This window comes from Populus euphratica, unplaced genomic scaffold, assembly GCF_000495115.2.
Source record: "Populus euphratica unplaced genomic scaffold, PopEup_1.0 scaffold136.1, whole genome shotgun sequence".
Lineage (NCBI taxonomy): Eukaryota > Viridiplantae > Streptophyta > Magnoliopsida > Malpighiales > Salicaceae > Populus > Populus euphratica.
The window spans coordinates 129669-187225 of record NW_011500002.1 but is presented as its reverse complement, the minus strand read 5'-3'; the positions used below and the strand labels follow the sequence as shown (position 1 = coordinate 187225).

Genomic DNA, 57557 nt, shown 5'->3' with positions numbered 1-57557 from the left:
TTCAGCAGGGAACTCATTCTCCCCAAGGACTGGAGCTAATGTTGTTCCTTGGATACTCACTGTCGCTGCTAGTTCTCTGGACTGGGAATTTGACTCAAACATTTATCTTGGAAATTCACAAAGTTTTGAAGGTGATTTTTACTAATGCCATCCTGATTTTTATCTCGTTTCCCTGTGGTAAAAAAACAAAAGATGAGAGTCAAGAAATATATGTATTAATGAGGACTCTCTAAAAATTGATGTGCTTTCAGGGTTTTTCGTTGAACCCTCTGAAAATGGAAACCCCATACGGTTTGATATCTGGAGGTGATGCAGCTGCACTGGGTGTTCCAGCGAAGACATACTGCTAGAGCTGCAAATCTTCATGAAAAGTCAAACTTCAATATTCATGGAAACATTATCTCAACTACTATACAAGTCACGTATCATATATTTTTTCTTCCTGTAGCTCAGATGTTGGTGAGCAAAAATATTCTGGCAGTGACTCTTTCGATGCAACACCGAATCCTTCATTCGCTGATTACCTCATGAACTAATCTCCATGTTCTTTATAAAAATCTTCTTTATCTAATTTTTAGACCAGTTTTTCCAACCAACCAGTTCCTAAGATGAATTCGGTTAGAAGCCCAAACAGCTTAAGCTTTTTTAGCTTAAACTTTTGTATCGTAATGCTTATTTGACATGGTGTTAAGTTTTTATAATTAAATGCTTACGAGTTCAAATTTATCTAATTGAATTAATAAAATTAAGAGCAAATAATAGTGGATTTAGGAGTTTCAAGCATAAAATTTTTTTCACCATGATATTCCATGTCGATAATACCTTCCGACTTGATAGTGAAAGTAAAATAAAGTTTCCCAGATTGATACATCCCCAGATCCAAGATCTATAGCTTGAGCTTGTTCTTAGAGGATTGGTTTTTAATCTATTCTTTGTCTGTCCGCTTTTGCAAGGACAATACTGTAGACCCTGCGAAGATTGTGATGTGTACAATTGAGGTTCTCACCGATGTTCGAAGACAAAAGGCCGTAGCTGTACAACTAGGTGGAGGTGTCTGAATGATATTCATCGATCCAATTATCAAAGAAGTTGGCTTTCAGTTTGCAATACCAGGCACATTAATAGTTTCAAGAAGAAGCACAGCAGCTTCGGGCATATATGCAGACACAAAGGTGAGTTCTTTAGCTTGTTGCCTAAAGAATTCATGATTGAAGGAAAGAAAAACTGAAGTAAAGAAATGTCATTATCGAAATGAAAGCTCTTCAATCTAATAGAACTAAGCATGCCAATTGCAAGAATTGCTCCACACAGAGAGTTTTGAACACAAAACCTGCACCAAAAGTGACCGTATTTTCTTCCCAAGGACCAAATGTTATTACTCTGGATATTATCAAGGTAATCTATACATCATGTGTGACTTTTAAAGTATGATTTTGTCTAGCTATTTATATTCTAATAGCAGCCAGATATTACAGCACCTGGTTTGAATGTATTGGCAGCATGGTCTCCAGTATCAACTGTTGGCCCGGGTGGGCGACGAGTCAACTACAACATAATCTCTGGAACCTCCATGTCTTGCCCACATGTTTCAGCGGTTGCAGCAATCTTAAAATCTTACAGACCTCCTTGGAGACCAGCAGCTATAAAGTCTGCAATAATGACAACCGGTTAGATGTTGCAGCGCTGAAAAGTTACCAGAAGAATTTCAATTCACTAACAAATATATTGCATATCTGACTTCTATTATTTGAATTCATTGTTACAGCTATAGTCATGGATAACACTCGGAAACTGATTGGGAGAGATCCAAATGACACCCAGGCTCCACCTTTTGACTTCGGATCCGGACACATAAATTCACTAGCAGCATTGAACCCAGGACTAATTTACGATTTTGATTCCAATGACGTCATTGATTTTCTCTGCAGTATTGGTGCAAGCCCTGTAAAATTGAAAAACCTCACAGGACAGACAACTTATTGCCAAAATCCAACTAAACAATCATCTAACTTCAACTACCACTCGATTGGTGTGTGGAACATGAAAGGAAGCATATCAGTTTATAGAACAGTTACGTATTATGGTACAAGACCGACTGCTTATGTTGCGAAGGCTGATTATCCAGCTGGTGTTCAAGTTACAGTTACACCTGCCCAACTCAAGTTCACAAAGACAGGCGAAAATATGTCTTTCAGGATAGATTTTAAGCTTCTGAAGACTAGTGATGGAAATTTTGTGCTTGGAGATCTGACATGGAGCAATGGTGTTCACAAGGTTAGGAGTCCGGTTGCTCTTAAAGTGCTTTCATTGTAGAGACAAGAGTTTTATAGCTGATACTATCATATATTGAGTTCACCAGGGCAGTGTATTTGAGAAATCCTATCACAGACGATAGGATTTATTGGAACTTATAATCAGTTTAAAGAAAATTCTTGTGTTAAAGGATCATGAAATTCTCCTCTATGCATGAATTTTTCAGTAGTCTCAGACTATTGAAACTCATGAAATTCTCCTCTTTGCATGAATTCTATGAAACAAATTGTCCAATATCGAAGTACTTTTCGTTTTACCAAACTGACTTCAATTTGTCAATCCGGTAATGCCTAAAGGTGCACTTCTTCCAATCTAAGAAGCTTAAAATGAATCTTCTAGGACGTATCAAGTTTAAATATTTTCAACCAGAGTTGCATCAAGCTGGTTCATGTGCAGTGAAATTAAATGAGAAAACTTACTCCTAGTCCTTGCTGGATAACTTGAGACCTGATGAGTTCGAATTCCCAAAACACAGTCAATAGTACTGTAACTAGACGTTACCGGAGTTGGTCTGCAAAATCATGTAGCAATCAAAGCAACAACTCCGTTATCAGTCAACTATATTATAATCCCGGTCATGCCAATTTCTCTCCGGCGTGACTAGTGGCGGAAATAATATTTGTTTATCGAAGAGTTAGTCACCATAGCAAGGCCAACAATTTGAACTGCATTTTTATATTGTCCGACTGCTTAAAGTTGTAGAAACACCTGCTTAACTGAAATCCGTAATAGAGAAGATGTCTGAGGGTAAGATTCTCCCTTTCAAGGGTATAGCACGTAGGGTAAGACTCCCTGCTTTTGCCAGGATAATACTCTAGACGCTGCCAAGTTTAAAGGGAAGATTGTGGTCATGCGCACAACTGAGATTCCTATTCGAAGACAAAAGGCTGTACGAGTACAACTAGGTGGAAGTGAAGGAATGATAGTGATTGATCCAACTGTCAAAGATGTTAGCTTTCAATTTTTAATTCAGGCTCAATAATCGGTGAAGAAGCAGCACAACAGCTTCAGGCATGTACGCAGACACAAAAGTGATCAGTCTTTTAGGTTGTTGCCTAAGAATTCATTACTGAAGGAAAGAAAAAGAAACAAAAAGAAAGCCTCAAGGTGACATTACTGAAATGAAAACTACTAAACACTTCTCTCACTACAGGAAACCAATAGCAAGAATTGCTCCAACAGTCAAGTGTTTTGAACCCAAAGCTGCACAGGAAGACCAAGGACCAAATGCTATTTTTACTCAGACACTATCAAGTTAATCTATAAATCATGTGTAATTCTTGAAGTTGATGACAGAACAAGGTAGAAAAGAAAGAAATGAAATGTTTAAAGTGTGATTTGGTCTACCAATTCGAATTCTAGTAGTAATCTGCAGCAAGATATTACAGCACCTTGTCTGAATATTTAGGCAGCTTGGTCCCCGGTATCAACTGAGGGCGATCCATCAATCACAACATAATCTCTGGAACCTTGATGTCCTGCCCGCAACTTTCAGCAGTTGCAGCAATCTTGAAATCTTACAGAAAACATTGGATTCCTGCAGCAATAATGACAAACAGATCAGATGTTTCAACTTTCAACACTGAAAAGTCATCAGAAAAAAATGCCTCTTCATTGACATAAAAAATTGCACATCTTTCTCAATGTCTTGTTACAGCCATAATCATTCACACCATTCTTTCTTTCTTAAACCCTAATTAATTATTACCAAATCCTACATGTGCATATAATCACATTGTTAATCACGTGCCCGCCCCCCACCTCGCCCTTCCCTACCCTGAAGAGGCAGGCTTATCCTAGACCCTCTCCATTAACTCACGTGCCAAACTCATGGCAGCCTCTATGACCCCACCAACCACGGGAAATTATCATATCCCTCCAATCCATTTCAACTACTGTGTGCAACTCGAATAAACTACCCTAGGTGCCGTTGGATATGCTTTGCCAAACTCTCCTCCCTAGTCGTATCATATCCTCTCCCATAACTCAAAACCATTTTTGAAGATGAAAAAAGGTACCAACCCCAATATTTTACTTACACTTCCACCGAATATCCCCAGGAAAATTCCTTCTTCAAAACTATTTTATCTTATCTTCTTAATAAATTATCTCTTCCTTTTCTCTTTATAAACCTTATCACATGTTCCTTCCTCCTCCTCCATGTTCCCAGCTGTCTTAAATCTTAAATTTATGCTTAGCTTCTCAAACCCTACATTTCTTCTTCTTCTTCTTCTTCTTCTTCTTCTTCTTCTTCTTCTTCTTCTTCTTCTTCTTCTTCTTCTTCTTCTTCTTCTTCTTCTTCTTCTTATGTAAATAATACTACAATTACTTCTTGAAAAACCAAAAGGGTAAAAACCCTTTTAAAACAAAAATCAATAAAATTGAAAAACATGTCAGGTTTTGCAAGGGCGAAACGAGTTACTGACCCCCTCGACGACAAAGCTAAAGCTCGACTCATTGGTTGTCAACTCAGTTGCTTTAGTAGCGGGAGTGAGCACTCAGCTGATCATGACGACTCACCTTGCCTGTCTGACCTCGTTCACGGCTTTCTTGAAGAGGAAGACTCCGGTTTTGCTCACGCTTCGACTAATGGTCATGGATCAGATTCAAAGAGTGTCGACTTAGTCGCCGACTGTACCGACTTCGTCGTAGACATGATAAGAAGCAGTAACGATAATTTATTGTTCGCTCATGTTTCGAAAGCGATGGAGGAGTTTTCGTGTTTGAGAAATCATCAAAGACCTGTTTTGCTGCGCAAAGTGATGTTGTTTTTGAGAGAATTAGGTCACAATGCAGCGATCTGCAAGACTAAATGGGAGTCCTCTGGTGGCGGCTTGACCGCCGGCAGCTACGAGTTTATCGACGTGGTGGTGCAATCGAAATCCTCCGCATTGCAGAACCGTTACGTAGTGGATCTCGATTTCGCTTCTCAATTCGAGATCGCGAGGCCTACGAGCCAGTACTTGAAGCTTCTGCACCATCTTCCTCGTGTTTTCGCAGGCAAAAGTGAGGATTTGAAGACGATCGTGAGGAGCATAAGTGACGCCGCTAAGAGATCTTTGAAGAGCAGAGAACTCTCCTTGCCTCCTTGGAGAAAAAACCGTTACATGCAAAACAAGTGGTTCGGTCCGTACCTCCGGACTGTCAATCCCCTACCTACGAACTCCTTCACACCGTCACCGTCAGTCAACGTTGTGAAATGCAGGCGTGTAGGCTTCGACGACGCCGTCAACGGCCGTTTGTTTGTTCGTACGTGATGGTTATGGTTGAAGACGATTTTTTAGATAGAGAATAATAATTATTTCTAATAATAATAATATGCCAATTTTGAACATTTTTATGCGGTTTTTCAACTTCATTTTTATTTTAAATCTTGGATATAGCAAAAATACATTAATTCACGTGAAAATAATTTCTTAATATCGTAATTAGATGAGATTTATGTATCGGCTTTTAAAATACATTTTCAAAGGTGAATACTTCTGAAAAAAATTATTAGATGATTTTAATACTTAGAATGTTAATATTATTAACAAAAATATTTAAATAATTACTAATTTGATATTTCTAGATGAAAATTATTTTAAATAATACCCTCACAATTGTACTATTTTAAATGTAATATTAATTTAAAAGTAAACTTATAATTTATTTGATAGTTATGTAATAGTTTTTTTTAAAATATTTTTTATTTGAAAATATATTAAAATAATTTTATTCATAGATTTAATTTTGATACCAATAAATTGAAAAATATCTAAAAAAATTAATAAAAAATAAAAATTATATATATATATATATATTCTTTCATAGCACAAAACAAACCGGATAATAGAAGATTGATAACGCGGCAAATGCACGTTGTCTTTGTAGCGGCGAGGAGTTGGTTTTTTTATTTAAAAAGAAAGATTTATCACGTGCAAACAGGAAGGTTTGTCTGGTAACTTCGGGAGCAAGAAATAGAGTAATCCTCCGTTAGAATTTCATAAGGGTCGGAATCAAGATATCCTACGGTGAGTGGAAGGGACCAGATAGATTATGGATGAGGATGAGGTGGCAACATGATGTGATGGGGATTTGGATATCAGTCCTGATGGTGACACTTTGTTGTGATAAGAGATAGCTGGCGATTAATGAGTGGGTACAGGTGACGTGTAGGAGTGAAAAGTTATGGATGAGGGGGTTGTTAAAAATATGTTTTGACACTGAAAGTCATTCGATTTTACAAGCAAAAACACATGAAATATGTAAAATTAGGGTTAAAATTTAAAAACTAATAAAATTAGTTAAATTTGATCAAATTTATATAAAAACAAGTTAACTCGTAAAAACAATAAAAAATTAATATTTTTATATTTTTACGTAAAATTTAAACAAATATTTTTATGCTAATTTAGCATCCTTTTTTCTCATTCCCTATCCCATTTGTGAGGCTGTGACTGACACTCCACTCTAGTAATGCCACCCTTCGTCCCTCTCTCCCCAACTCCCTTTTTCTTTTCTTTTTTTCTTTTTTCTTTTCCATTTTCTCTTTACCTAGTAGATTAAGAAATTACTTTTTCTGAATCTGGAGTGTTCTTAGCGAGAAGAAGGTAATAATTTATTCTCAATCCCAAGCTTTGTTTTTTCTGTTTAATGATGGTGATTAGAGATAAAAAAAAATTATCTAGGCCTTTTGTGAATCTATGTTTATCTTTTACTATTAATTGGTTTGCTTTGTTCTATTAAATCCATGATGCAAAGAACAACAAAATAGATTTTTTGATGTTTCTTGTAATTTCTAATTTTCTCAAAGGGGGAGTGGCGCTTCCAGTCCTTCTATGTTTCTTGTAATTTCTAATTAACCATGGATTGAAGCTGTCTAATGATGTTGTGCTTCTATGTGTTGTAATTTCTTATAATTTTCACATATGCTCTGTTTGATCTTACTTGCTGATTTTGGTATTGTAGAGTCTACATAAACAATGAAGTATGCCAAGATTGCACTCTTGACAAGGTTATTTCCCATTATATTTAACTAAGTTTCTTAATTATATGAATTTTATGTTTTTTAGATTACCTATGTTTAATTTTATTTAGCCATCTTTTTTCTTGTTAGTGTAGATTGTAGAGTTGATAATTTCTAGTTGATTGTAAATAAGCTTTTTAATGCAAGGAATAAATAATTGAAATTGATGTTCTGAAGTAATATTTTTCACTATCATGGTTGAAATAACTTAGGCATTTAGTTTAGGTTCTCAATGTTTTAAGATTTTTTATATTTTGCATGTAATTTTGAGAAAATTGAATGTGAAGGGAATTTAGATAAGTATGGCAAGTAATAATTTTTTACTACTGATTAATAACTTATAGAGAACAAAATTTATGATGTGCAATCTTGAAATTGCTTTTGTGGTAAGTTAAGAATTTGATTGCTAGGATTTCAGCTTATTATCAAGGATGGATGATTGTAAATTCTTACAAAAAATTTTAGTCATGTTTTGTTCATTGCTAGGATTCACTATTTAGGTGAAAATATGCTTTTCTTTTGTGAAGTTCATTGTTATTTTGGCAACAAGAACTTTATTGATTAAATTCATCAAATTATGGTTTTAGCTTGGATTTTGTAATTCAGTAGTTGCCTTTTTTTCCTCTACTAATAATTTTCTCTACATTGTCTTTTCTTAAATTCAACCGTTGTTTTTTTTTTTTATCTCATTAGAATAGTTTTCAATAAAAAATATCTCATGAAAAAAATGATAACCAAGTCAAAGTTCGGTGAAGATTTTGATCATCTTCTATCTAATGATGATTGGATAACTAATAGTGAAAAACATGAAGGTTAATAACTTTGATTTGCTTAGTGTTATCAATAGTGCAACACAAAGGAAAAATGGTAAAGAGATTATAAAAAAATCTTAATGATACTAGAATGGAGTGTCATGGAACTAAAGATAATTTAGAGATTCAGAATGATGTGAATCCAGATAATTCAAGGAGTTTGGAATTAAATATTGTTGACTATATTGGTGTTAATGTTAGTACTAGTAGTAGCACTAATATTCATAATATCGTTGCCGGTAATAATAATATCAATAACAATCCTTTAGATGATAATGATTTTGATGAATGTTTTAGGAATAATGAGGAAGATAAAAATAATGAGGGTGTGTTTAGTTTACATGACATACTAATAGATTGTTTATTTTAAGTTTGTTAACTTTTAATTATTGAAGTTTTATAGAAAATTTTAAGTTTGTTAACTTTTAATTATTGAAATTTTATAGAAAAGTATGAATTTTTATTCGAATTATATATTTTAAGGGAATTTTTATTTGAATTATATATTTTAAAGTATTTGGATATTTGTATTATTTATTTTATTTTTATTTTAATTGTATTATATTATTATTTATTACTCAAGTAGATCCTGTAATTTAATTATAATATTTTACTTATAATTTAATAATTTTTAATTATAATTTCTTAAATTTATATTATATATTTAATAATACGTTAAAAAAAGTTTTTAACAACCTCGGAGAATACTGCAGAATTGAAATGGAGTTGACGAGTTTGGATAAGGTTTTTTATCGCCACGGCTACAGATTGACCGGGGCTCAAGGAATCAGCCAAGTGGGGACCACCGATGAAAGAAAAAAAGCTATGTGCTGTTATTTATTTTAATTATCTTATTGTTTTAGTGGGATTTGGATTGGGTGTTCCCCAGATTATTTCAAGGTCATAGGCTGGACATATCAAGGCCCTGTTTGGTAAGGAGGTCGTTTGGCGTTCTGTGCTTAACTCTTCGCCGTCCTTGTCAACAAATTAGCGGAAGTCAGCTGATTATAATTTCTGGGACATCAACAATGTCTCTGTCTGCATGATTCTGCGGTGGCAGCAAACATGTTTTTTTTTTTTTTTTTAAGGTCATTAGATTTAAATAAATATTTAAATCAGATTGTATATATCTAGATTAATTTTACAGTTTAAAATTAATAAATATATAAATTTATAAAATTTGAATTGATAATTTTCAAAGAGCAGTCCATATTTCCTGCAAAGGGACAGTAAGTTGCCATGGCCAGGCCTGGTTAAAGCTGCATTTGTATTATCCGACTCTGTTAGAGCTGCAGAGGCACCCGCTGAACTCAAATCCATGGAGATGGAGATGTCTTAGGGTAAAGACTCCCCCTTTGCCTCTTTTCTAGCTTCCACATGGAGCCAGGATATCCGACTACACATAAAGTTAGAATACATGGTCTGAAAGCGCTCCAGATTCTGACATCCAAGGATGGGTATGCAGCCAATACATACATACATACATACATACATATACATATACATATATATAAGAGTTTTTTAATAGGTTTTTTTTTACTATTTTCAAATAAAAAAGACATAAATAATTAATGCATTTTTTATTTCACATGTAACTTGGCTAAAATTTAAATAGGTAGTAAAGTAATATATAAAGCACAAGATAGGTAGTAAAGTAATATATGATGTCATCACCAATGTGAAAGCCTTCTGCAGTTAAAATTTACAAGCATAAGCAAAATGCCTTTTCTTGATGCTTTCCTTTGACTACCAAGTTTCCTTTGCATTATTGCTACTAGAGAAATCTCTCATTTTCCTTTGCATTATTGCTACTAGCTGTTGTGCTTTTTTTTATTTAAATAATTAATGCATTTTTTATTTCACATGCCACCATTTTTTTTAATAATGTAGAATATTAAAATTACATATTTTTATATTTAGTTAGTTTTAAAAATTTTATTTTTTGATAAAGCACAAGATAGGTAGTAAAGTAATATATGATGTCATCACCAATGTGAAAGCCTTCTGCAGTTAAAATTTACAAGCATAAGCAAAATGCCTTTTCTTGATGCTTTCCTTTGACTACCAAGTTTCCTTTGCATTATTGCTACTAGATAAATCTCTCATTTTTCTGCACTCAATGACCACAAGGAACATGGCTACATCTAGCTGTTGTGCTTTTTTATTATTTTTAATCCAATTCTTATAAAATTGTTTAAGGGGATTTATAATAAATGATTTATTTTAATTTATCTTTATATAATTAGTGTAGTATAAAAAAATCATAATATTAAGTTAGTGTTAGAAAAATATCTTAGCATTGAGGTATAGCTTAATTTTTAAAAATTTAATTAAACAAAAATATCTTAACATTACAGTATAGATAATTTATTTTAATTTATTTTTATATAATTAATTTTAAATTTTTTTTGCTATTTTAACATGTTAATTTGAATTATCTAATTCATAAATTTAGTAGTTTTACTAATCAAATCTGATATTATTTTTTTTAATTTTATTCTTATTTATTATTAGATTAGTTGAGAAATGCATTTTATATTTTATATTTTTATTTTTTATGAAGTTATTATGATTTCAAATAATTTTTTTAGGATTGATGCAACATTTTGAAAGCATCTAATATTATTATAAAATTAAATAAAAATAATTTATAAAAATAAAAAAAATATTAAAATTATTAAAATCCATGACTCAAGTCATAGAGTGATTAAGATCAATTAAATCTAACATTGTCACAATAAAAAAATTTCATCTTAGAGTTTTTAAAGTTATTTTTGAATTTATTAAATTAAATAATTTATTTTAAATTAATTTTTATATAATTTAATTTAAAATTTAAGTTGAATAAAAAATCAAGTTATTAGATTTCAACATCAAACTATTAAATTTCAACATCAAACTGTCTAACTGAATAATAATTCTAAAAAAAAAACTTTCTACTCAACAATTTTTTTAAGTTTTAGAAAAAGAAAAAAAGAAAAAAAGAGAGGCTGTCCGCAGCATAGCATGACTGAATGTACTGGTATTCTTCTAATTCAAGGAAACTTCCAACAAGAAGATTACACGTTTCAATCAGGATAATAAGATTGGCAAAATTTTAACCTTTCTGTAAATTGTCGCCTAATCTCAACATCCATCAAACTCCTTTGGTTAGCTCATTGGACACAACACAGTTGTTTCATGATCCTTTCAGTTTTGCAGCTCAACTCAGGCCTTCAGTTTTTGTTTCCTGCAAGAAGGGAATTACGATGTTCAGGGAAGGCTTAAATACCAGAATGTGACGAAAAATTGTAATTGAAATAAATGAATGAATCTATTTGTTGCATCATATCCTTTTTTTTTTCTCTGAAATAAATAGAAATAACTGAATAAGTAAGTATTTTCTTAACCCAACAAATAATAAATAAAATATTTATATTGTCAAATTTAACCTGAAACCTATCCAAATCTAACCGAAATATATATTTATATTATATAAATATATTTGTAGAGTATTTTAATTTTGAAGAGAGTGTGTGTATATATATATGTATATATATCACACACACTTCAAATATATACTATTTTATTCTTTATTAATTAATAAATAATTTATAAATATCTAAACTTCTTACCTGTAGATAACAAGATATAAATATCAAGAAATTTAGCCCGCGAGTATCCATAATCATCCCTGAAAATAACCGTTCAACATTGCAAATACATTACAAATGATGGCCATTGCAAATTTCTATAGCCATGGTAAAAAAATTTATTAACAAGAAACAACCATGAACGCCACAGGCAAATTTAACCGTAATAAACTATTATGTGCAGACATGTAGATTTAGATAAGCTCGCATGTTCTTGAATGTATTGCATGAATGACAATAAAGCTTAAAGAGATTATTGAATGATGACTGGCCAGCCAAAGTTGACTGCCACATGCTAAGGGACTTTGGTTGCTAGAACAGTAAAACGCACCGGACTTTATGGAGCCAATTGCCCAGTTAGTGTGGGGATCTCTTTTACGCAAAGTGAATCCTAAATCGGCATTCTCTACTTCTCTGCCAATATAATCACCATCCGTGGATGTTCTTTTCAAAATTGATCAAGCCACCAGTTTACTTTGACGTGAGCAGCAATCACACCACACTCTTACTCTTGAAAGAACATGCTCAAATGAATTCAGCTGTCAAATTCTTCTTCAAAGCCTTTTTACCACAAAGCTGTCAAGTAGAGAATAAAAATCACTATGCAACCCTATGTTTCTGTTTTTCTGAAAGTTTATGCATTGTATAAAGTTAATGTGGCTCCTTGGCCTAGGTGATGGTACTGTTGACCTCAGCCTGTCAATGGAGGCTACCAACACCCCATATGATGTCACCAATAATCACCACAAGAGCATATACCCCCCTTAAAGTGATGGAATCGATTTGAATCCCTGACAACAATGTCCCGGCCTTCTAGAATTGATATTAACTTAATAACAGTGTGGCAATCTCCACAGACTCTCAGGTTCTTAACAATTTGGAGAGGAGTTCGAGGAGGAGTGCCAATTAATCCAAAAGCAATGGCAAGCCTCTCACTATGTTGAGAGAGAATAGCCTCCTTGTGTTCATCATCAACATCCTGAAACACATAGCTAGTATCAGGCTGATAACCAGCACCCTTCAATTGGCAACTCAGCTCTTCAAGTCTTGCATAAATTTGATTAGAAAGCGGGTGAGAAACATCACCAGCCAAGAATGTGTAGGTCTTGTTCTTCACCTCAATCCAGCTGTACCCTGCTACTTTTTTCACTTTCTTCTCCTCCATCAATTTCCTTACTTTGGCTCTTTCTTTCCAGTTTCCTACCGAAGCATACATATTTGTTAGCAGGACATATGAAGCTGGATTTTGTGGCTGCAGAGAAATGAGCTTGTCTGCTGCAAGTTTCCCCACCTCTAGATTACGGTGAATACAGGAAGCAGCCAAGAGAGTTCGCCACACATTAGCACCTGCTGGAAATGGCATCTCATTTATGATTTCCATGGCTTTTACAAGCATTCCAGCCCGGCCATATAGATCAACCATGCAAGAATAGTGCTCCATTCTAGGCTCAATATGGTGATCTTTAACCATTATATCGAAATATCTTTGACCTTCTTTTGCGAGTCCAGCATGCGTGCAGGCAGAAATGACTCCGATGAATGTTACACCATCCATCTCCAAGTTTTGCCTCTGCATCTCCTCAAATACTTCTAGAGCTTTCCTTCCATAGCCATGTTGTGCATATCCAGAGATAATAGAATTCCATGACACTAAATCCCTCTCCCTTTGCCTCTTGAAAACTTCAAATGCACTTTCAATGTCCCCTCTCTTTGAATACATGGTAAGAAGAGCACTACTAACACACAGAGCATTATTGAATCTTGATTTAATTGACCAGGCATGGAGCTGTTTCCCTTGTTCTACTCCTGCGGTAGGAGCTGCACATGCGTTAATGATACCAGAGAATGTATACTCATTCGGTTTAATCCCCTCCTTTGCCATTTGTACAAATATCCTAACAGCACCCTCAGTTTCTCCTATTTGAGCATATCCACAAATCATTGCCGACCATGCCACGATGTCCTTCTCTTCTATTCTTTGGAAAACCTTTGAAGCTTCATCAATATTCCCTCGTTTGACATAAGCATCTAAAAGTGCAGTTCCAACAGAAGGTGACTTGACGTAATTTCTTTTGATGGCTTGCGCGTGCATCTCAAAAGGAGAAACACCAGGTTGAGCCGTAAGTATAGTAGAGTAGGTAAAATCATTTGGTTTAATACCTTCCCTACTCATTTGGCAAAACAGGTTAACAGCTTGTTCTGCCATGCCATTCTGCAAATACCCACTAATCATGGCTGTCCATGACACCACATTTCGAACTTCATCACTCATCACAGAAAATATCTTGAAAGCATTATCCATTTCCCCACACTTGCTGTAAGCAAGCATCAGTGTAGTCCTAATATTCTTATCATATTCAAACCCGCTCTTTAAAACCTGACAATGAAGCTGCCTGGAAAAACCCAATTCCTTAATATTACCACACAGCTTAATAACAGGGGCAAAAACCATCTTGGTGAGCTTTACACCAGCAAGTCTCATATGGTAAAACACATACAAAGTTTCTAAATGGAGCCCATTTGTTACCAGACCAGCAACCATGCTGTTCCAACTAACATCATTCCTATCTGTCATGCTATTAAAAACAGCTCTAGCATCTCCAATCATCCCTGACTTAAAGTACATATTAATCAAAGAATTGCTAGCAAACGTAGCAACCCCGAATCCATTCTTTATCACCATTGTATGAACTTGAATTCCCGCCTCAACCATCCCTTCATCTGTCAAAGCGCCAATAACAGCCGAAAACGTAAATGGGTTTGGCTTAATACCCTCCACTAGCATTCTAAGAAACAATTTCAATGTCTCCAAATTCAATCCATTTTGTGCATATCCTGTGAGCAATGAGGTCCACGAAACTACATTCCTCGCCCCCATTTCATCAAAAGCTCTCCTCCCATCTTTAACATTCTCATTCTTCAAATACATATCCAAAAGTGCAGTACCAACACTAACATCATTCAAAAAACCAGACTTTAAACTATAATTATGTACTTGAGTACCAAAGTTTCGATCAAACAAGAACGAACAAGCTTTTAAAACACAAGAAAGAGTTGATCCATCAATAAAAAAACCCGAACGATGAATTCCAACAAAGAGATCGACAACCCCTCTGTTTCTGTTCTCTCGAGAGCATTGAAAAAGCAAGTGATTGTAGTACACAAGGTTTTGTTGCGGACTTTTACAGAACACGGGGTGTGCTTCTGACCGATTTGGAGGTTTAGAGCCTGACAGGGGTTTCAAGGCAATATTATGGGTTTGTAGCAGAGGCTGGTGAGTGTGGAGTTGCAGATTGAAGCGGGATCTGAGAGTTTTTGAAGTCTGCTTTATCTGAGGTTTTGTAAGGGTCTTGAAAGTCATGTTTTCATGTCTTCAGAATGACACGGTGTGACATCTCTGGTTTTATGCTCGAGGAAAAATATCCTGCCAAGTTAGATCTTGGGAAACTACAAGGACACCCTCTACCTATCAGGTGTGATTCAATTAGGTCCCTATCTTACTAATTGATCAGTTTTAAATATAAATGAACCCAAATTGAAAAAATAATAATTATGATCTCAAATAGAATTTTGACAGAAAAAATAAACTTAATATATTTGTTATCTCAATATAAAGGCATTAATTTACTTGTCATCTGTCAATAACAAACAAAAAAAGATGACATACACTAAAAAGCATAGAAATTATGAAATAAAAAGTTTACTAGATTAAAATTGTTTAAAAGGAAGAGATTTTAATATTCATGGTTTTTTAAAAATTTTTAAACTATTCTTTTTTTTTAAAGATTTAAAAAACCTAAACATTACTCCTTTGGTAATTAAAGTTCATAGGGTGATGTTAAGTTTTGGATGCTATAAATAAAATTAAAAAATTAAAATATAAGGATGAAAATGAAATAATTTTAAATATATTGAGGCTAAAATGTAGTTTACCCATTAGTTTTGGATGGGCTGTAAGCAATTGAATGGTACACCAAGAAAAGGCACAGCAACAGTTTGCAAGAAAAAAGGTAACGCTGAACAAAACTTGCAATTTATTAAGCCCCGTTCTTTCTTTCTGTCCTTTTCAAATCTAAACCCTATTTTTCTCTTTTTCCTCTTGACAATCTTTTTGTTTTGTTTTTTCTTTCAATTCTGTACTCTTTAACAATCGTCTCTCCCCCTCCCTTTCTCTCTCTGTGCTTCGCGCACGCTCAAGCAATATTTTGTGCTTTTAAATTTTGACCGTTAGTAGAGAAAAGAAGTTCCTTTCTCGATCTTCTCTCTTTTTAATCTCCTAGGTTTTTATAGGGACTCGGAAATTTCAAGGAAGGTTTCTTGTTCTATCAAGTTCACGTCTTTTCTTGTTGAAACACCTACAATTAGCCTAACAAAGCCTTTTGTTTGTTTATAATGAAGTAGGTGTTCATTTGCAAACTGGGTTTTGTTTCTTTATTGTAATTGAGGGTTCTAGTGCTGAAAAAGTCATGAACTTTGATGCCCTTTTGGCGGGTTTTGAAGAAACAAATTGAAAAGATTGCTTCTGGGGTTAGATAAACACTAATATAAGATGATTGCGGAGAAACCCAGTTGGGTTAGGCATGAAGGAATGCAAATTTTCTCCATTGATATTCAGCCTGGTGGCTATAGGTTTGCTACTGGTGGAGGTGACCACAAGGTATGTGTTCTCTCATCATTAATGCTCTGTTTTGTTTCCAGGATTAAAGAATAGGAAATTAAATCCTTTTGCATTGTCATCATTTAGGGTTTCTTAGAAGTGAAATCTTTAGTTAATTGTGCACAATTGCACTAGTTTACTTAGCATGGACTCGTTTGGCTTTGTTAATGCAGTTTAAGGTAATGCCATTATTAAAATTGGCAATACAGTGCAATGCACCTTTCTTTTTCAAATTTCCATTATTTCTGTGTGCTTTGGATTTCGTTTGGCTGAATGTGCGCTCTTTTTTCCCTTTTCCTATAGTTCTTGAATTTTAGGAATTTGTGTCTTTGCTGAATGCAGCTAAACCTGCCTTACAAGTTGCAGTGTGAAAAATCAAATATTTGATGAAAATTTGTTGGTTTTAGTTGCTTCTCTCTCATGGATCGAAGCTGCAGTATAATGGTGATTGTGGGTGAAGAGAAAGAAGTATTTGGTTTAGGCCCTGTTTCACATTGCGGTCCAACAAAGTTTTGATTTTTTTCTAGCTTCAAATTAATTTTTTTAGTATTTTTGGATCGATTTGATCATGCTTTGATCATGCTGAGATTAAAAATGAATTTTAAAAAATTAAAAAAAAAACATTATTTTGATGCAACGCATTTCCAAGTGAAAATTATTTTGAAAAACAATCTCCACAACACTTTCAAACTGGCTTTTAGTATGAATTTATTTTCTAGCTAGCCTTTAAAGGAAATTCTCATGCTTCAATTTCTGTTTTCCTTTTGATTTTCTAAACTTGTTATGATTTTTGATTCAAAGATTCTCAAAGCAATAGAAAAAAACTTGTTATGCCATTTCATTTCTGCTTTCAACTTTGTGTATGATTTCCATGGTTTACGCTGTTGAGTGACATTATGTTATTGAAACAACTGACTGCTTTTATATATACGATAAAGTACATGATGAGACATTAGTATCAAGAAACCATCCTAACCCAATAGCTTAAGCTTTTAGGTGATGTCCTAGGATATGATTTATATTATTTTCTAACAATTAGTAGATACTAGATGCCTTGAATCAAGATATTTCATTAAGTTGTTGCATCTCGTTATAAAGCATGAGTGTGGTAAGTCGGGGAATAGGAAATTAGAGTTGTTATTTTTTTATTAACTTTAAGGCTTTAATCATTATACCAATGTGTTTAGTGATTTAACTCATGGTAACTAATATTTATTGTTTTCGAGTCGCCTACTTACCATGATAAAAAGTTGTTATTCTTATGGATTTTCGTAATTTCTGGAGCTCTAAATGCGAGTTCGTTGAGTAGCTGTTATGAAGTGCAACCCATAATTTTTCACAGTAATATGTCAACTTGGTAGTGGTAAAAGAGTGTTATTGTTAGCAATATTCTGTGTATTTTTCATTGAACTCCATGCTCTTGCTTTCACAATTTAATTCATGGGTTTTGGTAAATTGTAATGCATTTTTATTGATTAATAAGAAATTGGTTTCTAACCTAAATACATCATCGAGGAGGCTTTTTTTTTTTTTTTGAAAAAGTGGCTGCTTAACATTGCTTCGCCTTCTTCTATGTGCCCGGATGTGGCACTGCATATGATTATGACCAAAGATTCCCATCTTAAGGGGATGTTCCTGTGAGTCAGTTCTTATAGTCATCTGTCACTCGTGTCACATTTTGTCAGGTAATTTCTGTAAGTACTTAATGATGACATCTATCTTTCCCACTTATTATATGCAGGTTCGGATATGGAACATGAATTCTGTTAGCAGGGACTTGGAAATTAATGAACCAACACAAAGGCTGCTTGCAACTCTCCGTGACCACTTTGGGTCTGTCAATTGTGTTCGGTGGGCTAAGCATGGTCGGTATGTTGCATCAGGGTCAGATGATCAAGTTATTTTAGTTCATGAACGGAAGCCTGGTTCAGGAACCACAGAGTTTGGCAGCGGAGAGCCTCCTGATGTTGAGAATTGGAAAGTTGCAATGACATTGAGAGGGCATACTGCAGATGTGGTAATGAAATTGCTTTTACTACTGGAAAGCTTGGGCACTACATGAAAGTGAAATTATTGACTTGTTATGTTTCTTAATTGAGTTTCATGCTGCCTTTTTTAGAAAAACAAATTGTCTAAACTCACACACTTACTATATGAAAGTGAATTCATTCAATCAGTGTATCATTTACATCAGATAGAAACAAGTTCATTTCAATCATGAGGACAACAAGACTTCGGCTCCTGAACACAAAAATACACACATATACTCAGCACTACACAAATTGAAACCATTCAGTCATATTGTTTTTGAAATCGAGTTTCTTGCTTTTTTCTTCAAAAAATAAAAATAAAAATAAAAGAAAAAGAAAAGAAGAAAAAACTGTCATTTTCCTTCACAAATATTGACAATTGAAAACACACACACACATTTGTGCATGCATAATTATGTGTAAATATATGGATATATTATATTTGACTAGTTTGGATGGCTCTCCCCCTTAAAGCATTAGTGTGCTTCCATGTGCTAGGATAAACAAATGAAAAAGAATAAATGGTGATTAAATTTATCAATTTTATGTAATTAAATTCTCTTCTTAATTTTTGAGTGTAATTTCTCATGGTCTCACTGGGTGCCTTTTAACCAGGAAGTTTTTTTTTCCATGCCTAAAGTAGGTGGATCTTAATTGGTCTCGAGATGACTCCATATTGGCTAGTGGGTGTTTGGACAACGCCATCCATGTCTGGAATAAGAGCAATGGCATTTGCGCTGCTGTTCTCAGAGGTCACTCTAGCCTAGTTAAAGGAGTTACTTGGGATCCCATTGTCTATTTCATAGCAAGTCAATCTGATGACAAGACGGTTATTATATGGCGGACAAGTGACTCGAGTCTGGCTCACAGAACAGATGGCCACTGGACTAAATCAGTAAGTTATTTTCCTAGTGGTGGATTTTCTTTATTCCATCTTTCCTATTTACTAACCCTAGTGTGTTATTTTCAGCTTGGATCTACATTTTTCAGGCGCCTAGGATGGTCCCCCTGTGGTCATTTTATAACTACGACTCATGGTTTCCAGAAGCCAAGGCATTCTGCACCTGTTCTCGAGAGAGGGGAATGGGTTGCCACATTTGATTTCCTAGGACACAATGCCCCCATTATTGTGGTGAAGTTTAACCATTCAATGTTTAGAAGAAATTTTACCAATGCTCAGGAATTGAAAGCTGCACAAGTTGGGTGGACTAATGGGGCCTCAAAGATTGGAGGGAAAGAATCACAGCCGTACAATGTTATTGCAATTGGGAGTCAAGATCGCACTATAACTGTATGGACGACTGCAAGTCCTCGTCCTCTTTTTGTGGCCAAGCACTTCTTTACTCAAAGTGTTGTAGATTTATCCTGGTAAACATGATATTTCCAGAAAAGATATCATCGTATTGTTATAGATCTGTTTTCCCTATTGTAGTGATTCTAGCCTTGTGTTCCGTTTTTGTGGTTCTTCCTTTGTTTAATTGATCTTTCTTCTTTTCTAACAGGAGCCCTGATGGGTATTCACTTTTTGCATGTTCCTTGGATGGTTCGGTGGCTACTTTCCATTTTGATGCTAAAGAACTTGGACACAGGCTAAGCGATACTGAACTTGATGAGTTAAAAAGAAGTCGTTATGGTGATGTCAGAGGTCGACAGGCAAACCTAGCAGAGAGTGCTGCACAGTTATTGCTCGAGGCATCAGCCAAAGAAACAACAAACAAAAAAGTGGCATTGGATATTCAGCAAAGTCAGATACCTGTAAAACCTTCTGTTGACTTGGGGGTCATTGCAAAGACTTCTGAACCTCAAGTTGACAGTGGCAAGAGTAGCGGGGGAGCCACTGGTGATGGATTGAATAAAGTGCCAACTCCTGCCCAGATTTCTAGTCCAGTAAAACAAAGAGAATACAGACGTGCTGATGGTAGAAAGAGGATCATTCCAGAAGCTGTAGGAGTGCCTAATCAACCAGAAACAATGACTGGTGGGGCCCAGTCTCAATCTCTTGATTTCCCTCGTGTGTTATCTGATCACAGAAAGGTTGAAAATGGAATAGGTTCTGTTGATGGTGGCTTGCGAGAGAGTTCTATCAGGGGAACACTCGTCAGAAGCTCTGATTTAAAAGAGCGCTCTGTTGTCACTGCAAGGGCTACCGTTACTGAGAGCCTTGTTATTGAGAAGGTTCCAGGTTCTGCAGGACGGGATGGAAGCATCAATGTGGAACCGTCTGGGCGTGTGAAGGCATCCAGTTCCTCCAGTTCTTGTAGCACCCTTCTCTCAATCAGGGTATTTGATAAGAAGATAGGAGAAGATGCCATACCAATATCCTTGGAAGCTTGTCCTAGAGAACATGCAGTAAATGACATTGTTGGGGTGGGCAATACATGTATGATGAAAGAAACAGAAATTGTTTGCACAAGAGGGGCTGAAACTCTCTGGTCTGATAGGATCTCAGGAAAAGCTACTGTTTTAGCTGGAAATGCAAATTTCTGGGCAGTTGGTTGTGAAGATGGATGCCTACAGGTAATTGAACCTCATCCTTTGCAAATGGCCCAAAGCTGTTTTTTCCTTCAACTGTTTTAAGTTTTGAATTGTTCTGAACATTGCACTAAAACGCAGATTTGTTCTCTTGTCCAGAGAATGAAAAGGATTTAAGTAGCATAAATTTTTAACTACAAGAAGAATGATTCTGTGGATTTCAGGTGATCATTGGAGCGTTTTAAGATTGCTGGTTGGTTTAAAACATATTTTTTATACTCAAGTATGTGTCAGGAATCTTCTTAATCAACTGTACTGCTAACCTGTTTGTTTAACAAACCCAGCATATATGGATTTTTCAAATTAACTGAGAAGGAAAAATAAGTTTTTTTAATTAGATGATCAAATGGTTAGAACTCGTATGTGAGGGTAATGCAGCCACAATTAAAGAATTTAGTCCCTAAACTTGCGCATCTCAATAGTGGAAACTCTGTAGCCAGATTAGGGATATTGACCACACTGAGAGAATTGGATTGTGGTCTTGTGAATTCAGATTTGGGGGACCTGAATTCAAATTCACTATTCTGATGCAATATGTTGTGACAGTCTTGGGTGTGAAACACAACAGTTTGAGAGTTCTGATTGATCAGAATGTTCTTGCCTATTCACTAAAGATTATGGAAGTTCTGAATATCTACCTTCGTAATTTTTATTTTCTTAATTTTTGTTTGCCATTAAGACTGGTAATCTGATCTCTTGCACATTCTTTTTATGAAAAATACACCAGTAATGAAACACTTGAGGTTGATGCTTCGACTCATATTTCATCAAAATCACAAGGGGTGGTGGATTCTTGACATCCTAGTTGTAGATATAGTTCCTTTTTTGGTAGTTATGTTTCATATCATGTTAGGTCTTTTTATATCATGTTAGGTTTCTCTAAGCTGATCAAAACTTATAGTAAATGTTCTGGTTGTGTTTGAGAAGGTTTACACGAAGTGTGGGAGACGTGCCATGCCAACCATGATGATGGGATCTGCAGCAACTTTTATTGATTGTGATGAGTGCTGGAAGTTGTTGCTGGTCACAAGGAAGGGATCTTTGTATGTATGGGATTTGTTTAGTCGGTGTTGTCTCCTTCAGGATTCTTTGGCATCTCTAATTACCTCAGACCCAAACTCTGTAAAAGGTTAGATATTTTATAATAACGTAATATTTGAGCACAATTCAGAGCAGATACTGCTCTTAAGCCTTTTTGGAGCATTTTACAGCCCGTGGGGTGTCAATTTTGTGAGCGCTTCTAATTGGATGCTTTATTGTGTTCTCCTTTCTCTTTCAGGGACAATTAAAGTTATATCTGTGAAGTTATCAAAATCTGGTTCTCCGCTTGTTGTTTTGGCCACACGTCATGCCTTCCTCTTTGACATGAGTCTTATGTGTTGGCTAAGAGTGGCAGATGACTGCTTCCCTGCATCAAATTTTGCTGGCTCCTGGAACTTGGGTTCGATTCAGAGTGGTGAGCTAGCTGCATTGCAGGTGGATGTCAGGAAGTTTTTGGCCAGAAAACCATGTGGGAGCAGGTATTCATCCATATCTTCAACGTTTATTTTATTATCTGAATTTTTAATTGAATTAGATTTCTTTAAATATGTTAACTAGAAAGATTGCTCTAAAGCCTCTGTAACACTTTTTGCTAGCTTGCTGTTGAATTTATTTGACAAGGAAAAAAGGGTAAATCACAATTCCCTGGGGCGCTATAAAATCATAAGCCAACTTAAAATTTTCAATATTGATAGAAACCCAATTTATACCTAAAAGCACCCTTATATTTTTTTTTAAAAAAACCCAATTTATACCTAAAAGCACCCTTATATATATATATTTTTTTTTAAATATTACAGCTAGAATACTAAAAAAACCTCAAGCCAAAATTGACTTAAATTAAATAGTGAAATAAATACTTTTTATTTATCTACTAAAAATAATCATTTCAATTTTTTTTTATTTCCTTTCTCTAACTTTTGGAGGTTTTTTTAATCAGCTATCTTTATTTAAATAGTAATTATGAACATTTTGGGTACAAAAGGGAGTTTGCGCAATACTTTCTTAAACATGGAGAGGGTTTTCTAACTTTTAAGTGGTCCATGATATCTGAGGATTATTGTAATTTACTAAGAAAAAATGATAAACAAAAGGAGACAAAAATAAATGGCAGCTACTCGGGCTATCTTGACATTCCTAATTTCTTGAATTTCTGAGGATTTCATTTAATTTCCTTATTAGTTGCCAAATCTCCAACTCATCAGCACAACATTTCAATTGTTTAATGTTACTTCTGGAGTTCATATTTTATGGTTTATGCATCTAGCTTCTATTGCTTCACATGTGGTGGATCTGTTTTCAGAGTGACGGATGATGGAGTGCAGACACGTGCTCATTTGGAGGCTCAGTTGGAATCCTCTTTAGCTTTAAAGTCCCCTAATGAATATCGCCAGTGCCTTCTATCTTACATTCGCTTCCTTGCAAGGTGTTCTTTTTGTAGTAGACTTATTATTTGTTTATTTTTCACTGATGTTTATGAATGACAGTTGCTACATATGGGGCCTTTCTGATGGTTGTATCTATCCATTCAATTCACATGAGTGTAACTTTGGTTGCAGAGAAGCAGATGAGTCTCGTTTACGAGAAGTCTCTGAGAGTTTTCTTGGACCTCCTACTGGGATGGCTGAATCCACTTCTTCAGATGCAAAAACTGTGTCTTGGGATCCTTGTGTGCTTGTAAGGCTTTCTGTATTCCATTTTCAGTGCCCGATCCCATATTTTTTCTCTGCATGTTGTTTTCTGTGATGGGTTTTTTACAGTATGTCTCTTACTGGTATGCTTTATGTAGGAGTACATGCTGTGCATTGTACATTCAGATTCAGTTGCTTTTAAAATCACAACTCGTCTTCTGCTTTTATATATGTATGGAAACTTAATGCTTCAGTCCGAATTTAGAGAATTTTTTTCTATAAAAGCCTGCATCACAAAAATCCTTTTGGGGCATTTTTCCATAGTTTATTGCCTTTTATTTCTTATTTTGTTTTTCTTGGTATTGTTTTTCTAAGTGCTAGTCTGATCTCTGCAGGGAATGAGAAAGCATAAACTCTTAAGAGAAGATATTCTTCCGGCAATGGCATCAAATAGAAAAGTCCAACGTTTGCTAAATGAGTTCATGGACCTCCTATCTGAATATGAGAGTGCAGAAACTAACCTTGAGCAAAAAACTCCCATGCTACCAACTACATCTCAACAAGCAACGAGTCAAATGGATTGTGATCCACCTGTAACAGAGCAAATGGACACAACCCCACTAGCAATAGATCATACAAGCTCTGCCCAGCCAGCAAAAGATCACGAGGACCCTACCCCCATTATAACTGATGAAGCTGACGGCACTCTGCTGGCAAATGATCAAGTAGATACATGCCCGATGGTAACAGATCAAGTTATTCCGGATTCGCTTGACAGAGACGCTGGTTCTTGAATTCTGCTTCTAACCAATAGGATTAATGTTAAAAACACTAGCAGACTGACACATGGTGTTGCATAAGTGGATATAGGTACGTGTATAGCTCATAATTCATTTTGGCATCCACATATTGGTCAAAAGAAGACAAACTTCCATGGTATTAGAGAAGAAAAAACTCCCTCGTTTTATTGATTTGGCTGGTGCGTCTCTTAGCTCTTCTTTTATGCTGCACCTGAGTATGTATCAAAAAATCACATATTCAGTCAGCTAACTTTTTTTTTTTTTTGGGGGGGGATACTTGTAGCTTTCTGAAATCAATTTTCTTATTCCATGTACAAGTACAGGCATAATGTTGATTAGATCTTCATTTAGAAACTCCCGTCTCTCAGATTGCAAAGATAGGTTCTCTTGTTTTCAGCTTGTATAGCTGTTTTCTTTATTTTTGTTTGTATTTTCAGCTCTGTTTTGCGTATTTGGCTAGCTAGCTCTAGATCCCACAGGTAGTACTTGTCCCCTCCCTTTGGTACTTTTTTCTTTCACGTTTAATTTCCATCATGAGATCAATGAGTTGACATTAGTAGTGCGTTTGGAACATGAGCCGGGGTTCGCTTTCATGGCCCCTGCCGCTGTTTTAGCTCCTGCATTTAGTCTACCATTGGCAGTGGAGGTGTAGTCAAGTAGGTACATGAGGGAGGCATCATTCAAGCAGCTCATTCAAAATTTCCTTTCTTTACAGGCTGGATCTTAAATAGGTTGTGTGACGGGAGTTAATTCTTCTGCACGAAAACACCGTTAACCTAATCCCCATTATATTTTGAGCTTCGAAGGTCGCCGACTTTTAATTATATCGAATTAGACTTTTATAGCCGAAACATGTAAGTGGCTGTGTTTGTGTATTTTATAGTTTTCAGAGTGATGGTATTTCGAATCAGTTTTTGAATATTAAGATTAAATTGTTTTCTTATGATCTATCTAGAAATTGGAACTCATTTTATCCATAAAGTAACCAGGTTAGGCGGCTAATGATTCACCTAGCTTCCTACCCATGGACTTGCTAACTTACAGATTGATAAAAATAAATCAGACACGCCAACCTAACAATGCAATGACAAGAGTTCATGCAATGAAGTCAGCCATAAGTTTCTAATAATGAAAAGAAACTGGACTGTTGAGTTTGCTTATACCATTTGTTAATGATATCTTATACATGAAGAAGCTGACTCTGATAAGCTGGATCCTGTTCTTGCACATGAGCTTAACCTGCCACAAATTTCAGATTTACACAAGTAAAATGGAACATAATTGGTGTGCCAACCTCCTCTCATGCATCTAAGATCTTGGTAGACATACACGCGAGAGTATTTTTGAATGTCCTACAGTCTTGCTGTCTACCATCCCACCGAAAACCTAAAGGGATTGTTCACCTAATTCTATCACTAATAAGGAAGAGTTAACATTAACAAAGCCACTGATCTTGGTGAATGGACATCCATGGCATATGTTGATGACACCAACAATAATGGGCCCATACTTGTCGTGTTAACTAAATATCTTCACCTTAGCCAATAGCAACACAATGTTGCTTCCATTGTCCTTGTTGCGCCAATAAGATAAAGTTGATGGTCATGTGATGTAAGATTGTGGAAACATTCGTTTCTGCTCTGCCAATAAACATACAAGAGGGTGTAAACAACCTACTATGCTTTAGAAATCAACGATGAAAAAAATCTAATAAAAAAATATTTTTATTTTTATCAAATAGCTCATTTAACACAACTTTTTCATAATCTTGATCATGTCCATTTAGTATCTAACATATCTCTATTAGATATTACACACATCAATTTTGTTTTCCTTTCCGTCTAATTTTTCACATTCATTTGAAAGTAATTATTTATATATACACACTAAAAGGGGGGAGTACTGTGATGAAATTAGTAGTCTTAGATACAAATTAAAAGAATATTGTGATGAAATTAAAAAAAAAGGGGAGTACTATCTTCATGAATTCAATTTTCTTGTTTTCATTAAAAAATAAAAAGATAGGGACCCGGCACGCGTAGATAATTTGTGTAAAAAATCTCAAATCGACCATGAATAAAGATCAAAATACCAAATTATTTATTAAATTAGAAACTTGTTTGTTTGGGAATGTAGTTACTTTTCAAATAATTTTTTATATTAAAATGTATATTAATAATTTTTTTATTTTTTAAAAATTATTTTTAACATCAGCATATTAAAATAATTTAAAAACACTAAAAACATATTAATTTAAAGTAAATAAAAAATAAAAAAAAAATTAAATTCTTTTAAAAACACTTTTAAAATACAAAAATAAACATGTCTATGTCTCAGTCCCTTTTGCTTTATTTATTTGCTTTTCGCATTCGTCTTTCTCCCCCGTAAACTGTATTGGATGGGATTTATAATGAATTTGTGACAGATCAAGAAATTAAGAGCTGCCAAGGATAATATTCGTGACAAATCAAGAAATTAAGAACATATGAAGGAAGCTCTAATTTAATTTGATTATAGTTATTTTTCAGACATGAAGAAATTAAATGCCTAATAAGTCATTATTCTAGCTACGTACAAAATATCATTGCAGCCCAAGGAAAGCATTCATAAAAACAAACCATATACCGGGAGAAACGAAACTTGTATTATTTGCCCTAGGCACGACGTATCCATTGCTTCTCTACAAAGGTCGGCCATGTAAAGTCGGACCCCAACATTAATTATTGAAGAAGGGAAGTTCAAACTAGTTACAAGAGATGCAAGAAAAGACATGGGTTTTTTGATTTTTTTAATGAAAGACAAGAGATTTAAGAATTAGCTGTTATAGCTATTAAAATCATGATTTAACAAAGAGAAGAATACAAATGATCCATAACATGATTCTTCTTTTTATAAACATGTTCAAAATGCACGGAAGGACATTTATTTCTTTAATCCAAGTACTATAAGAATCTAACTCTCTAACTCCCTATTGATTTATAGTCAATATTCAAAAGCATAGCTTTTTAAATTGCTAAAACTTTAGATTCATTAGATTCCATAATACTTGTGGAGCAAAACAAAATACAAAGCAATTTTCCTGCATGATCTTTAAGAACACCACCAATTCTTAAAGGTTTGGTTTGTCATTGAAAACTAAGTCAACATTCCATTTTAGCATACTTATAAGACGACCCACCCAAGGATAAACACTTCTCATACTGTCGATTTAGCCCATATAAAGAGATAATTTGATGAAGGAAGTAAATTTGATGCAGCATAGCAAAAGCTTCTATTGTTATATACTTCACCCAAATAACATGTTAACCCGTTGAAAAGTTGAATGATACAAATCATCATAATTTATTTATTTTCATTAAAAATCATATTATTGTATTCCAATCAAACCAAACTATACCAAAAAAGAATAAACATGAATTTTTTCCTTCATAAATCCCCATTTCATGCCATTCCATAATAATAATAAAAAAATCATAACATATCTCTTAGGCAAGATCAACTGCTATCAGCATTACTATAGAGGCCTTCAAAGGATAATTTTTTTCGGTTTGGTGAAGTAGTATAGTGGTTGCTGTTACAAATTTGACCACAATTTTTTTCGGTTTTTGTACTTCATGGAAGGGTTTTGAAGGCGACCACACCTCGCACAAGAAACCAAAGATGTGAAAGGCGAAAGTGGGTCATAATTGTGTGAACGCTCGTTGCATTTTGGCACAACCTCATGTAAATTAATTAAGCAATCTACCAAAGAAAAAGACGGCAGCTACTTTCGTGCACTCTACCTCAGAATGTCCACTCCCCTCCCCCTCCTTTATATAGGTGCTGGAATTTTGCAAACTCATTTGTGTTTATCTTCATTTCAACACACACTCACACACACGCACACAAACTTTCGTCTCTCTCTCTTGCAATGGAGTTTGGAAGTGTTGTTCAGTTTCTTGAGGACAAGACCATTTTGATCACGGGTGCAACCGGGTTTCTAGCAAAGAGTAGATACCTTCCTCCTCCTCCTCCTCCTCCTCTTCCTCCCTCCCTCCCTCTCTCTCTCTCTCTCTTTGAGTAATGGAATCGTGGATGGTTTTAACTTTTCTTACAATAAATGCAGTTCTTTTGGAGAAGATATTAAGAGTGCAACCAAACGTGAAGAAGATTTACCTTCTTTTAAGAGCTGCTGACGCCAAATCTGCTTCGCAACGCTTGCAAAATGAGGTATACAATAATTGCCGAGGGAATAACAGGCAAAAGACATAGTAAAAATGAGAGGAAAGGAAACTTAATTAGTAGACTATACGGAACTACTAGTACCATATATACCTTACATGTTTTATGTCCTCTTTCCTTGTCTTTCTTCCCTGAAATAACAAAGAAATGGATGGTGATGATACGGACCCATATGGACTCATTTAGCTAGGCCAACAACATTATACTGGGCACCTATAACTTTTTCAAGTAATTTGTAATTACTTGAAGAAGTGAACAGTATGAGAAAGTAAACATCTGATGTCGTTCATTCATTAAGAACCTTGGAACTACAAGTTAATTTGCTGATAGCTATTTTTGTGTACGTTGTCATGAAATTGTTCCTAACTTGTTTTATTTCTTAGATTCTAGGAAAGGACTTGTTTACACTCCTAAAAGAAAAATGGGGTGCTGATCTAAATTCCTTCATCTCCAAAAAGATTGTACTGGTGCCTGGTGACATCTCTTACGATGATGACTTGGGAGTGAAAGACTCGAATTTGAGGGAGGAGATTTGGAGTCAATTGGATGTTGTTGTTAACTTAGCTGCAACAACCAATTTTGATGAAAGGTAGACAAGAACCGTTGGCTGATTTTATTTTATTTTATTTTCTGTGCTGTCCCTCTCCAAAATAACAAAGACTGAAAAACAAAGTGGTTGATTTTCTGTTTTTTTTTTTTGGAATATTTAATATAGATACGATGTTGCACTTGGCATCAACACAATGGGAGCTATGCACGTCTTATGTTTTGCCAAGAAATGTGTTAAACTAACGGTTCTTGTCCATGTATCAACTGGTTAGTATTTATATTTCATCATTTCGATACACTTAATTACCTCTAATAATTTGGCCATACTATATGATAGCTAATATAGAATTTATGCTAGTATAATTTTATATCTTAATTGTTGCTAAGAAGTTAGAGGGTAAAATTATCAGCATGTTGTCAACCTTATGGAAGGCGGTATTTTTTTCAGCTTATGTTTCCGGGGAGAGGGCAGGGCTGATACCTGAGACTTCATACGGCTGGGGTGACACACTTAACGGTGTCTCGGGATTAGACATCAATGAAGAGAAGAAACTAGTTGATCAGAAATTGAATGAGCTCCAAGCTGAAGGAGCCACCGCTGAAGCAATTAAAGAGGCCATGAAAGACATGGGCATCGAAAGGTTAGTCATGAAAAATTTTTCAAACCCGTAGTTATAATCACTCTATAGTATTATGTTCATAAGCATAGCCCTCCATATATTATTTTGATTTCTGGCATTTCAATTTCCAGATTTGCCATTAGAATGAAAGTAACCCTTATATTATTAAATATTATCGTAGAAATAATAGAAAGATTTATAATTTCTTGAAAATAAACTAGTGAAATTAACAAAAGTTAATTTCGCCTTAAAAAACACCAAACACCGCATTAACAAATCTATTTGAACTGTTCACTAGTATAAATTCAACTAAAAAATTTAAGTTATGTGATTCTTAGTCTTCAACATAGAAATAATTAGTTTATAAAATATTTATGTACAGCAACAAATATACCAAGTACATCATCAAGTGTTCAAGGGATCCCAAAGGAAGGACCCTGCTGAAATGACAAGAACATTAATGTTATTTTTATTCACAACATCCTAGTATACTTAAAATGATCTGTGTTTCGTGCATGGCATGAGTAAGGTGGATCTTCATAACATTTAAGGAATCTGACCAAACCCTGGAACTGCCTCGGCCTCTCGAACTTCACCTTCAACTTTAAACAAATTGACATGCTTCCAGCGACCTAGCTAGAACCGAAGTGTAAGCCACTGGTTTTTTTCATTTTTTTTTTTAAATCAAATGGGAACAACGCAACAGTTCCAGCTGGGGAGGCTAATTGAAAGTATATATTAATTCATATGGGGAATAGTGAAAGCTGATATATCCCCCAGCTTCATTTTCCAACTGAATTGGGGTGGGTATCAGTTGCATCTGTTTATATTTATTTAAATTACTCCATTTAAAAAAGAAAGAAAATGAAATATACCCAAGCACTAGAAATCAACTAAACAGTTGCAACTTATGCCCACCTCAATATTCAATTGGAAAATGAAGCTGGGGGATATCTCAGCTTTCACTATCCCCCCCCCCACCCCACCACCTCCCACACACACATACTAACTAAATTAATGGCGTGCCACGGAAAGAGATGGAAGTGAAATTGACATACAACGTACGTCCATGTATTTCTTGACATAAATGTGAGGAACTAATTAGCTTGTCCTCCCAAAATTTGCATGTGCAATGAATTAGATCAAAATTTGACAAAATTAATTAATTAATGGCACTTAGGGCAAAGGTGTATGGATGGCCAAACACTTATGTATTTACAAAGGCAATGGGAGAGATGCTTGTGGGAGACCTGAAGGAAAATTTGTCTGTAGTCATCATACGCCCCACCATTGTCACCAGTACTTTGAAAGAACCTTTCCCTGGTTGGATTGAAGGTATCAGGTACATGTCTAGTATTATGCTGCTGCATTTGACATTCTTGTTTATGGATAAAATTAATCTTCCTAAAAGCAATGCGGTAATTTGTTTATTTTGTAGAACTATTGATAGCCTAGCTGTTGGTTATGGGAAAGGTAGGCTAACATGCTTTCTTGGGGATATTACAGGAATAGTTGATGTGGTGAGTTAAGCCAATTTTCAGTCTTTAATTGTTGGTTCGTCGTTGATTTCTTGACATGATTGAATAAATAGTCCTTTGGTAAGAAGGAAAAGAAAAGAAAAGGAACTGTTGAGACATGATTGATTCTGTGCAGATACCAGCAGACATGGTGGTGAATGCCATAGTTGTAGCCATGGTAGCTCATGCTAATCGACGGTTCGACGATGCAATTTATCAAGTGGGGTCCTCTGTCAGAAATCCCGTGAGATACACTAATCTTCAAGATTTTGCCTTTGATTATTTCACCAAGAAACCTTGGATTGGCAAGGATGGAAAGCCTGTCAAGGTTGGTAGGGTTAAAATGTTAAGCAGCATGGCTAACTTCCATAGATACATGGCAATTCGTTACTTGCTATTGCTAAAGGTTTGTTCAAGATCTCAAAACACTACCTACCTACCAATTAATCTCTTGATTTATTATGTTAATTATATATATGTTTTTTGTATAGGGATTGGAATTAGCAAATATCGCATTTTGCCATTATTTCGAGAACATGTACACTGATCTCAATAAAAAGATCAAATTCGTGATGAAATTAGTGGAACTTTACAGGCCATACTTGTTCTTCAGGGGAGTGTACGTACACAATTAATCTTGTTTTTAATCTACAAAAATAACCTTTTCATATCCATATAACTCTTATGACATAAGATCTTCACATTTCGAATGCAGCTTTGATGACATGAACACAGAGAAGTTGCGAATGGCAGCAGGAGAGAACAACATAGAGACCGATATGTTCTACTTTGATCCCAAGGAAATTGATTGGGAAGACTACTTAACTAATATCCACATTCCAGGGGTGGTAAAGTACGTGTTCAGATGATGATTACCGGCAGCTAGCTAGATTATTTGTTCTTGGAATTTCAAATATCACTGTGTTTTGAAGCAATATTATTATTATTATTATTATTATTATTATTATTATTATCATCATCAAGGCAGGATTATGTTTAGCTGCTGGCTCACGTGGTTTAAGAACTTTCTTCAAGTGTATTATTCAATGCAATGCCACCTAATTTATTGAATCCTCACAAAGAGTGTAGGATATATTGGCAGGAGAAATTTGTGCAAGGTACCTAGCTCGTGTACAAGAATGAATAAATATTATGATCTATTTATTATTATTATTATTTTTATTGTTATTAAAAGAAGCTGACTCAAACCAGACTTGTAAACCCGTTGCTCCTCTTGCAACACACTTTGCCATAAAATCAGCACAAGCATTAGCTTCCCTACATGTATGGGAAATTCGGACCACCCAGTTCCTTGACAGCAGCTCCTTGATATCAACAATAAGAATGACTCTATACTTGTGATACTTAGTATGGCCTGCAGACAGCATCGTGATAACATATTTGGAGTCAGAATTATAAGGAATCTGTCTATAACCCCAACTTCACGCTAGTTGTAGCCCATGTTTCAAAGCTAACAATCCCGGAAGAAGGCTACATCCAATTCCTGCAAATCCAGTAAAACCCTTGGGCCGGTCTTTGCCATGAAACGAGAATATTCAAATTAGCAGCTTTCATAAGAGACTTTCCCCCTGTCATCTCACAATCATCTGCCAACCTGTATATTCTCCTCATCAACCAATCATCACCTGTGTAATCCCCAACAAGAACTACCATGTTTCGTTGTCACCATATCCACCACAGCTGGCGCAGCTAGGAATAAATGAGCTCTATCTGCAGAAGCAAAAGGAAATAATCCACCCTTTTATATTTGTACAATTAAAGCCTGAAGCATTTCCAAACCCGGCCCGATCTATCCCATATCAATTTAGCCATCGAACAATCCCTGATCAAGCAATGAACTATAGACAAGAGCAAGCCAGTTGTGTTTTGTATTCACTCGAAACAGAACTTTTCCAAACAAGACAATCCTCTAATGTTGTACGTACTGCTAGGAATTGGGTTGGCTATAATCCGAAACTTCAAATCATCAGGGATACTTGTTGCAAGACTTCCAAAGTTTCATGAGTCTCCCTGCCAAAAATCTTTCACATGTACCTCAGTGATATTCACTGTTGGAATCAATGAAGCTAACACTCCTTCCTCCAACCAATTATCATACCAAAAAGACAACTCCCCTTTGCCAATCCTATACAGGAATCCATTCTTCAATTACCTGAGGGCTTTGTAGATTGAAGTCCAAGTATAGGAACCCGAAGAATGCCGATGCTGATGAAATAAATCCTGCTTCCATAAATATTTATGAGTCAAGATCATTACAAGGTTTATGAGGGATGTTCAAAATATTCCAAATCAATTTCCCCAACAAAGACACGTTAGAAAGTCAAGCCTCCTTCACACACAGACCCCAATACTTCATAGCTAGGGCATGTAACTATCTCCCACTTGACCAGGTGTAACCCATTACCTGACTCCCATTGTCCCATATAAAGTTACGCACAACCCTATCAATAACCATGCAAGTTGCTTGAGGAAGCCAATAGTTCTGCATAGGATTGATGGGAATAGTAGACATAACGGATCTTGCTAGGGTTAGCTTCCCTGCTTTGTTCAAGAGTCTATTCTTCCAGTCCACTAAGCTCCCGCTAATCTTATAAAAAATAAAATTGAAATCAGCTCTTTTCACCTGGCCCTGTATAAATGGAAACCCCAAGTACTTACCAAGCCCACTTGCAATTCTAATGGAAGAAAATTGAGTAAACATTGCCCTTTTCCTTCTTGAAACATTCTTGGAGAACATAAATCGCGATTTATCATAGCTAACTTTAAGACCATAGGCACTTCAAAAGTCAGATAACACAGTATTCATGAGTCTAACTTGCGAATTTTGAGATTTGCTGAAGAGGAGAACGTCATCTGCAAAGAAAAGTTGTGATATATACCAGGGCCTCCTTTGGACACATGCACTAGCTTCTATATCAGCAAACACAGAAAATTGAGAAGAAGACAAAAGAAATAACCTGGGGAAGGCTACTTTTAAAGGAATATCTCCAATCCAATTATACAGCCAAAAAGGATGTTAACCTGCCATTGCCCCAAAGAGGAGAATGTCATTATTAACAAGTGCTCGATCAAACCTCTTCGCCATGTAAGTTTTTGCCCCTTGGATATGGTTTATTATTTTCTTTTAATTTAAAATTTTCAAAAAGAAGTGGATGGCTAAGATCTTAACGAACAATATTTAATTCAATAAAAACACAACTTTAAATCAATACTGATCAAATTTCATTACACTTTTGACTTATAATATAAAATCACAAAAAAAAAATCAATTAAAATCAATCCCAAACAATCAAACAAACAAAAAATCCAAGATTCTTTAATTGACAGTTTCACTCATGAAATCTTTGGTGTGAACATACCCCCAAAATCTTTTATGCCCGACAAATCAATTCCTTTCATGTGACCTATCAAAGTTATGGATCAACTGCTTGATAAAATTGTTGTAAACTAACATTTGTCGTTAGAAGGACACTTTCATTCATTCTAATTTCCATGGCTCACACACGTCTCTCTACCACCATTCAGGTTACAGAAAATTCCGCTCAAAACGCAAATCACCGGTAAATTAGAGGCTAAGAGCTCCTTCTGGGTCCCTCGCTTATGCATTTTCAACACAATATTAGTAAACGAATTTCTTTCTTTTCTTGCAGGTCATTGGATTTCATGTTTCTTTTTCCAAACTATACTGTATATTTGCCTAATCAGACACCCCATGTGGATAAGTAACCTAATTGACGATTTTATGTAGTTATTCACAAGGGCAAAACTTGAATATTGTCAGGTTACATGCATAAAATATTATGATCTGCATCACTTTCAAAATGGCTTTACATTGTTTGAAATTAACCAATCCTTTCTTCCATTTGATCCGATCCATTAAACGAGAAGGAAACGAATGTCATGTATTGTAACATAATTTGATGAAAAAATTACTTGAAATTGGTTTAAATTAACCCATTCTTTCGTTCAATTCGATCCATTAAGCAAGAAGAAGATGAAAATCATATATTATAACGTAATTTGATGGGAGAATTAGATTTGGTAATTAAATCTTACTTTCGTCTAAAAGACTTAAGTTTTAAAATGGTAATTATCTTCAAACTTGTATATATATATATATGCTATGAAATGAGAAGGGAGATATCAGACCGCCCTTGTTCCTATCCGACGAGGCCATGACTATGTTGAAGTGTCTCATACCCTCAGGACGTCATGTGTAAAGATGGTTATTTAATTTGAATGGATAAATACAGACTCAACCGATTCAATTCTAATGATGGGGTATTTTTTGGATTCAATAGATAATGAATAAGTTATTACATGAGTATATATATTTTATTTTTTATTAATTAATAAATAATAAATATTAATTGCATACCCAATTAATAAATAAACTTTATAAATATCTAATTTTTTTTATCTTATAAATAATAAATAAAATATAAATATAAAGAATTTGACCAGCGTTGGCCATTGTCATCACTTGACCTAAAAATCAAGTTTGCACATCATGGGCAGGAAAAAGAAAATGCTAATTCCATTAAAGAAACAAATGAATAAATTAATTCCACGTACTGTATGTCAAGCCATCACATATATAATCCAATAAATATTTTTGGTTACCAGTTTCCCACAAACCGGTCAGTAGTAAGCTTCGATTTGCTCAACAATCTCTTGGCTCGGGGAAAGATGGGGCTGCATTGAATCATATCATTATACCGGCCAATATACACAAATAATTTCTGTAGATTATTATTTGTTTCTTGAGTTTTTTAATAGATAGCTAATTAATCCCTTTAGCTTTAAAAATCGATGTTGCCCCTAGATTGTTTTTAATAGACAAAATTGAAAGGGAATTTAGAAATTTAAAATATAATTAATAATTAACTTTAATTAAGAGACTGAATTATGTTTTTTTTTGAAAAAAAAAGACTAAGTTAGAGTTTACTAAATAATCTCACATTTTAATTTATCATTAAATTAAAAGGATATAACCACATCTTTACAAAAGTTTAGGACTATGAATAAGTACTCAAACTTAAAATTTATCAAGTCTTGGGGCATTCCAATTATAATTTATTGGATTATATGCATGCAAAAGATTTGGATAGGTCATAGGGAAGGAATTGTTTAAGTTTATAAGGGAGAAACATGGTGCAAGTCTACATTCCTTTATATCAGAAAAGGTGACTCCTGTCCCTGGTGACATCTCTTATGAAGAGTTGGGAGTGAAGGACTGTTCTTTGAAGGATGAAATGTGGAGAGAAATTGATGTTGTGCTTAATTTTGCTGCCACTACCAACTTTGATCAGAGGTAATTAAACAAAATTATAGGAACACTAAATCTCCTCTTTCGTTAAATAATGTCAATACAAGCTAATTCTTTCTTTGTTTTTGCATGTGTGCTCGAACCTATTCATGCGATACACAAAAGATACCATGTTGCACTTGGCATTAATACACTGGGAGCTTTGCATGTCTTAAACTTTGCAAAGAAATGTGTTAACGTGAAGATGCTTGTCCATGTATCCACCGGTGAGTACACTTTCTTTTTTTTTTTAGAGGAGCAAAATGCTTTGACGTTTCATAGCGAAGTTCTCCCGATAAGTATGAAAATTTCGAAACTTCAAGTTCCACCTTGATATATCCTTCATTCTAAGCCAATTCCGAACCAATCATAGTCCCCCACGATGATCCGTCTTTAATACTGATTAAATCCTTATATTGCAAGCAAAACCATCTAGCCAAACACATGCACGAAGCATCCCTGATGAGTACAATTTAATTATGCAGATTTCCTTTTATTTGATTTCCAAGTATTAACAAACACCAGCCCTTGCAATGTTTTTTTTTTTTTTTTGGAGGGGGTCGATGAAAATTAATATTATGTTGATCTGTTTGCTGTACTTTAATGCGCATTACCTAACTCTTACCATCAACAAAATGTCAAGCCTTTCAGCTTATGTGTGTGGCGAAGATGCTGGAATGATAATGGAGCAACCACACCATATGGGTATGGCCGAAAGGGGTGACGATAAAGTAGATATCAACTTTGAAAAGAAAATGGTGCAAGAGAAATTAAATCAACTCGTATTAGAAGATGTTCCAGAGAAAGAAATCACTTCAGCTATGAAGGATCTCGGCATTGAGCGGTATTTGTTTTTTCTTTTCTTGAGGAGTTATGCATGGTTAGTAGACATGGCCAGATTCAACTGATTATGGATTTGTCAAGCTTAAAATAATATTATTTTAATTTATTAAAAATATTTAATTTAGAAAGTATTAAAAAAATATTATTTAAAATTCTTGAAGGTAACCCGAATAAATCTCATCAGAATTTAACTAAATAAATTTTTAAAAATAATTTAAAATAAATAACTTGAACCAAGCTCTAAATTGATAGGTCATCAAATCAATTTGTTAGGAATAGCTGAATCTAATAATATAGGTTATGATATCTAGATACTTAGTAAATATAAAAAACCAAATTACAAGAAATAAAAAAAAAAGAGATTAAATTAAATTGCAATTTTTTTGTGCCTGTGAGTCTTTCTTTTGTAATATATATATTGTTAACTAAGTTCATACACACAGAAAACACTCATTAACATGTGTGTATACGTCTTTTTCTGTTTTATTTCTTAAATCTCATATTTCAAATTAATCTCCATCGTTTCACAGAACTATTGATAGCATAATTGTGGGCTACGGTAAAGGCAAAGTTTCGTGCTTTATTTCTGGCCCGCAAGCAACTCTTGACGTGGTAATTAGAACTCTCCTTTTCTCCTATGATTCATAAATAGACCAGAAATGTAAATATCCAAATTATAAAGAAAAACACAGACTACAAGTGTTATCAGAACCAACCAATATATATAAATTAACTTGATTTGGCTAGCTGAACATAAAAATTAACTTGTATGTTGACTAGGCACCACAATCGAACCGATGAAACTAGTTGTTGGACCAGTGAAATAGTGAGCCAGAGGCCTTATTGGTTTAACCTGAGAACACATATACATGCATGTAAAAATTCAAAAAAGCAATGGGGGCCTTCAGGTAGCGTGATAAAAGATTAAAAAAACTAACACATTCTGAATATATTGCAGATACCAGCTGACATGGTTGCCAATGCAATTACTGTGGCCATGGTAGCCCGGGCCAAACAACATCCAGAGAACGTTTATCATTTAGGTTCTTCGATGAGAAATCCAGTGAAATTCTCAAATCTTCATGATTTTAGTTTTCGTTATTTCAGTGAAAACCCCTGGATTAATAAGGAAGGAGAGATTGTGAAAATTGGCAGAGGAACTGTTTTTAGCAGCATGTCTAAGTTCTACACATACATGACCATTCGTTATCTACTGCCATTGAAGGTGTTAGCCTGATTTTATTAGAAAGTCTTATTATGTTTATCTACTTTCTTATCGTTTTTTTAATTCTATTTTAGCTAATATTATTTTTTTCTTAACTCATAGGCATTGCAATTGTTCAACACACTGCTATTTAAAAGATATGAAGACGTATATACTGTTCTTGATCGGAAAGTAAAGCTAGTATAACTGATGCGTTTGGTAGATCTTTATAAACCTTATGTGTTCTTTGAGGGCATGTACGTATAATTTATTTTTATTATTATATTTAATTGATCAATTAATATTGTTTTGCCAGTGACAAATTGTTATTTTATGTAGATTTGATGACGTGAATGCGGAGAAGTTGCGACTATCATCAAGAGAGACTTGTCCTGAAGCAAACGTTTTTTACTTTGATCCTATTAGCATTGATTGGGAAGACTACATGATGAATGTTCATATTCCTGGTCTTGTTAAATACGTGATGAAATAATTATTTCAACAATTATATCCTTTTTTTATTTTATTTTGAGAATTTATATCTAAATATTTCTAATATCGATCATCTTATGTTAATTTCGATTGCCCATGTAATGGATTTATGATTGGCAGTGAGTTAAATAAAAGAAAAACTTATTTTATTTAATTAATTTGTGTTGAAATATGTGGACTCACCCAGGTTAAATTAATATCGATTTGGTTTGGTGGTTAAAGACCTGTGTTCTTTTTACTTTCTATATTTAAATCTTATGACTGCTCATGAGAAAATTTATTAATTTATTTAAATCTTATGACTGCTGATGAGAAATTTATTTTATTTTTTTACTATCTACAGAAAAATAACACTTTCATATTACAATCAACAATAATTCTTCACACCTAATTCCATCTTTTTTATGTGTTCTCCAATAATTGAAGACGATGAATATTAATTTCTACTAAGTGGAGAATCGAATGAGTGAAGACAACAGATTATATTATATTAAAGATGGACACTACAGTAGAGTAGGGCATGAATCAAGTGATGAAAACTATTGTAAATTAAAATTATTTCAAGACCTTAAGAAAATAATGGTGTTTACTACCTGAGTAAATGAATGAAATACAAGGAAGTTGATCTAACAATGTAGTTTATGTTATATTTAATGTATATATATGTTTGTTATCTCTAATTATAATAATATGTCTTAAAATTAAAATACAATATTTTTTATATAAGATAACTAGATGATTTTAAATATAAGTATTATTTATACAATTGTTATGTGAGTTTTTTTAAAAATATATATGATCTCTCTATTTTAAATTATTTTACGAATTAATTCAATGTCATGTCATCTTTAAGTTTCTAAATATTAGTTTCAGGTATTTCTTATACTTTTGTTTACAAGAGCAACTATTTTATATCATAAATAAAAAAATATGATATATATATATATATTAATCAATCTTAACAGTTATAGTTAATGTTCAATTTTAATAGAATACTAATAAAAATAATTAAAAATAATGTTTTGATATAATAAAAATTTCATAATTATAAAAACTTTATAATTCTTTTTTAAAATATTTTTGTCTCATATATTTTTTCTTTGCTATACTCATTAATTAAAGATTAAATTCATTAAACGTATATAAATAAATATTAAAAATTAAAAAACTTTTACTAATTATAAATATATTTTACATAAATAAAATCAATACACATGTAAGTGTAAATAATTAATTAACTATGAGATATATTCACTAGCATCTTGATCACTATCAAAATTATCATAGAATAAATACTATAATGATGGTTAAAACAATGCTGTACTATGGTTTCTTGGTAAGAATTATAAAGCAGAAGAAATTATTCCTAACTTGAAGAACCGTGATTCATAACCTTAAATAAGTGAAAACATCAGTATCATGTCGGATGTTATCATCCTATTTTTGCCCCCCGAGAAAAAGGAAATTATAGACTGGAAAAGAAAAAAGAAACAAGAAAGCAAGCCCAAACGGAAGTGTTGGATTAAAATGAAAAATAAATAAAAAAATCATGTGCTAAAACGAGGAAAAAAAATGTAAATTTGATTATAACTTTCCCTGCATAGAAACGAGCTGGTATATGCAGTGTGTGCTCTTTTTCCCCAAAGGGGTTAGGGTACATTATAACAATTATTACAGCTTAAAAGCCAAAAATTAACTTGTAATGGCGCTGGTCTCAAGGAATACGCTCTAGGAAGGAGATGAGGACCTCTCTTTCCTTTTTCCAGTCAGAGCTATGATTTTACCATCAGATTCTTGAAAAGAATCTCGGATATGGAGTTTATGTTTGGAACTTTCAAGACTTTCTGGTCTGCCAAAGGTCGGTAATTTACTATTGCAGCAACAATCATTACTGTCTTTCGACTTTTCCATGCACGCAGCTTCTTTAAGAGCATCACAAGATCTTGGCCTAGAAATGCACAGCCAGCTTTGTGGAGAATCATTGTCATCACCTGCTACAGGGACATGCCACGACCCATTTTCTGATTCCTGAAACCAAAAGACTGGCATCTCAACAACACTAAAAGCGTAATTATAAAAAGAAAGGAAAGAATAAGAGGAGAAAAAAATAGACCTATAACTAAACAACTTGAAGACTGCTGTTCTGCATCAGTACTGGGCCTTATTAGAATCAATACCTGGATTCCTATCGAAAACAGAGGCGGCATTTGGAGTTCCAAGTTCCCTTTGACAAAAGTATATCGAACCTGCAAGCAGGAATTAAAAAAAAGTCAGAATCGTCAATGATAATTCACCAAACACTACTAAATCCATAAAGGAGTGCTTTCCTGATGCAGAAAAAACAATCCAAAACAAGGAAATAACTTAGAAACAACTAGGGACAATGGAACCTCTTTTAGTTGCCGAACGTGGAATAAACCAAAGCAACCATGGCATACCCTTATTTTAAGAAGGGTGAAGCACTCCATAGACCCAAATGGTGCAGGAAAGATACTTCATCTAAAGTTAGGTGTTGAAAAGAAACCAAAACCTCTAGTTACTCATCCATGGATAGGAATATATCTAAGCATATAATCCATCAATAAAGGTAAGATGAACCTAGATGGTTATTATACCCGAAACAGCAGGCATTGCTTTCTTCACGAGCATATGACAGCACAAGTTAACCTCATATAGGCCTCAATATTTACATACTTGAGAAGAGAAATATAACGATTATTAATCAAAAATAGTTGCACCTGAAATTCCTATGGTGCATCAAGTTAGTCGGTCTCATTTTCAACAACATACTTTCACATAAGTCTCAACACCTATACATGGAAGAAAACAACTCCATTTTAATTCACAAAACACTAGCCAAAATGACTCAAAAAAGACATTTACATTGATGAATGTTACAATGCTTAGTATTAAAATCACAGTTAAAGTCAGATTTAGAAAATAATAATTAGGGAAAACTATGTGCGACAAAAGGGATATTTAAGTCTAAGATGTCTTCAATAAAATGTACCACTACAATAATATATTTGGTTAAAAAGAGAGACTTATAATGGTCAAGCAGAATAGCAGATGCCTTGCATTTTCTTTAGAAATGATTGCTTCACCATATTTACTTAGAAGAAACGGTTATTAATAACATCATCCAGGAAATTAGAATGACACCAGTTAGAGAGGATTAGTTATTGGTGCCCACGCTACGCTATGGATTTGTATTATTTTTCTAATAAAATATTACAGCATAGCAAACACGTTTTAGTCCAACCAACTAAATAAGTTGGTTTTATTCATATTGAAAAAATAAAAAAAAGCAATGATAAACATAGATATAAAAGAAAATCATAAGAATAATGATTAAATTGAAAACACCAATAAATAATCAAATAAATTTGAACATATCAAATTTTTCAACGCGGTTTTTTACATAAAAAATAGTAAATGTAAATCAAAAAACTTATGCATGCATCCAATTAAATAAACCACTAACCATTGTGTAAATAAATGAAAAAAATAATCAACGATAAATAAAAATACAATTGAAAAAAATAAGAGAAATCATAAGAATAATAATCAAATTGAAAACACTAATACATGATCACATAAATTTGAACATGTTGAATTTTTCAACATGGCTTTTTACATAAAAAATCATAAATGTAAATCAAAAAACTCATGCATGTATCCAATTAAATCAACCACTAATGATTCTGTAAATAAATGAAAAAAAAAGTAATCAATGATGAATAAAAACATAGATGGAAAAATTAAGATACTAATATAGATAAAGATATTAAATATTATATTATGAATCATTTACCTGGTTGTATCTAATAAATCTATTTATGAAAATCAATTTATAATACAAATTGACACACATGAAATTTATTGAACAAAAAAAAAGTAAAAAAAAAAAACACTATGCAAGGTTGCATGTATTAAAAATATTATAAAAATTATTTAATCTATATAAAATATACATAAAAAATATAGATGAATCATTGAAAAAAGTAAACACACCTCATATAATTTAAAAAATAATCATTATTCAAGAAAGGCTAAAAAATAAAAGAAAAAAAATCAAAGAAAAAGGGGTATTAATTAAAATTTAAAAATTATTTGACAAATCACAAAGCCATCAAAAAATATATATATATATAAAAGAAGAAGAAGAAGAAATGATGTCAGGTGTTGTTGGGGTTCATATGCAAGCCCAACACCAGGCCCAATCAAGAAAAGGCATGCGCACGGGCCTTTGATATTTTTTTTAAGTTCAATGGGCGGATAACCTAATTTATTTGAAAAAAAGATGATGTGTCATTTGAAAATCCCACCATCTAGCCACTAGTATGGCCAGAAAAACAGGGTTATTTGTTTTTTTATCCAAAAACTCATTTTCAACTAATTTTTTATCCAAAACACCCCAGGAACCTTGTTAAACTAATCCACAACCTTCAAAAACGCACAAAAAAAAAGGTCCAAAACCCAAAATCTTTTAAAGCTTAATTGTTTTCAAGGTAAAAAAACACTTAATCATAACCTCCTCATAATATAAGAACCATTTGAAAATAAAATCGATTGTTTTGGCAGGACCTAAATCTTCCTCAACACCAACTTTCTCTCCTTAGTCGAAAATCCAACAAACCCTTCTTCTCCTCCACCAAAAAAAGAACTAAAAAAAATGAAAATGAAGTTTGGTACCAAAAATGTATATTTTAAAAATTATAGGGATTGGTTAACTAATAGCTTAAAAAGATAAGGGACACAAATGAACTTTTTAAATCAATTGCAAACCGCCACCTATTTTATCTTAATTTTTAACTTTAATCTTGTCTTTCAATTCAACCCTTATCCCCTGAAAAAATACAAATGGGCTTTAATTTTAGCTCAAAAGAAGTTAATTGTGCAAAAGAAAAGTTCAAGGATCAAAGTTAAGATTTTTAAAAAATATACTATTGTAATCCTCGATAATATGTAAGATAATGAACAGTGAAATAACCATGCTTTTAGAGTTATGCTTAATTATGACATAGCACATACTTGATGTCTTTCTTTCCACTTGACAAAGAAGTCGCTTCCTAGTAGTTCGAAAATGTGATCTCGCATTTCATCATTTGTTACTAGCAAGCATCTAAGTTTGACAGCAGCATATAGCCAATACCTGAAATACAGAAGAACTTATTAATAGAATACATATACAAATTAAAAAAAAAGCTTTTCAGGACAAAGGAATTGACACATCCAATCAAGCCAACATTTTGGAAAAACCATGCTTGAAAACTTTCAAGCTCTAAGTGAATTAGAACAATAATAGTCTAAAGTCCAAAAAAATTAGGTGAAAAGGAGATTTTTACAACAAATAATCCTTCAACTATAGAAATAACCGCACATACATAAAAGCATCAGTTCTAGAAGCTTATACCAATCATCATTGGAACCATGAGGCGTGGTGTAAAGAACATCTTTTTCTATCCACTCTTGAATCAGCTCCCTAGTGGAAGGATTCTGCAGCAGTGCTCGGAGACGCTTATTGTGCAAAATAATAAGTGGCCGTTTTTTCCCACTCTGATTGTACAGGTCTTTTATAACAGCATCAAGCTGCTCTATTTCAATTTGTGAGAAAATATAGCAAATGGGTTATACAAAATAGCAATTACTAAAGAAGCATACCTAATGGAAGAGATAGGTAAAGAAGTATCAGTTCAAATGTACATCTACAACCTGAGAAATGCTAACTCGGCCTTCTGCAAAATTCTGCTGATAAAGTCCAATATTTGCTCCATCCATTATTGCTTCATAGTTGGCATGTTTTTCTAGCCAATTCTATTGTATAATATACAGAATGTTAGGAGAGAGAATTATGAATAAAGAGATTTGAATGATAAGAGCAGCAATTATTTTCTTAAAAGGAACTGCTAATTAAATTCTATATCACTCCCAAATCATCATGAAATTGAGTTTTCTATGAAAACACAATAGCATTTTCAAGTTTTTTAACCAAGTTGAGCTAGAAAAGATCGCCTATCTAAATATACAAAAATCACAATATTTAAACTGAATTTGATCCTTCCATCTATTTAATGTACTTAAAGAACGCTGCCAGTTAGTAAGGCAAAGCATGTTAAAGGGCAATAGCATTCCAAAACAATGCCTCAATTACTATGCCAACATAATAAGGAATAACTATATGCACATGTGAAGAAAATGCTTAGCAACTATCGTCAATCACATGTATATGCAGAGAATGTACCGTATAAAACATTGATAATGTCACAATCACTCGATGAAAAAACACCAACTCACTCACAGTGATAACACCAATTCACCCAATCGCTATCTCCCTCTCTCTTTTTTTATTCAAAGTCCTGGATCATTATAAATCTTCAAATTTAGCGTAGACCACAAACAATACCAACAAAATACGCGTAGAGTGAACATTAAAACTAATGCACAATCCACTCCTATATGAACAAAAACCACACAGAACCAAGTAGAAAAATAAACACATCCACCACTCACCTGAAACTCGCTAAAATTAGCCTTAACCTCCCTTTCCATAGCCAATCCAGCAACAGACTCAGCAAACCTCTCCGTTTCATCATCATCAATATCAACAGAAACCAACTGCTCCCCACAACAACAACATTTTCCACCAGCATTCACACTTCCTCTCCCCACCACCCACTTCTCCTTCCCAATCCATCCAAGCCCATGCCACCCTCCCCCATTTCTTGAAACCGCCTCCCTCACTAGTCCCACATCCAATTCCACCCCATTACCCTCAAAAACCTCAAACCAATGTTCGATAACCTTTGCAGTCTCTTCTCTCACGCACCTCACCATCTTCCTCAATTTCTGCAAATACCCATAAACCCTCTCCTCTCTTCTAGTCTCCACACTAACTTTCAACAATGCCGCAATCTCCACCTCTTCTAAACCCACCCCCATTCTCCCTATATGCTCCTCCACTTCATAAGCCTTGTCACCCTCCAAGTTCTCACAATAACAAAACAATGCAGGATCATAAGTCCTCAACCTTGGCAATTCATTATAAACCCCAATATTTTTAACCAAATCAAAAGCATAATCACCATCCCCTTTAGCAGCAGCTAGTCTAGCAACAGCTGTGATCGAGGCCTCATTGGGTTTGATCCCATTAGACACCAAATGATCAAAAACTCGAAACCCATATTGCAAGGACAAGTCTTTAGTTGATGGGTCATTGAGTGAGATTGAGCAGAGGTACAGGAGAGTGTTGAAGTTGTGCTGATTGAGACGAGTGTTTTGGGATATTGCAGTGTCATAGAGGGATAAAGCAGAGTGTAAGTCTTTGGATTTTGAATATAAGTTGAGGTTGTAGCTGAATTGGGATTCTGGGGTTTGGTTGCTTCTGGGTTTCTTTTTGTTGGCTGGGGAAGCCATTGCCATGGATGGAAGCGAGGACAGTATTCAAAAACCCTAGACGTTGAAAATAGAAAAACCATGTAGACTGTGGATATGGATATGGGATTTTAAAATATATTAAAATAATATTATTTATTTTAAAAAAAAAATTAATATAGTATATTAAAATAATATAAAAATATCTAAAATATATTAATTTAAAATATAAAATTTTTAAATTTTTTTATAAATACTTTTAAAATGCAATATTAAACACCTAGAAATAAAAGGTTTTAAAGAAATAAAAGGTTTTGTGCTTTGATGGCTTAGAAATGTAGGCTCGGTTTTAGATAATATTCTTAGTGCTCTATTTTGTGCTCAAGGGGCTTGGGCCCAAGAAAAACCAACTGTCCTAAACAACAGCCCACTGATGGGCACTTGACAAAACCGATAATGATCGGGTAATGCTTTTAGGAATGGAAATGGTTTGGTTTTTTTTATATATATATATTTTTATTTGATTTATTATTTATTGTGTGAAAAAATTAGATATTTTCATGTATTTATTATCCACTTATTATTTATTCTTCAACAAAAAAATACAATATATATATATATATTAAATGATAAAATTATAAATGTTATAAATATGTATCATATTAGATTTCAAAAGGTGTAAGTATATTTACCTATGTATCTATAAAATACAAATATATATTTCATTTTAGATTTTGAGTTTGGATGGTCTCTATATCATATTTATTTTCAATTGGATAAACTAACTATATAAAAAAAAAAAAACTTATTCATTTATGCTAGTATTTATTGGCTTTTGATTAGATTGTCATCTTTAATACAATTTTTTTTAATAAAAATCTGAACTCGGTTATATTATATTATATTTATCGAATAATTGATTTTTAAATATATCAATGAGAAATCCTAAATTCCATAGAGAAAAAAATAAAGTCATCCATCCCATTACTATCCTAGTCGATGCAAAACATATTAATAAGTTTATTTTGAATAAATGTATTGATATTGCAACTAGTAGCTCAACGTCAACAACACTATTGAGACGTCATGCATTAGAAGAATCACCTATAAACAATAAAACAGTGGATTGGTCGAGCATCAACATGACATCACAAGAAGTGAATCATCGATACAAATAATGCAAAGAACAATATGAATTGTTAGCCAAACGAATGCTTGAGTGTGGGTTTGAATTTTAAGCTTGAATGTTCCGAGCAAGCTCAGAAATGGTGCCTCACTGCCTCTCACAATGGAGACAGATGGGTCTTTCACTCTTTTATATTCTAATAATTGCTATCTTGATCATTAAGTTTACACGTCCGTTTCTTGATTTGTATACTGTTTTTCCACAGCAACAAGTCTGATGTGATGAAAATTGCCCACCTCATTAGCTTTCTTCACAGCCACATTGTAGAATTTGGCTCTTAATTTTCTGCACACCCATTTGGAAAGAAATGCATGGATCAGGCATATAATATTGTTCCAAATCCACCGCCGCATTATGTTGAGAGTTCATTAATTATCATGATCCCGAAGACTTCTATGCGTGTTTGAAATTGAGTTTTAATTTGTTTTTTTTAAATCAAAGTTTGAAAAATAATTTTTTTAATTATTCTTTTAATGTTTTTGGGTTTTTTAATGTACTAATATCAAAAATAAATTTTAAAAAAAATATTATTTTAATATATTTTTAAATAAAAAATACTTTAAAAAATAACTATTATTACATTTTAAATATCCAATATGTTGGGTATTTTCTATTTTTGCTGGTTTCTCTTGGTGTAATTGCTCGTTATGTTTTGTTTTTTTTTTTGGGGGGGGGGGGGGTTGGGGCACGTTTATCGTCCCTTCGAGATTAAAATATGTTACCATCAAGAAAAAAAGCATTAAACAATTATAAATGAGAAACTTAAACCTATGTTTTAAATAAATGGTTTGAATTTATATCATGTTGTAATTAAGCCAAATCTATTAATTATATATTTAAATCAAGACTATCTTAATCCAAAGATTCCATAAAACCCATCCATATTTGGTTGAAACCATGAATGATATATAGAAAAACTCCATTAAACCCAATTATTGTCGACTGATCAAACTGCTCCCATTAGCTAGTGCGCGGCAAAATGCACAGAGTCGTAACGTGCCCCGACTCATAAAGATCCCAAGCTCTCATAGCATGGGCCACATGGCTACGGCAACATACTCATATACATCTAGAACGAGATTTGAAAGAGAATTTGAAGTGGCCCATCAGCTGATCTATCCACTCAGCATTCAGTGTCTTTCCTTGAAGTTGAAAGCCACACTCGAAATTCTGACCATATATATCTCAACGTGAATAACCTGTCGAAATACAAATATCGAATGAAGTTCGAAAAGTATTATTGCTTCTTGTTGCTAAAGCAAATAAGAAGAGACCTTTCATGGCCTCAGAAGGACATTTTCTTTTTCAATCGGAAAATCACTCAAATGGGTAGTTCGAACTAGTTTCAGAGTTTTAGAACATTACAGGATTAATTAATGTCGCATTAGTTCATGATTATGTGTTTTCTTGTTGTGTTTTCTCATCATATTTTCAATAATAAATAAATAAGTCAGTGTTCTATGTATTAAAAAAAAAGTGAATTTGAGCCAGTGAGCTAATAATAATGGGTTGTGCCATTTGAGCCAGTGAGCTAATAATAATGGGTGGTGCCTTATAATACCTTTTTTATTTAATTTTTCCATGCGACAGTCATCCGTTATCCTACCAACGAAATTTCCATAACATTTTTTTAGTAAAAAATAATAAAATAAATAAAATAAAATACATAGCATGATATTTGTTTTACATATGGTTATCATTTATTTTTATTTTTATTTTTTATGTTTTTTAATTTTAGAATATTTTTCTTTGTATGATGCTATGAGTTCATTTGGGTTAGGTCAACAAAATCCCAAAAAAAAAAAAACATTAAAAATGAATGGATGGCCTCCAACCCTAATATAAGATGCAATGAAACAAATGAGCTTAAAAGCCAAATTCATTATTCACTATCCTCTCGTCCAAATGTCCCTGATTCAAGATAAAGTGATGATTAATTGAGCTTTTAGACCGGATCTAATTCCACATCATTTTTTAAAAAAAAAGTATGTTGAATTTTGACAAACAATTAGAGAGATCTAATAAATATACCATTATAAGTTCAAAATATAGAAGCACTTTTTTTTAAGTATAATATTTTAAAGTAATGAGTTTTTTATTCAGTATAATTAGCTTCTTATTAAAAAAATTTCTAAAGTTATACTAATATTTTTTTATCTAATTTTTATATTTTTTAATTTCATTGCAATGTGGAGTGACAAAATATACGGTATTGTTGTTGACTAGAGCTTGTGCAAGTTCAAAGCAATGGCACGACTGGATATTCGTATAATCTGATGCCTTGTGACCGAATTTTCGGCACCTTTGCATAGAGTCAAAAGCTATATATATAGGGTAGCAATTGCATAGAGTCAAAAGCTATATATATAGGATAGCAAATTAAATTTTATTTAATAGTTTAAATTATTGAATTGAAATTATTTTTTATATGATATTAAAATTTTTATTATTAAGTGGTCTTTAAATTATTGAATTAAAATTATTTTTTATATAATATTAAAATTTTGATTATTAAGTGGTCGTGAATTTAAATATTATTATATTTATTTATTTAATAAAAATTAAAAACAATTATCTAAAAATTTAAATTATTGAATTAAAATAATATTTTAATAATAAATATTTTTTTAAAAAAATTACAATCTTAAACTTAGAAAAGTGCTCTAAACCATTCATGATAATATACAGGTAAAAGTAACCCCCCGTACTGTCCTGCCCGCATGCTTATGCTTGTGAGAGAAACGATGATCATAAGCAAATATGAAAAGAAAAAAGGCTTATATTTGTGGAAATGGTGAGTCGTCTTGAACAAGCACAAGCCAACACAGTTGACACATTCCTTTTATCGAGTACAAAAGGTGAGCAGCTAAAAACTAGAGAGGTCCTTGATATGATAAAGAAATGTCGAGTTCTTGATTACTTAGCTCATAGATTACGCATTTGCATGTGAGGGTAATGCAAACAAGAAGAAAAGTACCAGCAGTCAATTTTATTTTATTTTTTACTATGGATGATTTAACTCTATTCAGAATAGAATTTAACTAGCAAATATCTCACTTCAGATGTTCAATTAACTTTAGATTGAATGTCCCATGATGGGCACCTCAAACATATATTACACTCTCTCTTTGAGCTATGTATGGCTAGTGAGGTAGAAAGGGTTAAAAACTATAACATAAAACTATTTCTGAAATTCCATTAAAATGTTTAAGTTTTAGATTTTGATGTTTAATTAACATGACAATAGATTGATCTTACAAGGATATTTTACATCTAAATCAATGGCGGGGCTATAATTTTTTAAATAAAAAGACAAATTACTAATAAATATTATATTATATAGATATACACTAAAAATCAATTCAAAATATATATATTAATTCATATTAAGTAAAATTAATATGAATCTGCTAGATATATTAATTCATATCAAGTAAAATTAATATGAATCTGCTAAATTTTATTATTATCATTAGTGTTTATATAATAATTAACACAACTACATAATAATTCACTATGAAATAAAAGTTAATTGAGTTACACAATAATTTTAAATTTTTCATATAAAATTTATAAAAAAATACATATTAATTCATAAAATCAAAATTCATTTCAATTTGTATCTATATGCATATAATAAGTATGTTGATTAAATTATACTTAATAATTTCTAGACGTAATTGAGGAACAAGACCTAGAATATGTGTAAGAGGAACAATGCTCGAAAAGTATGCTTTATACTTAATATTTTATTTACAAACAAATCATATAAAAATATTAAATTTCAAAAAAATTACTCTATCAATATAAGAGATGTCAAGAATAATGGTTTTGTATGAATATTAATTTATTCCTTCATAATAAAAAAAGAAATATTTAATTGATTAAATAAGCATATTCACACATTTATTTTGAATATATTCATATCAAAACCCTTAATTTATAATAAACTCTAATATTTTTAATAATTAATTATAAAAAATAAAATTAAAATTAATCAATGAAATAAATAGAAAAGATAAAGAAAATTAACATAAAGCAAAAGGTAAATAATAATAATAATAATAATAATTTAACTATACTTGAAGAGAAATTTGCACATGGAAGAGAGGCAAGGAACAACAACTCAAAAGATAAAAAGACACCTAGTTAGTTAGGGGAAGAAAAAAAAAAGAAACAATTTAAGGTGAAGAGCTAGACATAGATATTATATATTATATTAAGTTATAACTCAATAATAACAACTTTTCTTCCCATGTATTAACTATTCACTAAACTATTATATTAATATTTTAATATTAAAAATATTTTAAAAAAATTAAGAGGGCAATTACCCTCTTTTGTCTCTATATGACTGCATCACTTATCCAAGTAGTCGTAACTTTTAATTACTTGAAGGGAGGAAGTAGATAATAGATATGTTACATGATACAATATAATATAATATAATATCGACCAACAACATTTAAATTCTCTTAATACAATCTTATCACCGGTAGCAAATGTTGTCATCTTTCATTGAAAACCTATGCCGGATAACTTGAGCAAATATGACATTTTTTGTCTTCTTGGCTACAGATTTTATGCCCATGACATTTATCTTGAAGAGAAGAAGTCACTCTCTTTGTTTAAACCCAGTTAATATTCTCCGAGGAGACTGTCTCGGATCCCTTTATTTCCTTATCCCAACATCCTTCTTCTTTTAGTAATGAGCTAGGACCACCTAAGGATTGGGAATGCTAAAAACAATGGAGTAGGTGACCCCTAACTGCCTCATTAGGGCATATAAAATAGCAACACTGCTTGGAATACGGTGGTCCAAACTTTTGATAGCAATGGCCATGACAGACACTTAGCATGAAAGATGCCTTAGCATCACGACAATGGTGAGTAGGCATGCCCTTTGTGATACTTTGAGTTCCTCTTGAGAAGCAACAGCCGGCAGTTAGTAAGTGACAAGTCTATATGCACATCTAGCTTCCTAAGTTCCAAGTGTTTTTGTTAAAGAACTTTGATCTCTTTTGTCTTTGAAATTATTTTTAGCTTAATGCAACGGCGAGTACTGTTATATCTCCTAATTTATTTGTTAATTGGCCATTTTCCCATCAATAATGGGGTGGCATATTCTCATTATTTGATGAATGGACTGATCACAAGCTCCTTTCCTCTCGAAAGGTAACCTTAAATCTCATGTTATTTCTACATGGAATTATATACGTAGACAAATTGAATGACTTCATAAAGGAAACCTTCACAAGGGGCTAACCTTCATTATCAAGTTCTCTTTTATTGATTTGCAAAGTACTCCCTTAGCATCCATTTCCTTTAGCATTTGACAAATTAATAGCGCTGATACTTGATATTATTAAATAATATTTATATAATTTTATTTATTAAATATAAAATAGTATTTCTAATTTAATCTATATATATATATTATTTATATTTAAATTCTCTTTTATTGATTTGCGAAGTACTCCCTTAGCATCCATTTCCTTGAGAATTTGACAAATTAATAGCCGTGATAATTAATATTATTAAATAATATTTATATAATTTTATTTATTAAATAAAAAATAATATTTTTAGTTTAATTTATATATATTTTATTTATATTTAAATTAAAACTAGTACTTATTATATACAGATTATTTAAATTTTAAATTTTTTTATATTTAATTTTAATTATTTTAACAGATATTTATTGAATATTCATGATTATATATTCATGAATTTATTTTGTGGAAATCGTATAATAAATAAGAGAATATTTCTATAACAAAATGATTAAAATTGTTCCCTGAGGTCAAGCGAAAATCGATTTCATATATATTCTCTTTCATTAAGAAGTATAAATTCTATTTTGTAATCAATATTGCTTTCAATTACATAAGCACTTACGTAATACATACGAAGAAAGTTTTGTTGACATACAAAATGGAATATGACGCGAATTCAGATGCTTGGCTTGGTGTGTGTGTGTGTGTGTCTATATATATATATATATAATCATCCGTACCTTTTCCTGCGTGTCTTAAATTCACAGATAATCAAGCTAAATTATTTTACAAAACCACCATGGCCATGTCGATAAGGCTGGTTCATTAATTTACCCCTATCACATGCTTTCATTATTATTATTATTATTATTATTATTATTATTATGGATCTCGGAGTCAATTTATATATACTTTAATAATTTTATGGATCTTAAAATTAATAATTATATAAATTTTTAATAATTTAAAAATTTTTAAAATTTAAATTGATAACCCCTAAAAAATAAATCTAAAATATTACCAGCTATATATCTCTAATGTTTGTCTTCGTATACTTGATAGAACTTGTTGTAATGAGTGTTGTGCTGAAGAAATTTAGGTAAATAATTCACGTACGAGAATAAGAGACATGCAACTGGTTCTAGCCGTTTGCTATGGAAGGAAAGCCTAGATGTTTTGGTCTCTTTTTTATTAATTAGGAGATGTAATTGAATATATACAATATCCATATGTAAACAATCAACCGATAAAACCAATATAATAAGAATAATTGTTGCAGAGCCCTCCTATACTTGAGCTGGAGATGTGATTTATTTACCCTTTACCAAAAGAACGGAGATCGAAGCAGGACCCTTTCTCAATGAAAAATGAAAAAAATAATCCAAGCTTTACACTTCAATCTAATTAAATTAAGAACATGCATCAATATTCCCCACGTAGGATCCATCAATTAAGGAGATAGCAATTAATTCTGTATTCTATATGGCTACGTGAAGATACCATACTTCAGCTTTGGTGATTTGATTATCCATCAAGCATTCTAGAAAAGAGAACTGAGATAGCATGCATGTCAGAGCATCAACTGACCACCTTGTGGATGTGATACTCCTCAGCCACTCCAGTGCTTAGAACATGTTAGGCCGGCAAAGCCAAATTACACATAATCATGCTTCGGGCACAAGAATTGGATGTTAAATTGTAAATCATGGGGCGGCAATCAACTAACACCTTAACCATGGTTTATGGCAGAATAGTGAAGTCTCTCCCCTTACATTTCCATTGATTTATTAGAGGAGCTTTTATACTCTATTTTTTGTTTAGAGATCTTCACTTCAAATTTTTATTGTGTAAAAAAAAAAAATATTAGCTTCAAGCAAACAAACAATATCAGAGGAAAAGTAACGTGGACTAGTTAAAAGGAGAGTAGACATGACTTTCCATATATGCTTGCAGAGGGAATGAAAGGGGAAGACGAGAACATCTAAGCTAATATGTACAGCAATCTAAGGCCATTTGCAATGAGCAATAGCCACCAAAATGACCCATTAAAATCATCGATCTGCCAGTGACTTGGAAGGGCTTGACCTAGCTACAAGCGCCTGGGCTGCTGGTGTATTTTCAGGCTTCCCTTTCTTGAATCAAAACCGGTAAGCCACCTCTAACGGTGGCCGTAAAACCCGGGATGAACCTTGGTATTTGATTCGGATCCTCAACCACAGTATTAAACCCTCGGATTATTGCAAGAGCAACAGTTTTCATCTCCACAAGGGCAAGTTCCTTGCCTATACAAATTCTATGCCCAGCATGAAAAACAGTATACTTAAAAGGGTTTGCGGCCACAAAAACTCCTTTCTTTAACCATCTTTCAGGTTTGAAAGCGAGACAATCTGGTCCCCAAATCTGCTCCATTCGACCCATTGCATATTGATGGTATGTTGCCCTGGTCCCTTTAGGCACAAATGTACCATCAGGAAGTATATCATCCTCTTGAGCAAACTTAGAATCAAATTGTACTGGTGGGTACAATCTCAAGCTTTCATAAATTGCAGCATTTAGGTAATGCATTTGAAGCATTTCTTGAAAATTAGGAAGTTCTTGATTCGGCCCCGTCACTTTTTCTATCTCCTCTCGAATTGCTGACACTACTTCTGGATGTTGTGATAATATCCAGAAGAAACTGGTTAGGCCTGAAGCAACTGTGTCGCGCCCGGCCAAGAGAAAGCTTATAACAATGTCTCGAAGGTACCTGTCATCGCTGATGGATGTCATGAATCTTGATAGCAAATCACTGATATTAGAGAAACCTTCTTTTCGCTTTTGATTTATCATTCTCTCAGCTAACTCATCCACCTTCTTGATTGCTTCTTTGAGCTCCCTCTCTGAGCCTATGTTCAGTAGCCTCTTGATCTTCCAGACCATTGGCGATGCCACTATGGCTCGCTCGGCAGATAACTTTGATGCGACATCAAAAGCTAAAGCAAATTCACAAACAGGCAAAGATAACTCGAGGCATCCGGGGTCTAACCCAAATGAGAATTTGCAAATGTTATCGAAAGAAAATCTTCTAAACACATCTTGCAAATCCAAGACTTCTTGTTTAGCAGCAGCTGATGACAAGAGGGGAATCAGCCTCTTACGAATCTCAGTGGTTATGAGATCAAAAGCATACATTCTTATCGAAACACTCCCTAATTCAAAGCTTGCCATTTTCCTCTGAAACTTCCAAGAATCACCATCAACATTAAAAATACCTCTACCCAAAAGATCGCCCAAGAGATCAGAGAAAGGTTTCCCTTTCGGGTAGTTATCAAACTTTGTCTTGATCATGTGCTCAACATTCTCAGGATTAGCAGTGATGATGTTGCCGAGAACATGCAAATGAATAGTACCAGTTTTTGAATTGCGAAGAAGGTGAGTATACCAATCACAAAGATTAGTAAAGTCTTTGGTCCAGCTTGCAGAAAGATAGGCCTCGCAAACATCACAGTTACACCATGGTTTCAACCTCCAAACATAGATCAAGAAAGAGAACATAGAGAACAATATGGTAAAACCGAAGAAAAGAAAACTAAAAGCAGCTACAAAATCCATTCAAGAAAAACGAAGAGAGAGTGTTCTGAGACAGAGAGAGGGTGGGGGCGGCAAAGAAACATAGAAAGTAAGAGGAGATAAGAACTATGCTGAAGGGTTGATGAAATGAAGAGGTGGTGTGTGTGTGTGTGTGTGTGTGTGTATAGATATATATATATAAATAGATCAATTTCTATTTGCTAATCCCTATATCCAATTGTGGCCAAGCTGTTGACGACTGGAAAAGGAACGAAATGCGGAAGTTGTACTCCTACTAGCATAATATCAATTCACATGAACAAGGCGTGCGCTAAATAGCATTGCGTGCTCGTCATATCCTCTCGTGGAGAAGACATTCAACCACGTGAACTTTCTAATTTTTCTTCCCCATCTCTGGCGACAAATATTTGAGTTGTGCCTTTTGTTTTTTTAGTATATTTTATTTGAGGCTGTTTGGAATGCGGCTTTTACTATATTTTAAAAGATGTTATCAGGCGTTTTAAATCATTTTTATTAATAAAAGATGTTATCAGGCGTTTTAAATCATGCTTTATTAAATTTTAATTTTTTAAAAATATTTTTTTATTTTTTAATATGATGATATCAAAAATATTTTTAAAAAATAAAAAATATATTATTTTTATATATTTTATAAAAAAATATTTTAAAAAACAACCACAACCATACTCACAAACATCATCTAAAAATATGTTTAAGAATCCAGTGGAACCATTCTTTTAAAGAAATTTAAAAATTTGTTTTGGTTTAAATTTTTTTTTTATGATTTTAGATCATTCTGATACTTTGCTGCACGAAGAGTCATAATAATTTTTTAATATAAAAAAATTAAATTATGTGAAAATTAATTTGATATGGCTTGGTATTCTTGACGGATCTAAAAAAAACTCGAATGATCA

The 57557-nt window shown here is 33.3% G+C and overlaps 6 protein-coding genes, 1 long non-coding RNA gene and 1 pseudogene across 10 annotated transcripts; 4 read left to right on the top strand and 4 right to left on the bottom strand.

Annotated features, from left to right (window-relative positions):
* The first annotated feature begins 4607 nt into the window (after positions 1-4607).
* On the top strand, positions 4608-5646 carry LOC105140927 (uncharacterized). Its single transcript, XM_011047972.1, has one exon. It carries the CDS (start codon positions 4704-4706, stop codon positions 5568-5570), a length of 867 nt encoding a protein of 288 aa, XP_011046274.1. The 5' UTR covers positions 4608-4703; the 3' UTR covers positions 5571-5646.
* A 3720-nt stretch (positions 5647-9366) lies between these two features.
* LOC105140926 (uncharacterized) lies at positions 9367-26997 on the bottom strand. 2 transcript variants are annotated; one of them, XR_845273.1, is made up of 3 exons: positions 26987-26997; positions 25479-25485; positions 9367-9492 (listed from the first exon to the last, which is right to left on the bottom strand). It is a non-coding gene; the product is annotated as an uncharacterized LOC105140926 (long non-coding RNA). The 2 variants fall into 2 exon arrangements; XR_845274.1 differs by lacking the exon at positions 26987-26997 and adding an exon at positions 26940-26951.
* Positions 11145-15298, bottom strand: LOC105140924 (Tetratricopeptide repeat (TPR)-like superfamily protein). 2 transcript variants are annotated; one of them, XM_011047967.1, is made up of 3 exons: positions 12097-15298; positions 11748-11806; positions 11145-11362 (listed from the first exon to the last, which is right to left on the bottom strand). In XM_011047967.1, the coding sequence occupies exon 1, from the start codon at positions 15124-15126 to the stop codon at positions 12496-12498; it is 2631 nt and encodes an 876-aa protein (XP_011046269.1). In that variant the 5' UTR covers positions 15127-15298; the 3' UTR covers positions 11145-11362; positions 11748-11806; positions 12097-12495. The 2 variants fall into 2 exon arrangements, with proteins under 2 accessions (XP_011046269.1, XP_011046270.1); XM_011047968.1 differs by lacking the exon at positions 11748-11806.
* Positions 15751-24852, top strand: LOC105140925 (protein HIRA-like). 2 transcript variants are annotated; one of them, XM_011047970.1, is made up of 10 exons: positions 15751-16422; positions 18164-18439; positions 19096-19347; positions 19423-19820; positions 19955-20969; positions 21912-22113; positions 22264-22504; positions 23329-23451; positions 23585-23702; positions 24052-24852. In XM_011047970.1, the coding sequence occupies exons 1-10, from the start codon at positions 16315-16317 to the stop codon at positions 24448-24450; spliced, it is 3132 nt and encodes a 1043-aa protein (XP_011046272.1). In that variant the 5' UTR covers positions 15751-16314; the 3' UTR covers positions 24451-24852. The 2 variants fall into 2 exon arrangements, with proteins under 2 accessions (XP_011046272.1, XP_011046273.1); XM_011047971.1 differs by lacking the exon at positions 15751-16422 and adding an exon at positions 17475-18059.
* Positions 26998-28293: 1296 nt separating the features above from the next.
* On the top strand, positions 28294-32533 carry LOC105140923 (fatty acyl-CoA reductase 3-like). The gene is made up of 10 exons (XM_011047966.1): positions 28294-28445; positions 28562-28665; positions 29061-29266; positions 29393-29493; positions 29675-29867; positions 31027-31188; positions 31285-31366; positions 31500-31769; positions 31855-31982; positions 32079-32533. Exons 1-10 carry the CDS (start codon positions 28367-28369, stop codon positions 32230-32232), a joined length of 1479 nt encoding a protein of 492 aa, XP_011046268.1. The 5' UTR covers positions 28294-28366; the 3' UTR covers positions 32233-32533.
* Positions 32534-35407: 2874 nt separating this feature from the next.
* Positions 35408-39348, top strand: LOC105140961 (fatty acyl-CoA reductase 3-like; annotated as a pseudogene).
* Positions 39349-40591: 1243 nt separating this feature from the next.
* On the bottom strand, positions 40592-46711 carry LOC105140922 (proteinaceous RNase P 2-like). Its single transcript, XM_011047965.1, has 7 exons — positions 45745-46711; positions 44947-45048; positions 44648-44823; positions 44266-44386; positions 41409-41477; positions 40921-41259; positions 40592-40803 (listed from the first exon to the last, which is right to left on the bottom strand). Exons 1-6 carry the CDS (start codon positions 46651-46653, stop codon positions 40960-40962), a joined length of 1677 nt encoding a protein of 558 aa, XP_011046267.1. The 5' UTR covers positions 46654-46711; the 3' UTR covers positions 40592-40803; positions 40921-40959.
* An 8263-nt stretch (positions 46712-54974) lies between these two features.
* LOC105140920 (cytochrome P450 94C1-like) lies at positions 54975-56780 on the bottom strand. The gene has a single exon (XM_011047964.1). The coding sequence runs from the start codon at positions 56659-56661 to the stop codon at positions 55189-55191; it is 1473 nt and encodes a 490-aa protein (XP_011046266.1). The 5' UTR covers positions 56662-56780; the 3' UTR covers positions 54975-55188.
* Positions 56781-57557: the final 777 nt, after the last annotated feature.

Excerpts from the sequence above, each read along its gene's own strand:
- LOC105140920 (XM_011047964.1), bottom strand. The coding sequence starts at position 56,661 with ATGGATTTTGTAGCTGCTTTTAGTTTTCTTTTCTTCGGTTTTACCATA.
- LOC105140923 (XM_011047966.1), top strand. The coding sequence starts at position 28,367 with ATGGAGTTTGGAAGTGTTGTTCAGTTTCTTGAGGACAAGACCATTTTG. Across the intron at positions 28,446-28,561 it reads AACCGGGTTTCTAGCAAAGA|TTCTTTTGGAGAAGATATTA; the intron begins GTAGATACCTTC and ends CAATAAATGCAG. Across the intron at positions 31,770-31,854 it reads GTTACTTGCTATTGCTAAAG|GGATTGGAATTAGCAAATAT; the intron begins GTTTGTTCAAGA and ends TTTTTTGTATAG.
- LOC105140924 (XM_011047967.1), bottom strand. The coding sequence starts at position 15,126 with ATGACTTTCAAGACCCTTACAAAACCTCAGATAAAGCAGACTTCAAAA.
- LOC105140925 (XM_011047970.1), top strand. The coding sequence starts at position 16,315 with ATGATTGCGGAGAAACCCAGTTGGGTTAGGCATGAAGGAATGCAAATT. Across the intron at positions 19,348-19,422 it reads ATGGCCACTGGACTAAATCA|CTTGGATCTACATTTTTCAG; the intron begins GTAAGTTATTTT and ends TGTTATTTTCAG. Across the intron at positions 22,114-22,263 it reads AGACCCAAACTCTGTAAAAG|GGACAATTAAAGTTATATCT; the intron begins GTTAGATATTTT and ends TTTCTCTTTCAG.
- LOC105140927 (XM_011047972.1), top strand. The coding sequence starts at position 4,704 with ATGTCAGGTTTTGCAAGGGCGAAACGAGTTACTGACCCCCTCGACGAC.
- LOC105140922 (XM_011047965.1), bottom strand. The coding sequence starts at position 46,653 with ATGGCAATGGCTTCCCCAGCCAACAAAAAGAAACCCAGAAGCAACCAA. Across the intron at positions 44,824-44,946 it reads GCCGAGTTAGCATTTCTCAG|CTTGATGCTGTTATAAAAGA; the intron begins GTTGTAGATGTA and ends GAAATAGAGCAG. Across the intron at positions 41,478-44,265 it reads AGTGGAAAGAAAGACATCAA|GTTCGATATACTTTTGTCAA; the intron begins GTATGTGCTATG and ends TCCTGCTTGCAG.